At 39.6% G+C, this 72,089-nt stretch overlaps 1 protein-coding gene across 1 annotated transcript; it reads left to right on the plus strand.

Annotated features, from left to right (window-relative positions):
* The first annotated feature begins 8,235 nt into the window (after positions 1-8,235).
* On the plus strand, positions 8,236-41,884 carry LOC137282662 (methionine--tRNA ligase, mitochondrial-like). The gene is made up of 12 exons (XM_067814450.1): positions 8,236-8,612; positions 10,415-10,530; positions 17,184-17,255; positions 23,469-23,555; positions 29,201-29,329; positions 30,411-30,516; positions 31,651-31,778; positions 33,108-33,217; positions 33,330-33,429; positions 39,310-39,421; positions 40,538-40,729; positions 41,361-41,884. Exons 1-12 carry the CDS (start codon positions 8,459-8,461, stop codon positions 41,711-41,713), a joined length of 1,659 nt encoding a protein of 552 aa, XP_067670551.1. The 5' UTR covers positions 8,236-8,458; the 3' UTR covers positions 41,714-41,884.
* Positions 41,885-72,089: the final 30,205 nt, after the last annotated feature.

Below are 72,089 nucleotides of genomic sequence, written 5' to 3' on the forward strand. Positions count from 1 at the left end.
GAGGGGAGTGTGGACACAGTTTAAATTGGGTGATTTCTTTCTGGCCAACTCTGTGATCTCCTCTATTGTTCGGGCCCCATGATATCATATCAGTCACTGACCACTGCAAAGTAGTATCATGTCTGTCTGAAGCTGGACATTTACACCACAGACAACTGTGTTTACACGAACAGGAACCAATTCCAGATATCATATTAAGAAATTTCAAATCCCCTCCCAGATAAAACCTGACTTGAAAACATACACCATCAAGATAAATATATTTTAAGTTCCTAGCTTCTTTGAGAAAGAGCAGCTGAAACACAATCATAAGTTTCCTTTGCAGAAAATACTGCTAACAGATGGTTCCCCCTTACTGAAGTACAGAGCATATCATCCAGTATCGTGAACCCAAAATTGATAAGAGTTCTCCTTCTCCCAAACTGTGTTCCATCACCTGTAAGTTTCACATGAATACGTTTTGTTTGCAAAATGTTGATAGTGGTGTCATGCTTCATTTCTAGAAAGTGTGAAACACAGTTAATGAGTCTTTCTTTCAAAGACTGCTGAACCCCAAAGCTTGGATATGGTGTGTCATGAATTAAAACATTTTCGTTGCATTCCTTTATTTTTTTAAGAACCTTGTGCGATCTGGGAAGGGAAGGTACTATCATAGATAGTTCATGGTATGCCTTGTTTGAAATACCTTCTGAATCTTTCACATAAACAACTTTATTCAATTCCACATCAGGAGTAAATGTTTCCTTGACCATGTTCTCCTTCATAGATATCTGGATTTGCCTTCCTTCACTGTCTATAGCTTGAACTGATGTAGGTTCTAGGTTATATCTGTCCAAAAATGCTATAGACTGTTTACAGTCTCTTACAATCATGTGCTTCCTTTTATACTTTTGGGACCTGGACACATGCCCACTTGGAAAATGTAATTTTAATGAGCGTCTATTGGACATATTTGAAGGCAAGTTTCCTCTTTGCACATTTAACAATTTTGTAGATAGGAACTGAACCTTTTTCCTGAGATTGATATTTTGCAAAAGTAAGGATTTGGCTTTCCTTATAGATGATTTGTACTTCTGCAAATACAATACTGCAGTCAATCTGATTTTCTTTACACAGAACGTTTATTATTTTGTTGCATATATCTGTGGAAAATGTGTTTTTCTTGGGTCTTAATCTCTTATATTCCTGAAAAAGTGAGAGTTTTGATACCCTTATGTCAACTGCTTTTGATGGCAAAGTCATTCCTCATCTCCTAGTCATATTTCTACGTGGCACAATTGTGCAGTATCCAATACAGCAGCACAAAAACAAAATCCTTGGCCAACTCATATCTAAGCTAGCTAATACATATACATCCCCAGAGTATTTGAAACGACTGTGAACTGAAACAATTATCTTTCGATGGCAACATGAGCAAACAACAGAAATACAAGAATTACAACCTATTTTACCAACTTGTAGAATTTTGGTCTCCAAGTCTGTCTCCTTGACAGCTGAAACATATATTTTGTTACATTACACATGGGCAATTGCAAGTTTCAAGCAGCCTCTGTGAAATGGTGAGTGAAGAGCAAGGAAACTGACATAAAAATGTTCAATCAGTTGTGAAGTTGTTCAATCAGTTGTCTTAAGAGACACAGCTCATTTCTGTTTCCCTTTTCCTTCATAAATCTCAGGAAAAACATGAAACCTCTATGAACCAGCTTCAGGTCATTGTTAAAGGTGTACTCCTCACGCATCTTTCTCTCCTAGTAACCGAACAAAACAGTTTCCCTATTGACATAAGCAAAACCATTTGCTTTGTTCACAATTCTATACCACCAATCGTTTCCAAACAAAATGTCTGGGCCATGGACATCATTGAACCTGAACTCATGTCTTACATAACTGGAAACTGATGGCACTTCTTGAGCAATATCAGTAAGTGAGGTGGTAACATCTGGTGATGCAGTTGGTATCCGAATTACAACCCGAGAATCTAACCCTCTGGAAACAGTGAGATTGTCCCTCACTGAGGACAAGACATTGAACAGAAAAACATCCTTGGGGTCATTGCTTGTAAGAGATGACCTAGTTACAGTGGCAGATGCCTTCACCAACTGGTCAGACCTACTGGAAAACCCTACATAGCGAACTTTGACCAGATCAGTTCCATCTGCATCTGTTTTAGACTCAATAATCCTGACATCAAAAAGCTGTGAACTTCTCCAGCCTTTCTCCTCTCATGTTCTCCTGGGGTTTGGCAGCCTAAACGATGGTCCAGTGTTCAGTCTAGAGTAATCTAGAGCTTCCTTCAGCCTCAGCGTTGGTGGCATTCTGGCTGACAAAGGGAAATCAGCATATAAATGATTTGAAAACCATTTGAATTTCATAAATGTGGGGATTAACTCAAAGTTTACTTTTCTTATTTTCATATTGAGTGGTTTGTCTCTTCTATTTTCTGAGAATACTGTAAAATATTTTTTTAAAAACTATGGTTTAACAAATAGGTAGGTATAAAACATTTGTCTTTACAGTTCTTTGGAAGAAATGTTTTCTACAATTTTGAGATAAGAGCTATTTGAAGACTATAGTAATATAATTTTGATAATATGCTCTCCATTTGGGAAGTTTTCAGCAATTGTTGTAGATATGACACAGATCTACCAAATGCTACTTGACTACAAATGTGTAACACTTCTTGCAGCATGATACATGATACAAGAAAAGATCATAAACTTACATGTTAACAACACTGGTAATCCTTTGTTAACATAACAAATATAACAAATTGCAAATATCTGTCAAACTTTATTTTGAGAGTTATAAACCATAAAGTTCAAAAGGTATGTGCAAATGTCCACTCTTGGGTTTGGTAAGCAATGTTGTGATTCGTCAATCTGAAAAGTTACCTAATGTGACCTCTTACTATGCTTTGTTAGACTCAATAGAGGAGTGTAACAAATAATATTAAGACTAAGTTTACTTAGTCTGATGTGGCTTCTGTACATTTCAGATTATGTTGACCACAAAACAGAATTTCACAGAAGATTATTTGACTTTTCTAACCCATTTATTAGTAGTACCTTGTGTTCTCTTTGGAAATATACATAAAACGGTAAATCTGTGCCTCAATATGAAAATTGTAAAATTATTCAATGAAAATGTACATTTTCCCACTTTTTCCTTAAAAATTGGACTTAGCTTCGTTTTTCATGGCAGGACGTTTTAGTACTCATTACTTAAACTTAAACGTGTTGAAAACGCTCAAATCATATTTGGAAGTTTTGTCATTTTTGAATGGACGGATATGCCAACTCATCACTCTGATTTCTACAAAATGTAAACACATAAGAGTTATCGTCCCTGTCTAAACCTTCGTCACCTATGGCATTGTCACAGTGGAATAACCCAAGTTCGACTCAATATTTACACTTGTCATATTTCTTCTCACACCTCAGTAAATAACGTTTTGCACATATGTAGTTGTACCTTGATATGTTATGTGCAAGTCTACAGCGAAATGCAATCACAATCAACTCACCAAACATTGTGAAGGCAGATAATGTAGCTCTCTCGTTCTCCGCCCCACCTTGCCTCGGTTGCTGTATCCCAAAACGAGGCTCGTTCCAATGGATGTTAACTGAATGTGGGCTGGGTTGTAGTATTCAAAATTGAAAGACGGCGGGCATTTTACACCAATCGCTGTGATTTTTTCAAAGAGCTCTCAGTGTCAAAAGGAAAAGATAACTACTGTTTAACCAGCTGTCTGGCCGATAAAGAAACCCATTTTACGAGTGCTTCTTGAAACCCCTCCTTATAAAGTACATGCAGAAACATACCTTTGATGTTTATCAAATGACGGTGAAAATACAGTTTTGATTTAACAAATGCCAAAAGATATCATTTTAAGCAGACCTGTTTAATATCATTCAGTTTTAACCACGTCAACAAAATCAGTATAGGGCTGCGTTTGGTCGAGAGAAATAGTGGTCCCAAAGAAAGTAGGTCAACGCATTACACATAGTACTGCGCTTAAAGAGACTTGTGTTTTGGTATGTGCGTTTCGCCAGTGACGTCAGCCATATGTTTGTTCCTAAATATATGGCACACCGCTGTACGGTTGGGTTCATACTTTGGTGTGCAACAATGTGTATATTTCTAATGCTGACATCTGATGTAATGAAGCTTTTGAATGGTAGTCTAAAAGATGAGTCTTTAGTCACCGGTTCGATTCCGGTCAAAGGCAAAAACATCAGGATTCCTTACTGCATGGATGTTTATTTAGTGAGTTCATATTCTTATTAATATAAATGTTGTCTATTCTCTAACAATACAATATAAGTAATAAATATATTATCATGAAATGCTGTGTCAGTATGCCAAGAGTTAGGAAGGTCAGTGATCTGAACGCGTGATGGTAAAAATAAGTAATTCATTTTCACAATTGCTGTAAATGACCCTAGATGTTTTGTGTATTTTTATAAAAATGTTCATAAAATTACTAGAATTTCATGCAGTTGAAAATGGTGAAGATGGGAAAATGTAAGAAAAAAGCGACAATGAGTACTGAGCATTCAGTGCACGCGTCAAAGAATATTTTTTTCATGAACTAGATGCTGAATAACACCTAATTCCCAGATGTTAGTGTTAATTGAATGTTACAGTAATAGTGATAATGAATAACTGTGTGCTTATTTCAGACAAAATAGTGGGTTTTTTTTATAAAACTCACCTCTTCACCTACCACAACTGTCTCCATAAACTGTGAAGAAAAGGGATGGTGGGATAGCCTTGTGGTTCATATGTTTGCTCCTTAGGCTGAAGACATTGGTTCGATTGCCTTCATGGTTACAGTGTGTGAAGTTCACTTATGGTGTTCCGTAATATTGCCGGAGTAATACGAAAGGTGTCCAAAAAATGAACAAATTCGATCTGAAGAAGATCATGTTCCTATTTTGCAAAGTAAAAATCTGAAACCTGAATTTGATATGTTTGTTTTTCACTTTTGCAATGCTGAAGGAAGACATGTTATGGTCAAGCAAAATTGTTTGACAGTTGATACAAATTATACCTACATTACATCTGCCATATTTAGTTGTTTTATATGGAAAACATCTATCTTTTCGATATACATACATTGATCAAAAATGGTAATGTATTGATAGGACTGCAGCAACATGTTATAACAACTGATCTTCAGTTCAAGATCGGAGCTTTATGAATAGTGGTTAACACATAGATATGAATTCTCTTGCAAGGAAAGCTTGCTCACAATATTGTCCATTAAAGCCTCCAACTGTATTAAAAAACAATGCACACAATTATGCATCGAGAACAGTCTTTTGCACATTCCATCCAACTATTAAGAAAGAAACTGTTTCTTTGAAATTGACAACTGAAAGCAAAAGTCTGCAGTAAAATATCATACCTATAAACAACACCCATCCTTTAGCCTTGAGCCGTTGAACACTTTTTGTTCTAATCACAGCTTCGTGTAGGGCTCCAGATAAATATACATAAATATTTATATATACAGTGTTGAATGGAATTTAATGGAATATCTATGCATCTGTAATATTGTCTTGTGTATGTGCTACGTTTTCTAAATGACTTCCTACATAGCATATACTTTGTCTGTACATATGCCAGTATGTTTTATCTTGAGCCCGGTTTCAGTGATGAACAGGCTGAATACAACTTTGGAGTTTCATTTCAATATGCTAAATAATAGTATATATTCATTTTCATCATCACTGTGAAACGTCTTTATTAGACGTTTTCAGTGGACAATGAACATGTCATTTGTGATACGTTTTGAGTGAGAGTTACGAATATGTACATACATTTTGGGAGTTTATGAAACCATGATCTATGTTCACTGAAATCAAAATCTGTTTCCTGGAATTCTAACACAGTGTTAACACAATTGGTCCTTTGTGTTTTAACCATAACACTAATGCCAGCGACACCTAACATGATACATTATAATGTAAAGTTGTAGCTGGCAACCTTAAGAAGAGGTAAAATTAGCATGAATATACAACAGGGTAACCTGTGACAATTTTATGTACCTGTAATGTAGTTTTTAACATTTATTCTTGTCATCCACCCGTGCCATGACTGCCTCATTCAGAGCTGGAGGAAATCATTGAATACCGGCCACTGGTAAAGTGGTGCCTGCAGACATCAAGACCACTTTTAAGTGGTTCACCACCATGAAGAAGTGCAGTGAGTAAAAATATAATTAATACAGTAGGTATGGGTTGAGGAAAAGAATGCCGATGTTGAGCCGATGTAGGGCCGATAAAGAATGCCGACGTTGGGCCGATGCAGGGCCGATGTTGGGCCAATGAAGTATGACGACGTTGGACCAACGTCGATCCGATGAGCAAAACTTCATCGGCCCGTCTCAATACCGTCCTTCTCGAAACGTGATCTTGTAAACACTATCCAATATGGCGGAAAGCGCACTTCAGCGTTCGTGTAAGTGTATTCTCGAAAAACATTCCAAGCGATTCTGGGTTCATCGGCGACGTTTCAGAATTATCATTACTGGTTACATGAAAACTTGATATCAGTGATCATTAATATGCTATTTTTGAAATTCATTACTCCCAGTAATTATCCGATTTTCCCATTTCAAAACATACTGCAAATAACGCTGTGAATCTCGACTTTGTACAGTTTGAAAAATGACTACATTTACGATGAAGCCTATTTTGAAAGGCAATTTTAAACACTTCAGCTTGGTCTGAGATAATAGTGGATGGCATCAAGAAACATGGAATTTTCAGCAGAATTAAAAACTTTGAAGTATATATATGTGTGTGGTATATTTAGAATTTTATTGGGCTTCAAAGTGAGGGGTGAAGAAGAGGGACATATATGTCCCTGTGGCATCCAGAGCGTTAAGAAAAATCGTATTCCACGGGACCGAGTTTACTATTCTATTTATTACTCGCCAGCATAAACTGACAGAAACTTCGGCGAAATTGCCTACAGTGTGAGGACTCTCAACTTTCCACGAGTCAAACAAGGTCTAGGAAATATGCGACAGCTGTTTGACAGCATTGTGACGTCACAGCTTTGAACCATTTTGACGTCACACGTCAAGCGGTATTACACTTGTGTAATATTGCCGTAAATATATTACACTGCAATATCTTCAACGGGCGAGTAATAGAAACCAGAAAAACATAACGTCACAAAAATAGAAATATACAGATTGTTTTTCAATAATTATTTTCATTACGTAATCTGTTAATGATTGTGAGAAATTAGTCGGAATACATCTACTCAAACAGGAAAATATAGGAATCTAAGAACTATTTTACAATAGGGTCACCCAAGTCGCTAATTACGTGCAGTCTCATGTAATACGCTGTCATCATTTCTTATACATGGTGTTGCTAACAAAGCGTTACAGTATAGATTTCTGTATTAGAATATTGTGGTTCACCGTTAAGAACGTCACGACATTATCACGGTAGTATTCTATCCAAGTGACATTAGTTACAAGGACCCAATGTTAACTTTATAATGTTACTTGGATAGAACACTGTTGTGATGATGTCATGAGGTATATACATACGAAAATCCAATTTCGTCATTTTTTGCAAGGCATTTTATATATTGAGCGTTTAATGTAAGACATGCGTGCTCAAAGCAATTTCATATACACATATGTCGTGATAGTAGTATTTTGTTCACTCGTAAAATTGCCAACAATGTAAAAGTCGTCGCACAATGTTTTATTTCCGTGAACAATAAAAAAATTGGGGAAATGTACTGTTTTTCCATACCAGCATGACGGACAACATACAGCAGTGTTTATATTTTATACCGCTTTAGCATATGCACCTGAGTTTGCACCATCGGATAGGAAATTTGATAGTCTATATTTCAGCAAACCACTTGGCATCCAAGGGGGTGAAGGGACATTACACATCAAACGAGAAAATCGATCACTTTCCTTTAAATCGATCACTTCCCTTTACTGTGATTTCGAAAAGGCTCTTCGTGTCTGGTTTTTGCGTTTATAAATGTGTTGATTTTTTGTTTTAATAGAGACATTTGATCTCCACGACATATTATCTAAAAAGGCACATAGTTGTTATTTTTGTTAAATTCACAACGTGTTTCGTACTTATCTATGATAGGGACATTGCATTGCATTGTTGCTATTTGTGACCTCCCACTGTGCCCTTCTAACAAGCGGATATCGCAGACCTCCCTCTGCTCTTCTAACAAGCGGATATCGCAGACCGCGTCTTTGAAGAGTTATCTTCCCAAAATGGCCGCGCCCATGGGAGAACATGACTATTTTTGAAATTGTGTATGCGGTTTATTCGTAGAGAATTGAGTTCGTTTCACTGAATATGTTGTACGATATTAATATTATCGACGATGTGTACATGTTGTCGAATTGATTATTTAGACTGTCAAAGCTGATTTCGTTCAGTTTCGGGGTCTGACCATGACCGCGAGTTTGGTAAACCTACTGCCGCGACGTGTGCTTCCAGCAGGGAAGTCACTGACAAGGTTGTGTTTGCCGTGCTTCCGGAGGTTCATCAGTTATAAGCATGCAACACCCTGCTTTGTGACGACACCTATCTTTTATGTAAATGCAGGTACATTAACCTGAATGTTATCTTGCTACAAATCATTAACACGGTGACTGCGATCTCACAGTCACCTGTTGAAAGATATTTGAAGGCAACGCAGGCACAAATAAAATTACACTAAATATTTTGTTTTCTAAAGCCTGAGTATATTACTATTTCTTGTCATGTGATATATATCCAGCTTGCAAGCTGTAAATGGAAGATTTGCTTGTTAACCCAAAGAAACCTTTAAAAGTACGAATTACCCCCGATCCGGCCCCGAGAAGTAAACATTTCTACACTGAGATATAAATGAAAGTTTCTTTAATAAGATAAATGTTAGAATATATATTATTCATATATTTTTGCATGTAATATCAGCCTTTGAAAATATATTTGTGGATATAAGTGCCGATGAGAGGCAAGTGAAGATGCAAGTGCCTCTGATCATGGAGATGCCATAGTAGAGGACATTTATGTAATCTGCTTAAGAATCTATTTACGGTTGATTGCAAAACGATAATATGTGAAACTCTAATAACATGTGTACTTACATTTAGTTGTATCATATCCACAGAATTAACATATTAATCCAATGAAAGAATAGCACATAAATCCCACATCATGAATTCACGCTTCACCTTTGTTCTGCCGGAGTTTCCAGGAACGAATTCACCGATAATGTTGTCTTTCATATTTTCTCACGTTTCCATTTGTGGAACATCTGTCAATATTTTCAACACACCCTATCATTCTTCAGCTCAAAATTAAACTGTTATTGTACCATGTCTCGCTGACCAATTAAAGTGGATGTGTTGTTTTTATATTTCTTTGAATGGATTATCATGAGCAAATTAATGTACATGTTGTTTTAAACACATGCTCTTACTTGACACTGATTGTGTTGTATGTTCGGATTATCGTGTGCAAATTATTTTACATGTTTTCTTAAGCGTAACCTTTTACTAGACACTGTTTGCCAATCCTCCAAAGTGTCTGTGTTTTATATATGACAAATGAATTGAAATCTTTATATGTCGGTGTCGTCAGTTGAGTCTTTTTTATACAAAAAGAAATAAATTGTAATCTTTATCCTTCAAAGATAATAACCATAACCATCGTTACCGTTACCAAGGGGCCGCTTCGGGTGCAGAGGCCGGTTAGGGTTAAATATCAAGGGGCCGGTTCGGTTTGGGGCCGGTTTGGGTGTATTCGAAAAGTACAGCTTAAACAAAATGGTTCAAGCAGGTATGAGTTTCACTGCAAGGGTCTAAGCACAAAATGAAATGATCCTTTCGTAAGTTCATATGAATATGAGACGCTTTGTTGGTATTTGATGTTTAATCGCCACAATATTCCACTTGTAGTGACAACGTTCTGTATATAATCAAGTCTGAACCATGTGATCCAGTGATCAACAGAATGAGCATCAATTTACACAATAAGGATACAATGACGTGTCTACCATGTCAGCGAGTCTTGATACCAGATGCCATTAATAACCTCTTATGGCAAGCATGGGCTGCTGAAGACCAGTTGTCTTTATCAGTACATTTCCCAATTGTTTTCTTATGAAATAAATTTTCTTCTAGCACACCACAAATATCATGCAGATGTACTAACAGCGAGATAGACAGAGACACAGACACACACACACACACATATGTACACGCATACATACAAAGCTTTAGTAAATTTGGATATAAGCATTTTTCAAACAACAGATAGACAGACACACACATGTGCACACTTACGTTCAAACAAAGAGTAAATTGGTATGTAAGTATTTTCAGTCAGTATTTTCAGTGTGATGTTGGTATGTGTTTCAGGTCCTCACATCGGCCATCTGTACACCGTTCTTCTGGCAGATGCCCATGGTAGATGGAACCGGCTGACAGGCCGAACAGTCATCTTCTCTACAGGCACCGATGAACATGGCCTCAAGGTAATCCAAAACGTTTTGACTCACCTTCACATTCCAGAATCCACATTTCTGCAGTATTCTTTTAATATGATGTACAGCATGGCACAACACCCCAAACTATTTAAACTGTCATCCAGAAATTGATGCAAACATGTAATTGATGTGATTATCAGTTGCTCTGCATATCTTAACCTGAATATTGCATGAAGCATTAAAATGTTAGCCTACAAAACTAGCTCCGGAGCATTCTTTTCTTGGTGGTGTGTAAGGATTTATTTATCTCCTAGATGGGATATATAAGTTGTAAGCTTTGCTCTGTTAATATAGTCAGGTGTACGCCTCTTTGTAGCAGTGTCATGCAAGCTTCTTTGCAAGGATTGACACTGCTGCTACAAAAACATACATCAAACTGTATTCCCTGACAGAAAAGCATACAACATATTTACTATACCGCCATGTTAAATGTACAAAATATCATTTAATTTTATGCTAGAGATCACTATCGACTATGTGACATGTAAACCAAATGGCATCTGTATCTCGACTGAATTTTTTAAATCAGTGGAAGCATGTTATGACAAGCTTAAAACTGCTATAAAATTAAAAATGGTTAATTATGTTTGAGTGGAGAGTGTAAATGACTCAATGTACAAAATAGTGTAAATAAAACAGTGAAAGTTGGTTAAAAAAAATCTGTAAAAGGTGAACTAAAATAACAATTGATCAAACATTTTTTTAACTCGTTGCACTGCATGTGTCATGCAGTTGTTAGCGATACAGCTTCTCAACAGAGTTCGGCAGCTACCGTGGCAGCGGGTAATATTTTTTTCAGTTGTCACCCTCCTGGGATAGGTGACAAGAAAACTTTTTAAAGTGTCATTGACTAATGAGACTAAAATGTTTCACATGAAGGTCAGATGGAAGATTTAGTAAACTTCATTCTGTTATCATGTTCAGCACTCAGACTGTCAGCAGTCACAAACTTCTAACATGGCTGTAAAGTAACTGTATCTTATTATGGTGTGATATGACGTTCACTGCCACATAAGAAGTATATTTGATTGGATGATAGTATTCATGAATGATTCCAAATTGACAGAACAATTGTTTTCAAATATATTCGAAAAGATAAGGTAGCATTTCTTTTCTACTGCCAGTATACATGTTCTCTATGAAAACATTTTGATTTGTCTGACAAGGGACTGTTTTCAGGGGAATGTTTTATTTTTTCAGCTACTTATTTCTCAAAAGAAGATAAACACATGTAGAGTTTATTGACTTAATGAGGCCCAGAGTATTGCAAAGGACATTTTGAAAAACTTGTTCAAATGGATGAAATGAAAAATTAAAGGAAGACAAAAATGTCTTTGAAATACAAGTGGACAGTAATTACCTTCTGACAATCTGGGCTGCTTCTTGGTATCTATTATATTAACAATTACTCTTGTCATTTTAACAAAAAGGACCACTTCAGTGGACAGTTGGACTGAGCATCTGCCTGGAGAGTGGAGGGTCAGAGGTTCAATCCAGGGCTGTCCTACCTAAACATGATGGGTAAATCAGGGTTCCCCTTGATGCGGAAAACCTGCATATATGACACAGTGCAAAGTGAAAATATGCATAAAAAACAAACACAGCATTGCTTCTGATGAAGTAAAGTCAAATAATCAAAACCAAACAATCCAGTGCTATATTAGGTAATAAATGTAACTAAATTGATTTCTGATTTCAAACTGGTTCAAACTGATTGCAAACATGAAGCTGACATCCATTTCTAAGAATACATCACTTTTGTGGGTCATTAATTAGGAGATAAACATCATGTGTTGGCCATTTTCCGGGTGTTATTGAGTATTTGAAGCACGGGAATGCATTTGGAACCGACGGCGTCAGCTGGAGGTTTCAAATGAAATATTCCAACCAGGCAGATTCACCCACTTTTGTCCAGGTGCTGATTACCATTCTGGAAAATAATGGCATCACAGAGTGGGACTTTGCAGCATCACTTTAAAGATCAGGGATCACAATCCACAAAGCATTTGTAGCACTATGGTATGTCATAATTCTATAGTTTACCATAGTGTTATAAATGGCGTAGTTCATCGAATGCTTTGTGGATCGAGACCCTGGGTTACAATTGAGCCCCAGAGATGCATATGTGCATCAAATTAATTAGCTTCTCACAGTGAGAGCCGCGTATGGGCAGTAATCAGAAGAAGTATTAAAGTGTTTTGGTAACAACTGCTAGCAGTCTACCCGTGAAGGTCCCGGGGTAGAATAGGCCTTCAGCAACCCATGCTTGCCATAAAAGGTGACTATGCTTGTCGTAAGAGGCGACTAACGGGATCGGGTGGTCAGACTAGCTGACTTGGTTGACACATGTCATCGGTTCCCCATTGCGCAGATCGATGCTCATTTTGTTGATCACTGGATTGTCTGGTCCAGACTCTATTATTTACAGACCGTCGCCATATAGCTGGAATATTGCTAAGTGCGACGTAAAACTAAACTCACTCACTCACTCACTGCTAGCAGTCATGGGCTTATACAGGTAAATGAACACATGTCTGCGAGAAAGGGGATTATGAGATGTTACAGGAGGTAAGTGTTTGTTGCACGTCACTGGGAGTGAATACTAAAATACTATTTTTGCACAGTGATTGAATTAAGAGTGATTCTTCTAAATTAAGTCATTAATTCATTCATTCGTCGTAATAGTTTATATTATGAATCCTGGAGATAAATAGCAATACTGCATTACAACCATGTACGTATATATTTGAAATAAATCAAGTTACTAATTTAGACATAACTCAAATGCGACTATTGATTTTACACATATATATTACACATACACTATACAAAGGTAACTGGAGCGTTTTGTTCAAGCTGTTGGAATTTTCATGTTGATTTGAAATGTGATTTTTTAATGCAATTTACATAAGCATTGTGTAAGAAATAGAGGATACTAAACGACTTTCTGTGTATCACCATTGTTATTAAACGAGTTAATGTTTTGGTATCAGACGAGCGAAAGCGAGTTTGATACTAAATCTGTAACGAGTTTAATGAAAATGGCATTTCACGGAAGCGAGTTTAGTATTCTGTTTATTAGTTGCCGACATAAATTGACAGAAACTGCCGCGAAATTCCCTACAGTGTGATCACTCTCAGCTTTCCGTGAGTCAAGCAAGGTCTGGTAAAATTGCGACATCAACATTAGCATTGTGACGTCACAACTTTGAACCATTTTGACGTCATACGTCAAGAGGTATTACACTAGTATAATACTGAAGAGAAAATATTACACTGCAGTATCTTCAACGGGCGATTAATAAATGTTTATATTTGATCTCTTATCCAGTGTAATGATCAAAGGAGGATAGTATATTAGTTACGGAATTGATGCGTATGAGACAACACTAATGAGATATTTGTACACCTCTTTCAACCTTGAAATAACAGCCTTTGGCAGAATGCATGTCGAGGTAAAGTTTTGTCCCATGGCAAGTGTAAAACAAACTATTGCACTGTTATATATCATTGGACAACCTGTTTTATGGAAACACACCCATTATCAATCTTCTGAACCTCGTTTGCATTCAAAACAAATATAGACATAAATCTTCATAAATGTTTGGGGGGATTCAACTGCAAGTGTATATAATAAATCAGTATCGTGTCACTTTTTGAATTCTATGAAACATGTACTTGAATTATGGTATTAATTCGTAACAATGTGCAAATTATATTGAAATGTTCAGCAAGCCACTATGTTTGATGCACAAGTAGTGTGCGCAAAATGTGTATGAAAATAAATACTATCTCTTCTCAATGGTTGGATTGGGTTATCTGCGGTAAAAATAATTGGATTGTAGCACTTTGAGCGCTTTAAGGAAAAATAAACTTGCCAAAGTTAGTTGTTAGTCCTGTGTGTACATTTCAGGCATCCTTACGATTATGTATGTTCACGATACACAAACTTTTTCATGATAGCTAGAGTTGATAAAGCCGAAATCCAGCTTTTCAATTGGTCAGTGATCTAGCCAATAATCAATCTGTATCCAAGCTGTCTAGTGACCAAACATGCTCTTCAGAAATTTAGTCCATGCCCCATTACCTGTCATTTCCTCTGTGACAGGTATCTCATGATATGATTGGTCATAGATAACAAATCAGCCACTATATTGAACAGGTGAGATACAAAACGTTCTATTTAGAAACTTTGATGACACTCCATCCCAAGACCCTTTGTCTGATATATATGCAAGGAATAGTATTATACAATATGTATACATGTATGTTCATATGATAACGTATATTTTCTGCGTTAAATCTAGATGAACCAAAGTGACAAACTGTGAATCTGCTCCATAAGTCACAGACTAGCTTATTAGTAATTTCCTTAAAATATTCAGTATACACTTGCAATGTATCCGCGAAAACGCTTCTTTCATAGAAGATTATTAAGCATGTGCGTAAGTTCTTCTTTACTGCCACTGACATAGATGTTTTGGACAATTTAACCTCACATAATGATATGAGATGGACAATTTGTCTAAGTATGTCTTACATACAAAGAATACAAACATGTGTTAAGAAAATACACATGTACACGCCACCAAAAGTCTACAAGAGACTACAATAAAATTACGTAAAACATTACATATATGACATGTATTAACTCCTGCTTTCTTTCAAAATATACCTTTACAACGCAATTAAACAATTAAACAATCAGGACTTGCTCGTATGGCGAGACAGTTTCCTGTAATCTCCGAAACCTGCCAGGGATATCAGGCGTGAATAGCCCTAATTAGTCTCGCAACAGCCAGCCAGGCACTCAGAACGGGGTTCCAGGTGTTCAGCAGTGAAGTGGCCCTCGGGCTTAATGAGTTAAGCAATCGATGCTTGTCGCCACTGTATTGATCAGCCCCATTCCATGAATTGATGCTCATGATATCAGTCACTGTATTGTCTGGTCCAGGCTCAGTTATTTACTAACTTATTAACTAGCTGCTGCAATAATTGCTAAATGGGTGTTTAATGACACCATGTAGCACATCTGACTAAAGTCATAAGGCTGAGAAGCCTTTGATCTGTTGTGATTATTGATGGGATTTCAGTTTTGGACTCCTATCCGTGTGTCACCCTGAACTTTGAACCAGAGACTAGAAATGTGATTCATGACAGATAGTCTTCAGTTTGGATTTCTGTGTTTGATTAACACAGCCAAATCTTCTGTGGTCACTCAAGACAAAATGTGTGCTGGGGTAGCCTCATAGTTAAGGTGATTAAAGAGTCTGCTTGCCAAACCGAGGACCCATGTTAGATTCCCCACATAGTTACAATGCATTAGGCCCATTTCTGGTGTCCCCTGCAGTGACATTGCTGGAATATTGCTAAAAGCAGCATCAAACAGAATGCTATAACTGGAAGTGTGTTCCTCTGTTTGTACTGTGTGCACCTGAATATAAATAATGCAGTAATGCAGCTGAGTCATAATGCGCCATTGTTCATCCGAGCCTGTCCTCAGGGCTGTCGGGTAGTCTAGTGGTTGAATTGCCGCTTATCACACCGAAGACCCAGATTCGATTCCCTACATGAGTTCAGTGTGTAAAGCCCATTTCTACTGTCCCTGCCAGATATTGCTGGAGTATTGCTAAATGTTGCGTAAAACAATACTCACTCAAACTCACTCACCAGTCACGTGAGCCATTGAGAAAACATCGGAAATGAAACTTACGTCTTTTAACAAGACCTTCAATACAAATAAGCTGAACAACCCGAACTGGAGAAAAATCAATTCAAAATGACTTTATTGAAATTATTAATGAATAGCTAATAACCCTTATCAATACATTAATTACATTTCTGACAAAGGCTTGATTTCATAAATCTGCCAACAACACAAAGTGGTTTTAGACATAGAGCAGGAGCATGGCTAAGAACAGACAGCTGGACACACAGCTCAATATGAATAGTGTCCTTATCAACATCATGATATCAACACCATGATCCTCCTCACCCTCCTCACCCTCCTCTCCTCCTCCCCCTCCTCCCCCCTCCCCCTCCTCATCCCCCCTCCTCCTCCTCCACCACCTCCTCCTCGTCTCCTCCTCCCCCTCCTCCTCCTCATCCCCTCCTCATCCCCTTCTCCTCATCCCCTCCTCATCTCCTCCTCCTCCCCTCCTCCTCCTCCCCCTCCTCATCCCCCTTCTCCTCATCCCCTCCTCATCTCCTCCTCCTCCCCCTCCTCATCCCCCCTTCTCCTCATCCCCTCCTCATCTCCTCCTCCTCCCCTCTTCCTCCTCCCCCTCCTCATCCCCCCTTCTCCTCACCCTCATCCTCCTCCACCTCCTCCTCCTCATCTCCTCCTCCCCCTCCTCATCCCCTTCTCCTCACCCTCCTCCTCATCTCCTCCTCCCCTCCTCCTCCCCCCCCTCCTCCTCCTCCTCCTCCTCCTCCTCCACCACCTCCTCCTAATCATCTGTCAACTCCAATGATGATGATGAGCACACTGTGTACTCTCCCCATGATTTTTATCATCCCAAGCTGAGTTCCACAGGAGATATCGCTTGTGTGAGATAATATTTTGACAGTAGATTCTGTACAGTATCCTGACAATGCTATGACATCATGAACTTGGTGATCATCATCTGTTATGTTTTCAGATTCAGCAGGCAGCTGCCAGAAGTCAGAGATCACTGCCAGACTACTGTGATGACGTGTCCCAGCAGTTTAAGGTGGAGTTGATTCTTATGGTTTATGGGTGTTCATTTGGTAACAATTGCCTGGGTGCCGTTGTTCAAGGCAATCTTAAGACTGAGGTTACCGTAACTCCCATACATTAACATAGACTTGATGAGGTTGTATGCCCAGTATCAAAACACCAACTTTGGTTTCATTTTGTAGAAAGATATCTCCCAAATCTAATTATGTAATAAAAATGGCCAATCACCTCAGCATTTGTTTGACAAGTGGCACCCTCTTGTGGCACCGTCTGTATAAAGTAATATGTCAATATAACTTTTCTTAAAATGAAATTGTTTACTTTTATTATTCAGTATGTGTTTTTTCATATAGATTTTTCAGTATTGATATGAAGTAAATCAGGAAAATTAATTTTCAGGGCAGTCTGTAGCATTTGACGTTAACTTCGTAAAAAAACAGGAATTTAAAATAAATATTCATCAGTGGAAAAGAGATGTTTATAATAACAAGATTTTTTCTATAAAATGAATTTTTATATCGCAAATTCCCACAAGATGAATATTTAAAAATAAAAAAAAATGTAACCAGAGGGTATCAACATTATCTCCAATTAAAACAGCATACCCAAATTAAATTTGATAAGGGGAGACAGCACTTACCAAGATTTACCTCAAGATAAATGGTTGTGTGGCCAAAATATCATGACGTAGGATTAGAAGCAAGATAAAGGGAAATACTTTTGTAACATCAATGCATGCTTCTACTTTCTCATCCTGTCACATACGGTGTACACACAAACCACAGTATCCCACCTCTTATAGGTAGTCTTATCGCTAAAGTTGCTTTGTACAAGAGCACCGAGGCCCTGATTACTTTCAATAGATTCCCAGCATCTTATGCTTACTCTATGAACCGTTCTCATTACCTTTGTGCTCATACTGACCCAAATTGAACCAAGATACCGCTGCCCTGCTCGTTCACCTCCACAACCCAGATATAGCTCCTGCAATCACTCCAGAATAAAGCTGCCCATCTTGTTACCCAGCTCTAAGTCCTCCTGTAACATACATTTCATTCTGGGTTCCTTGCACTGGTTCGTGCTTGTGTCCCCAGATCTAGTAAACAACACTATTCGACCTCAAGACATCTTGTTGAAGCAACACCTGTGGATGCTCCACCATTCAACCTCAAGACATGTGGTTGAAACAACACCTGTGGATTCTCCAGCATTCAGCTTCAAGACATTTGGTTGAAACAACACCTGTGGATCATCCACCATTCAACCTCAAGACATTATGTTGAAGCAAGTCCTGTGGATCCTCCACCATTCAACCTCTTGACATTTGGTGCCTGGTCTTTTGCTTCAGATGAATCTGCACTGTGTTTAAACTACGTACAGCTCCACCTCTTCAAGTCTTCAAGCGTAACCTCAAAACACACTTTTTCAGCCGATACAAACAGTAACTATCTCCAGGCTTATATTTACAACTATCATCTACCTTACTCATTCCTGTGAGTTTTGATGTGTTTGTATTTTAAATGTATGTGTGCGCTTTGAGCATGCTCCTTTGTGGTATGGTGTTTGTGCAGTATAATTATCATATTTTTAAACTTATCCAAGTTGAATCAAATCTTCTTGGCCTCTGACCACCCGATGTCTGCCCCTGCAATAGATGCCTGTCAATCATCCTGCACGTGCAGCTGATCACGTGACATCCTCTACTTGTCATTCTCCACATGTGCTTACTTCAGCGGTGAGGGTGCCTTTAGTTACCTGTTTGACGGGGTATTCAGGTGTTACGGGAGGAACGTTTGGTGTACTGCATTTGACTGCTGTGCCTAGCTTACCAGTTTCATTCATTTCGGGATCGGAAGCAGTTACATCACAGTCCATGGACTTTGATGATTTTGTATTGCAAATGGCTGCCGCGACAGGATCTGGTGACTCCCATCTCTTTGCCTGTAACCATGTCACAGACAACAGTATCTCACGAGTTGGCTAGACTTTGGCGATCGGCTACACCGTCTGTCATTTTGGTTCGATTACGTTCCCTCCTAGGCCATGTATTTCTCTGTTGGTTACTTTGTTGGATGCAGCATTCACCAATTTGCGGAAGATTACGGATGCTTTTACCATGCCTTGTTTAAACTTGTCTGCGGCGCATGTCCATGGGTTCTCGTCACTGATCACATGCCCGCCAGTTGATGATAATATTTCACTTCGGGGTTGGAAGCAGAGGTCCTATCCTCCCTTTATGGTAGAAGACCGAGAGCTGTGTCACTTGGAAGGGACTATTTGGAAGATTTTGGCACCCTTGAACATGGTACTCACGGCTTCAGAAGGGGTAGCCATGGCACTGCAACATGCTTCTACGTACCAACAAGCTTATATCAGGGCAGCGATGGGTTTGATACAGGAACAATTCAGCTGCATTTATAGTTGATTGCACATTTCCTTGCACACTGGACAGCCATGCGCAGGAGGGGTCCATTGCAGTTGTCATCGTAGGAGGACAGATTTCATACGGACCTATTCCATCTACCATGGTCAGGCAGGATGCTCTTCAACGGCGCTATTAGGGAAGTGGCTAGCAAGGTGAGCCAAGATGCACACCTGCAGGTGTCTGTGGAGCTTTGAAGCACCAGAGATCGCAGATGGAGGAGTCTGCAAAACAGCGTCGACCCGCCCGTTATGAGTCCTCCAACCCGGATTTGCGTGCAAGTGTCAATTCATTCTTTTAAGGCAGAGGTTACAGGGGTCGTACAAATCGACAGAGACGATCAGTTGATGCACCTAGACCCAATGTGGGATCTGGCCAGGTTGACCCCAGGAAGACTGCCAAGCAGTGACTCAAGGACATCAGAGCCAGATTGGGTTCTGCCGGCTCCAGTTGTACCCATCCAGCCCTCTCCCATGGGAGGAAGATTGGGGTTTTATGTGGCGAATTGGATGTTTTTACAAGATCCATTTGTGATGTCTATTCTGTCAAATGGGTATCAGTTGCCGATTGTGGGGAAGCCTCCCTTGACCAGGTCACCGGTGCAAAGGCCTTAGCCGTCTCAACAGTTACAAGTGTTGTGATTCACCATAGACACCTTATTGGAGAAGCAGGCGATAGAGTCTTAAGGGGCAATGCTGGTGGATCCAGGGTTTTATCCCCCTATTTTTCTGGTTCTGAAGAAAGACTCAGACAAGCTGAGTCTAATGTTTAACATGAAGGTGTTCAACAAGAAGTACCTACAGACCCCTCCTCACTTTTGAATGGTGTCTGTAGTGTTGCTCAAGACTACTATCAAACCGGGAGATTTTATGGTCAGTCTGGATTCGCAGGACGCTTTCTTGCACATTCCGATTTGCCTGACACATCAGAAGTTTCTGCGATTCATGTTCCAGGGCATTCACTACCAATGGCTTGCGTTTGGAATTTCTTCGACCCCGTGGCTATTCACACGGGTCACCAGGCTGATCACCAAATTTCTGCATCGCAGGGGATTGTATTCGAGGCTTACGTAGCATCCAGGCTCGGAACGACGCTGGCATTCTGCTGCTTCACATGGAGTTTGCGATGTGGCTTCTCCAATTAGGCTGGTTGGTGAAAGAAGCCGGAACTGATCCCTACACTGCGTCTGCAGTTCATCGGGGCGGTATTTCGACACTCAGGCTTTGCATCTGTCATTATTGGCCAAGGGTTATTCTAAACATGTCGCTACTGCCATCACTACAACACATCGTACATCCACGAAGTCGCTTTATGATGACAAGTGGAAGAATTTTATATTGCAGAGGGAAGGGCATTATGTCTCCCACGACAGCATCGCCTCAGATGTTCGCAGAGTATCTTCAACACCTACAGTCTACTAGGAGGTTGATGGGCGCTACATTATGTACCTACTTACCCGCACTTAACACAGTTATTTCAGCAGCGTCGGGAATAAAGTTATCTACCATCCCTGAGCTCCAGTCTCTGTTGAGATCGTATAAATTGGCAGATCAATCACGGATGTCCGTGGGATTTGTCCGTTGTCTTGGCTCATCTTACATTGAATGAATATGAACCACTGGCTGGGAAAGATTTTGAGCATGTCACTTTCAAGGCCTTCTTCCTTCTGGCCTTGGCTATAGCTGCGCGTATATCTGAGTTACATGCATTGGATATTTCTCGGGTATGCTTTGAAAGGTCTCGACATGCTAGAGTGTTCCTTTGCTTAAGGTGAGATTTCCTTGCCAGGAACCAGTTACCTTCAGTATATCTCTCTGCTGTCATCTATCCTAGGTCCAGAAGACACTGAAGATTTATCTTTGTGCCCAGTTCGGGCATTGAGGATATACTTAGCCACCTCTAAGGACCGCCGCAGACTACGCAAGAGGCTCTTCATCTTGCTTTTGATGGCTTCCAAAGCAGAAGTATCGCGTACAACCTTGGCTTTCTGTGAGCGTACACCTTTGCGAAGGTGCCACCACCTTCATCCGCAAAGTCTCATGAGACACGTGCACTCGCTTCCACTTTGACACTCCATAGGAACTTTTCACTGCAAGCCATTATGGAAGGTTGCTTTTGGAAGTCAGAAACAGTGTTTGCCGCTCATTACCCACGGATGTCGAAAACCTTCATCAATTCGGTCCATTGGTCCTGGTGCAGCAGGTGTTGTCGACCCGTCCATGCAGATAAGCATGTCCGTGTTCTCATTCTTGCTATGTACATAATAAACATATCGATGTTATCCATATCTTATGTACTTTGATTCAAATGGACTAGATCATTCTCACCTAGGGAACTAGGGCATGGTGTACTGTCATACCCATGGCTGGATAGACTGCGGGCAGTCTTGTGCACGTGAAGAGATGATATCAACACTCCACTTACTGACCTCTACTCTCTGAGCAATCACATCAGTGAAGCGTTGAAATCTGATTACCTAACGGTTTTCAAAGCATTCGCTTCTATGTCCTTTATCACCTTGATAAGTAGGGAGATTGGTACTGAATGTTAAACTAGTTGAGAATCTGGGCTACTCCTCCTTTCACCGCTGTCCAGCGTTTGTCTGTGGGGGGTAGTTTTGAAGCAGGTACGTGCCAGATCACTGTGGTCTCCTGATAAATCGTGGGGCGGCGGCATTAATTCCTTGCCAAACTGCATCCTTTTGCTTAGCAAAAGTTGCGGCGGAAAACCACATTCTTGGGAGCGCCCACTCCCTAGAGTCTTTGTGCCGTATAAGCCAAGGGGTTTCCGAAGCAACCCATCACAAGCACAGAGCAGCCCTTCGGGAGTCAGTGCCACTCTTGGCCTCCCTGTGGAATGCATCCTCGCCCGTGCATTGTTTCAGAGGGTAATCTGCGTCCCTCCAGCCAACTTTGGGACAATGCATAACGGGAGATAGGATAAGTTTAAAAATTTGGAAATTTTAGCTATAAATTGTATATTTATATACTTATCCTATCTTATGCGATGGATGTCCACCCTGTCTTCCCCACATCACAGATTACTTTGAGCTTCAAGAAGAGGATGACAAGTAGAGGATGTTACACGACTGGCTGCTTGTGCAGGATGATTGACAGGTCTCTATTGTAGGGGCAGAGGTCAGGTAGTCAGAGGCCAAGAAGATTTGATCCAACCTAGCTAACACGTTGGCCATTAACACGTTTCCACACATGGTCGAAGAGAGGAAGAGAGATGCATGATGTGAGATAGGATAAGTATATAAATGTACAATTTATAGTTAAAATTTCCAAATTATTATCATTATTATACACTGTAGCCAAGTGTCAGACTCATAGTACTTGGTGGCATTGATAGGTGGTCATAATGTCAGTCACAGGTTTTTCTGTTCCATTTAAGTCAATTGCAGGTAAAGATTATATATGACTGGAGTATTGCTGGGTGTTGTAAAAAAGAATCATCAAAAGTCACTGACCATGTGTGTGGTCAGTGGAATGTTGACAAGTGGATCAATATACCAGTCCTACCAACAGATAGTACTTTTTCTTAGTTTTTGCCTGGATACCATTGCTTTCTTGGGCCAGTTTGCCAATATGTGCAACTTGTTTTGAAATACCCCGGCCCACGATTGACACTATGAGTATACTCAGGGCAGTCAACGTGTTAGTTTATCCAAAAATATTTATTATTTTGTTACAATGATGTTCTCTGTCCAGACAGAGTGACATATCCTGTCTTGTGAGATAGGGTTTGGGTTTGACCACTGGGTTATATACTGGCATGTGACAGCTCATCTGGACTTTGCAGGTGCTATTTGAATCAGCCAACATTCAGTATGACGACTTCATCAGAACCACTGAGGACAGACATAAGAGGGCAGTGCAGAGATTCTGGGTAAGATTGATATTAATGATGAAATTTTTGTTTTATTTTGAACCCAATTATTTCAGTTCATGTTCAAATCTGCAGAAATCCTAAATTTTGTAAATATTTATTGATTTAATATCAGCCACAGCAAATCAAATGCTGCTCTCTTATTGGTTGATATAGCAGATTTGATGTCAGAAATCTTTTGTATGGAAATGCTTTTCTTGATGATTTTCCTTTTTGCTCAATCAAAAATATTTAAAAACTTGTGTCATTTGGTTTGGCAAAGCATATATACCACTATTGTGATGTTGGTTTGACCTCTCTGGCTAATGCCAGAAATTCTGGACATTGAACACTCCATAATAATGACAAATCATGTACCACTGTTTATGTGTACAAGTGCCCTATGTACATGGAAAACTTTGCTTATCGGTATTACAAATCCTGTGTAAAATTCTATCAATAACTGCTACACGACAATGATTTACACCTTTACATAGCTGTTTTTTATGAAACAAGAAATTATCGATTTAAAAAATTTCAGTATTTCTGTTCTCAGGAAAAAGTCTCTGATAAAATTTGTTGGGGACCGGTAAATTGAAAGTTAGCCGGACACTGTGTCCCGTGAATAGTTATGTATTAAAATTTAAAAAATCATGGGTAAGAGAAATGACAGTCTTGTTATGTTTCGGAAATACCCAGGCTATTAATATCTTTTCAGTGGCACCTTGTGATTGGTGAACACAATCAGTCATTTTGAATTTTCACTTCAGTTACTGTTACCTCAAATAATAGCCTAGTACACAGTGAACCAGAGAAAGCTGAGGTTTTTCTGATTGTCTAACCACTGAATTTCCTTTGAAGGTATTCAAACTCTCCCAAATAGAAGTATTAGGCCTTTATTCTACTTTCGTTGTTTAACTGGACATTATAATGTAAACAAAATGAAAATATGAATTGTTTCATTCACCCCCAAGTTTTGTTATTTGGACTGTTTAACTGAGTGGTGAAAGATATTACCACAATTGTATGTAAGGAAGGGTTCGCAATATGTATAATCATACATCTTACTGAAAATAAAAACACAACTGTAGTCAATAATCTGTCAGTATCTTGCTATCTTTAATCTTTCTTTAATGAAGACACATTTGAAACTGAAGATTGTTGTTTTTGACTGCCAACATTGAATATTATGTTAAAGAATTAACCAAAATATAAATGTTAAAAAGGACTTAGGCGGCATAAAAATAATTAAATGTTTCTCAGGCACATCTTTTTCAAAAGTGACAAGGGCGGTAGGACGTTTTTTTTCTCTCAGAAATACAGCCTGGGAAGTTTAGGACATGTTAATGAGTTGCAGATTCAGTATCACTCGTTCTTACAGATACTCATTGTTATAGTGGACAAATGCAGGATAATCAAAACTATTTTTTTAAAATGGCAACAAAAAATTGTTACGCACCCATATATAAGTGACGTGCCAATGTCCGAGAAACATTTCACTTTTATAATTTAGTCTTACCTATGTGTAAAATTTAGTCATTGCTTCCTATTGAGAACAGAGCCCTGGTTACAGGAAATACAGCAATGTTTGTCTGTAAGTGGTTGCTTCCAAATATGAAGGACAAATGTGGAATTATTTATTTGGACTCTAGGTTTCATTTACTGACAGAACATGGCAGCTCAGTCTGTCAAGTTTCCTGCGGCCATTTACAGTAATACACATACTAGAATAGTTTTCCATAAATAAACTGCTTCTTTATATTCTCACAATCCGATTTGCTATACTCTCTGTTTTTGAGTGTAAACTGACTATATTTACCATATAGGACACTACAGTAGTGCTCAGTGTGCTTTGTGTAATATAATGTAAAGTAATGAGATTTCATTGTAAAAATTTGTGCTCAGTAATGTACAATGATCACCAGAAGCTTCAAATAGGACTATACAATGTTAATCAATACTGACAGTTTACAAAAAATGTTTTCTGACAGTCTGAGTATGTTTACTCCCCTTTTGAAATCCTGACATGAAAATGTCCAGACAATCGTCATGTTTGAACAACCTTATTGCCACTAATTAAGATAGATATTCAACATCCCACTGCTTCATGTGACTCCTGATAATGACGTGCAGTAGTTTCAGAGCATGTTGTTTAATGTGCGGTGTCCCAGGAGGAAGGATTCGGCAAATAATGTTTGAATAAACACTGATGTCAGCTGACCTGATGTTTGCCAGATTGACTGCGGTCACTGTAGATGTTAAATAAATTCTGTTTACATAAGGCGCCGTGAGTTGAGGTGGTATGACAAGTTGGGGGATCTTCAGAGGTGGTTCCATTTAATGAGTTGTAGGTTATGGGACTGGGGCTCCTTTCACAAAGCGACCTTTACTAAGGTTAACTTAACTTCCACTCCATAACATTGCGCTAAGGTAACCTTAGACTTAGACTCCCATTCTTTAACACTGCACTAAGGCCACCTTAGACTTACACTCCCATTCTTTAACACTGCACTAAGGCCACCCTAGACTTAGACTCCCATTCTTTAACACTGCACTAAGGCCACCTTAGACTTAGACTCCCATTCTTTAACACTGCACTAAGGCCACCTTAGACTTAGACTCCCATTTGTTAACACTGCACTAAGGCCACCTTAGACTTAGACTCCCATTCTTTAACACTGCACTAAGGCCACCTTAGACTTAGACTCCCATTCGTTAACACTGCACTAAGGCCACCCTAGACTTAGACTCCCATTCGTTAACACTGCACTAAGGCCACCTTAGACTTAGACTCCCATTCTTTAACACTGCACTAAGGCCACCTTAGACTTAGACTCCCATTCTTTAACACTGCACTAAGGCCACCTTAGACTTAGACTCCCATTCTTTAACACTGCACTAAGGCCACCTTAGACTTAGACTCCCATTCGTTAACACTGCACTAAGGCCACCCTAGACTTAGACTCCCATTCGTTAACACTGCATTAAGGCCACCTTAGACTTAGACTCCCATTCGTTAACACTGCACTAAGGCCACCTTAGACTTAGACTCCCATTCTTTAACACTGCACTAAGGCCACCCTAGACTTAGACTCCCATTCGTTAACACTGCGCTAAGGTTACTTAAGACCTAGGTAACCTTAGTGCAAGGTTATGGAATGGGAGCTAAGGTTAACCATAGTAAAGGTTGCTTTGTGAAAGGAGGCAGTGGTCAATTATCAATGGAGGATGGGGGCTGGCTCTATGGGTGATAGAAGCTGTAGGGTATACGGGTGGGGAATGGAAGGATAGGGTAGGGTCTATGTGTGATGGAGGCTGTGGGGGTAGGGAATGGAAGGATAAGGTAGGGTCTGTGTGTGATGGAGGCTGTGGGGGTGGGGAATGAAAGGATGGGGTAGCATCTGTGTGTGATGGGGAGTGTTGGCACAGGGATTGAAGGGATGGGGTAAGATCTGTGTGTGATGGAGTGGGGAGGGGCGGGTAAGGAGTGAAAGGATGGGGTAAGATCTGTATGTGATTAGAGAGGTGGGTGCAGAGAATTAAAAGGAGGCACACATAAAATCCCTTATTGTTACATTAGAGAGGTGGGTGCAGAGAATTAAAAGGAAGCACACATAAAATCCCTTATTGTTACAACAGACCTGAAACTAGTGTCTGCCACACACAAACATTGCCAATCATCAACCATGCACAGTACTTAGGGAGAGGAACTGAACTGTACAATCCCTGATATCTGAGCAGTCCTAATATTACTACATATTGATTCATGGCCTTACTTTTATTACATGGCTATGTTCATCTGAGTCATATTAACGAATGTTTTATAAATTCTAGTTTCTCCCATAAAAGGCGACTATGCTTTTTAAGAGAGGTGACTTAATAACGGGCTCGGGTGGTCAGACTCGCTTACTCGGTTGACACATGTGATTGGTTCCTAAATCACACCAGTCAGTGTTCATGTTGTTGATCACTTGATTGTCTGGTCCAGACTCGATTATTTACAGACTGCCACCATATAGCTGGAATATTGCTGAATGTGGCGTTAAAACTAAAGTCACTCACTCACTCTAGTGTCTCTTTTTTAGTACTATATTGATCAAAATTATAGTTAACATTGAAAGTTTGTTTGGTCATTGTTTGGTTGTTTTGGGGGAATGTTTTGCTGACTTTTTGACAATATACAAAATTAATTTTGAAAAGTGGCCTGTTTTACGGATTGACTTTCAAAAAAAGTGATCTGTCCTGAACAATAGGGGTGGATATTGATGGGGAAACAATTGTTGGGAAAGATATGACTGTGATATTCAATAGTCCAACTATTTATTGCAATACTGTATCAATGGTTATTTTTATTTTTGAAGTGTCTCATTTGAAGTAATTTCATAAGTTAATATATAGTTTATATGAAATTAGAACAAGTTGAAGTAGTTTAAATCCCTCTTAATATCTGACAAAAAACTTGAAACACAGATCAAGTAAACAGTTCAAACATAAGGGGAATGGATGACTCTAAACCAAAATAAACTAATCTTGTACTTCTCTTTATTTTGTGCTGCACATTTATCAACAGAAGTCAATTACTAAACTATAGATGGTCACACATACTATTGATGTATCAATCGTTATAAGCTCCTACCACTGAGTAATTTATGTCAGAGACTCAACCATTGCAACTCATCAATAGCTCAATGCATCTTGACAGCCCTACTGAACAAACACAGCCAGTGACCAAAACTAAAAGTAAAACAATAAAAAATCAACAAATGTCATTTTGATCACAATATTTACTAGCCTCTGCAAATTTCCAATTTCATATATGTAAGTTAGTACAGAGGTAGCTTGAAAAGACTTAGTTTAATTTGATGGATATGTGTCACGTAATGTGATCTGACAAGTATTTCAACGTTTACTTTATATTACTCACAACTTGATAACAACAACAAATCATTTATCAGACCAAATATGTCTCCCGACCTAAGGATGGCCATACTTAGTTAATAAACCATTCTCCACAAAAATATACCATCAAACTGGTGGGATGGACTATGTTTTATACTGTGCTTTTTATTGGTTTCCATGTTTTACACATTTTTAATCGGTTTTGCTAAGTCTTGTTTCACTTTGCAACTTTTAGACACATGGATAGCTGACATGTTATGAAAATGGACTTTAAACCACATTTCTACATTCTTTGAGTTTTATTGAGGTCAGGCGATGGTGGGGTTGCCAAATGGTGAAAGGGTTTGCTCATCACGATGAAGAAATGGGTTTAATTCCCGATATGGGTACAATGTGTGGAGCCCATTTCTGGTGTCCTCCATGATATTGCACATTGCTAAAGCACCATAAAGCTAAACTCACTCACTAGTGTGGTCAGTGTACTTGAGAACCCAAAGAGTAGAAGGTATCAAGTTGTGATACACCACTTGGAAATTGTAAAGTAAGCTACTTGTACCACAGTGATCTATGTATACTTATGTCTCGGGAACATTTTGGTGGTGTCAAAGTTTTGAGAACATAAATCTGAGTCTGCCAGTGTATGGCATTGCACTGGATTTCCAAGAATGTTACAAATATGACATCATAGTTGAATATTCTAAAATATGACATCATTCAGAGGAGGTTCTTCTAGTCCTATGGTGCTATCTGTTTCATGTTGTTCCCAGGAGTGCCTTGAATCAAACGGCCATATCTACCGCGGGAGTTACGAGGGCTGGTACTCTGTGTCTGATGAGGCGTTCCTCACATCAGAGGAAGTGAAGGATGTAACAACACAAGATGGAAGCAATGCCAAGGTAGATAACTCTTTCAGGGCTGGTAGTATCTGTTCAGCTATGGCATTTCAACCAGTGAGCATGAATTTCTGGTTTTCATAGTCTGCCCTATGCTCATTACATGCTAGAAATATAAAGTAAGTGACCCCCACTGTGGATCTCTCTCTCTCTCTCTCTCTCACTCACTCACTCACTCACTCACTCACTCACTCACTCACTCACTCACTGGAGCGTGTTAAAATTTAAAGTCACATTGGCACTGTTTCAGCGATATTGTGACAATGACAAGCAATAAGTTGATAGCAAAGCAACGAGAGGATCACAGATATTGGTACAAAACAGGAATTTAATTCACCCATGAAGGTCTGGTCTTCAATAATCCATTTCTGACATAAGAGGTGACAAACAGGTGGTCAGACACACTGATTTACAGACTGCTGCCTTCTAACTGGAATACTTTTGATTGCGACATTCGACCACATACAACTCAACACTAAGATAATACCTGCTCAGGGTCTCCATTGACAAAGTGCTTTTGTGATCATAAGTCACTGAGATAACCTTAGTGCAATTTTATAGAATTAGGAGATAAACATACTGTGTTGGGAAATCAGCGGTATATAACGAAATTATAATAGCTCTAAATTTGATTTAAAACCGAACGCGTAGCTCAGGGTCTCCATTGATAAAGTGCTTATGTGATCATAAGTCACTGAGGTAACCTTAGTGCAATTTTAAAGAATTAGGAGATAAACATACTGTGTTGGGAAATCAGCGGTATATAACGAAATTATAATAGCTCTAAATTTGATTTAAAACCGAACGCGTAGCGTGAGGTTTCAAATACAAAATTTAGAGCTATTATAATTTTGTTTTTTAATGGAAGGAGCCCCAGAACAGTACATTCTAAAACTGGGCCTCCTTTCACAAAGCCCTAAGGTGATCCTAAGTCACTAAGGTAAACTTAGTTAACCTTTATTCTGTGTTAAAGAAGGGGAGTTAAAGTTACACTCAGTAGAGGTTGCTTCGTGAAAGGATCCCCAAGGCTATGGGGACTTATCAGCCAAAGTTGACATCTCTGACACTGCTGTTGATGCTGCAGGTGAGTGTGGAGAGTGAGCAGCCTGTGACCTGGCTGAAGGAGGACAACTACATGTTCCGCCTGTCGGCTTTCACCCACAGACTGCAGCAGTGGCTTGATACTGGAGGTAACGTGGGGCACTAAGAAATACTTTTTCCATAGAAATACAGTTTTACACCTCTTTTAGCAATATTTCTGCAATATCATGGTTGAGGACATCTGAACTGGCTGCATTTCATGTGCCCATGTGGGATTTCAAAACCTTCAGGATGGGGAAGTCGCAATAACGCAGCCTAGTTGCGGCGACAGTTTTATGGTCCACAGAGAGTAGAGATTGATAATACGATGTTGCCTTTGAGATTGATATCCATTGATAAGTGCCTTGAACATGTACTAGTTGAGAGGATATGTGTGCTATAGAAATATCCAGTAATAACCCAGGTTTTTGGTGTGACAAGCAACTGGTATTACAGCTAGAGTGACCCACTACTCTGCAAAGGTAATGGGGGCATTACTGGGGTAATACAGTGTATGAAACTCCTTCAAACAGACCACAGGATGCCTACAGAGCTGATAACTGAACAATGTTGCTGGTCCTATTAACATGATACCAGCCCTGTATTAGATATAGGAAATTGAGACATGGTGTTGAAAGAAAGTACTTCATGAATTACTTTTATTGAAGTAAGCTTAAACATGTGCAAAAGCAAATTTAGTAAAATCGTAACTTGTGGTCACTGTTAAGTCATTTAGTTTCACTGCCATCAGAAATGTATGACATTATTCATTGGCTGAAAGCATTCTCTAGACCAGTCACATTTAGTGTTACATAAATGGGTAGGTTGATCTGTGGAAGTTACAGTTTCATTGATCATGAACTATACAGACATCATCTAGTTCCCACAATTGTAAATTATTTTTGAAAAAATTCCCGTAGTCAATGATATACCCTTGGAAAATGTATTGGCGCACAAGGCTGGCTATAAAAGCCCACCATGTAACTAGCAAGCAGTGGGCTGCAGGGCAGACGCTATTTCATACACTGGGTAATGTTGGGATAGTGAAGGTACTAGAAGCAATTGCAGTTTATTACAGGTGAGATGGAGGTATTTAGGTGATGTGAGGGTACTAGAGTTCATGTATTTGTTTGTTTCACAACACTCTTTCATTTCCAGCTATTTGACAGCAGTCCTGAACTAACTTAGTCTGTACCACCCAGTCTAGTGATTGTCACTACGACCGTTAACCTGTATGATTCCAGCTGTGAAGCCATCAAAGTTTGATTCAGTGATCAGACAGTATCTGCAGGACCTACCTGACCTGTCTGTATCCAGGCAACGGGAGAGGCTGCCGTGGGGGGTGCCAGTTCCTGGGGATGAGTCGCAGACAGTAAGCTTGAACTTTCATTTATTACACAACACATAGTAGGATGGAACTTTGTCCATTCCACCTCACTTTATCATACTGTGTCTGTTTCCCCAGAGTTGTGATAGACTACTTTTACCTTCAATTTCTTGCTGACTTTGCCTAGACCATCCTTGATATCTAGCAAAGGGAGGTGATAAAATCATCTGGCCGAGCCATAGATGCATGAAGGTTTGATGGAGATTAATTTGAACGTATACCTTCCGTTGAGGCTGTAGTTCAAGTTTATTTACTGTAGCTGACTTAATACAAATCTGAAACAATGTATATGAATTTATAAATCTCCATCAAAGTACCTTTTTATCACATTCATATCATTGCACATTGTTCAGATAACAATTGCTGTACTATCACTGATCATATAAAAATAACTCAAAATAAATGGACATCACAAAATTAATGGTTCATTTACATATTGAGATTCTTAGAAATGCAATTATGGAACGCTTTTGGCATCTTCCAAACACAGTGAAATATCAGCTTGTCTTACCATCTATGGGACAACTTGCATCAAACTGTCCACATGTTGTGAGGCACCAAAATCATACACCTGATCCAAGGATGTAAAATATGTGTGCCTTAATTAGCATGCAAATGCTAATTCTCACCAATAAAGTAAACATACAGTCTGTTTGGACATTAATCTGAATCAGTTGTAAGTGAAATTATTGACAACAACTTCCAACCCTCAGTCAATACATACCTCCACCAAATACATAAATTCAACTACAATATATACTGAATGAACCTTTCAACAATTGAACATATTTTGTAGTTTATTCCCTTTATATAAAATCAAATATAACTAACCTGAAATCCACCAGTCAAAATCCTCATCCCATGACTTTCAAACCACCTTGCCCAGTTGGGAGAAAGACAGCAAGTGAACAAACTTTATGCTTTCCAAATGCAACTAAATTCAACATCCAATCAAGATGCTGCACATCTTCAGCCAATAGAAACCAGGGACAAGACAGCAGGCCTGACCTCATGAAAACGTGGCTAATTTGCATAGGAACTACTTTCAATCCATGACCCAGTAGTGACTTTGAATACATCATGGACCTGTGAAATGTAAACCTTTTCAGTGACAATTTTATTATTGTTTAAGATGTTATAAATTGATCCCAAACACGATAAATAAGACAAGACATGTTAAGATAGTTTATTTTTCCAGAACACTTTACAAATTGTTTATTTCGTACTTATTACCTGATATGCCAAGAATATCTGGCATACTGCAAATAAAATGAAAACAAAAACAATGCATATGTCATCTCTGTCTACCTGTAGATCTATGTCTGGCTGGACGCTCTGATCAACTATCTAACAGTAGCTGGTTACCCTGACAACCTTACAACATGGCCGCCTACATCACAGATCATTGGCAAAGATATTTTGAAGTAAGTGATGCTTACATCTTTGTCGTAACAATTGGCAAGCGAGATTACTCATTCTTAGAAATTTTGTGGATCCCTGATCTTGTCATTTGTGTTGCGCCATTTTCTCTTGTAGGTTTCATGCAGTTTACTGGCCTGCGTTCCTGATGGCTGCAGATCTGCCACCTCCACCACGTCTGCTGTGCCACTCTCACTGGCTTGTAGATGGGAGAAAGGTAAGTACTTGGATAGCCACAGGTGTTCTTTAGTAGCGATTAATTGATGTAATAAATGAAAAACTATTGATGCATGGATAGTATGTGTGACTGGATAGTTTAGTAATTAACTTCCATTAGTAAATATGCAGTGCAAGATACAGGAAGTACCTGATTCGTTCACATTGATTTAGAGTTATCTGCCCTGTTACCCCTTAAACAAACGACTGTTTACTTTGTCTTGGTTTCAAGTTTCTTGCCAGTTATCGAAAGAGACTGAAACTTCTTCAACTTGTTTTTGTTTTCATATAAACTATACATTCATTTTGGACATGACTTCAAATGAGACAAACCAAGGAGAAAAATGCTACTGCAATAGCATTCCAATAGTTGGTTGTCAACCCAACTTTTGGACACCACTTTTGTCAAATATGTTTCAAAATAACACACACTGACTACATGTGTGTTTTTATCCCCTGGGCATATAATGCAGGGGGATATAGTAGTCACCTAGTCTGTCTGCCCATCTGTCCACCCGTAATCATTTTGTTTCCGGAGCATAACTCAAAAACTATTCAGTATTTTAACATTAAAATTGGTGATATAATAAACTGAACCTGTGATTGTGCCTTTTGCTATTTACTGATTTTTGGCATTTTTATTTTTTCGATGGAACGTTTTAGTCTTAGTCCAGTGGGAGGGGTGGGCTTTGTTTCTGAAGCATACCCAACTCAAAAACCATTCAATATTTTTCTGCAAAACTTGGTATATATATTAGTCAAAACCTAAAGTCTTGCCTTTTGCTATTTGCAGATTTTTGTGATTTACTTATTTCTCAGTTTCCATCTAAACATTTCAGACTTAGTCACAAAAGTGAGAGGTGTATTTAGTTTCCAGAGCACAACTAGAAAACTTCTTAGTATCTGTCAGCAAAACTTGTTAGATATCTGTTGCAGAACTCAAAGTGGTGCCTTTTGCTTTTTACAGGATTTTGTGATTTATCATTTTCTGGGTTTCCATAGAAATGATTCTGACTGTCTCAGAATGGAGGGATGAGCTTCATTTCTTGAGCACAACTTGAAAACTTCTTAATATCTTTCCTGCAAAACTTTGCAGATATTTGAGGCAGACCCCAAGGTGGTGCCTTTCGCTATTTGCAGATTTTTGTCTTTTTGAAATTTTCTGGGTTTCCATGGAAACGGTTCTGACTTAGTCACAAAAGGGAGGGATGAGCTGTGTTTTCGGAGCAGAACTCAAAAACTTCTTAATATCTATCAGCAAAACTTGACAGATATGTTAGGCAGCCCCCAAAGTGCTACCTTTTGCTATTTACAGATTTGGGTAATATATCATTTCCAGTTTTCCACTGAGACAATTCTGACTTAGCCTCAAAGTGGAGGGATGGGCTTCGTTCCTGCAGCACTACTCAAAACCTTCTTAATACCTTTCAGCATAACTTGACAGATATGTAAGGCAGTGCCTTTTGTTATTTACAGATTTTTGTGATTTATCATTTTCTGGGTTTCCATTGAAATGATTTGAACATAAGTCTAAAAGGTGGGCTTCTTTTCCGGAGGATATCTCAAAACCCATTCAATATTTTTCTGTAAAATTTGGTAGATATAACATTCAGAGCCTAAAGTGGTGCATTTTCCTATTTACAGATTTTTGTGACTTATTTTCGTGGTTTCCATGGAAACATTTTGGACTTGGTATCGAAAGAGAGGGATGGGCTTTGTTTCAGGAGCAGAAACTCAAAAACTTCAAAATATCTTTCAGTAGATCTCTTCAGATATATGAAACAGATCTTGAAGTGGTGCTTGAAGTTGATGCCTCGTCTGTCCATCTATCCGTCCGACCCTCCGTCCGTAATCATTTTGTTTCCGGAGCATAACTCAGAAACTGTTCAATATTTTAGACCAAATTTGATAGATATAGTAATCGCAGCCTATGGTTGTGCCGTTTGCTATTTACAGATTTTTGGCATCTATATTATTTTTGTTTTTCCATGGAACATTTTGGTGTTAGTCTAATGGTGGGGTGGGCTTCGTTTCCAGAGCAGAACTCAAAAACCTGAAGTCAGAACCTGAAGTGGTGCCTTTTGCTGTTTACAGGTTTTTGTGATTTCAAATGTTCTCGGTTTTCATGGAAACGTTTCGGACTTAGTCTCAAAATGGAGGGATGGGCTTCGCTTCCAGAGCACAACTCAAAAACCATTCAATATTTTTCTGTAAAACTTGGTAATTATATCAGTCAGGACCTGAAGTGGTGCCTTTTGCTATTTACAGGTTTTTGTGGTTTCAAATTTTTTTGGTTTCCATGGAAACCTTTCGGACTTAGTCTCAAAGGTCAGAGGTGTGTTTTGCTTCTGGAGCAGAACTCAAAAACTTCTCAATATTTGTCAGTAAAACCAGGTAGATATGTGTGGCAGACCCCAGAGTGGTGCCTTTTTCTATGTACAGGTTTTTGTGATTTATCATTTTCTTGGTTTCCATGGAAATGATTCTGACTCAGTCTCAGAATGGAGGGATGAGCTTCATTTCTTGAGCACAACTTGAAAACTTCTTAATATACTACCGACAGAAAATAAGGGAACCAAGAAATTGAACGTAGATGACTTTGACTGTGACAGGGTCCGTTATTGTGGCGTATCTCCCAAACACAACATCTAATGACAATGGAATTTCGCATAATGCATGCCCAACACGTGCATACAAAAGTTAACTCCTGTAAATGTACTGGAGAAGTCGCAATCACTAATGCAATAGAGATTGACACTTACTGACAGAAATGCCTCCGAGGCAGTATCTCGGTGAAGCAACAAAATGGAGAATTATGGGGATGATAGAGGGGGGGACATCATTGTGTGAAGTTGCCCGGCAGATGGGTAAATCAAAAAGTGTAATTTCACGCCTGGGATAAGTACCGTCAAACGGGTGGGGTTGCAACGAGACCTGGGCGTGGTAGACCAAAATCAACGACACCACGACAGGATCGTCTCATTACGTTAATTGCTCTACGCGATAGGTGTAAAGTGGCCCCTGCCATCAATAGAGAATTCCGCACACTCACTGGAAGACGCAATTCAACCTCAAACGTTAAAAACCGACTTTATCAAGCTCGTCTGAAAGCAAGACGGCCTTTTAAGGGTGTCACCCTTTCAGCTCACCATAAGCGCCAAAGATTGGCATGGGCTAGGCAGCATCAGGGACGGGCTATGCGCCATTGGCGTTACACCATGTTCTCTTGTGAGTCAAGGTTTTGCCTACGATTCACAGATGGCAGAAAACGTTGTTGGCGTCGGAGCGGGGAGCGATATGCCAGAGCAGCAATTCTTGACCATGATCGATATGGAGGTGTTAGTGTCATGGTTTGGGGTGGGATTACACATGACAGACGATCAGATTTGGTCATCATTAACGGAGCCTGACTGGTCAGCGATACGTTCACCAAATATTGCGTCCTGTTGTGGCTCCATTGGCTAGAGTTATCGGCCAAAATTTTGTATTCCAAGATGATAATGCCAGACCACATCGGACCCGAATTGTCTCCGCTTATCTCCGACAAGTAGGTATCCAGACATTGGACTGGCCCTCTAAGTCCCCAGACCTGTCCCCAATTGAACATCTCTGGGACGTTCTTGGTCGAAGGGTGTACGCCAGGGACCCAGGACCCGCCACCCTGGCCTAGCTTGGTGCAGCTCTCCAAGAGGAATGGCGGGCAATACCACGGCCAACCATCCGGAAATTGATTAACAGCATGCCATCAAGGTGCCATGAATGTGTTGCCCAACATGGTGGACACACCAGATATTGAACTTGACTCCTAAAATTGATTTAGTGGATATTTAAAGCAGTTTCAAATTCGCTATTATTTCATTAGTTCCCTTATTTCTTGTCGGTAGTATATCTTTCCTGCAAAACTTTGCAGATATTTGAGGCAGACCCCAAGGTGGTGCCTTTTGCTATTTACAGGTTTTTGTGATTTCAATTTTTTTAGGTGTCCATGGAAACGTTTCGGACTTAGTCTCAAAATGGAGGGATGGGCTTCGTTTGTGGAGCAACTAAAAAACCATTCAATATTTTTCTGCAATACTTGGTAGATATACGAGTCTGAACCTATAGTGGTGCCTTTTGCTATTTACAGGTTTTTATGATTTACTATTTTCTTGGTCTCCATGGAAACAATTAGTCTCAAAAGTGACTTAGTCTCAAAAGTGAGAGGTGTGTTTCGTTTCCGGAGCAGAACTCAAAAACTTCTTAATATCTTTCAGTGTTACAGGGTAGATATGTGTGGCAGACCCCAGAGTGGTGCCTTTTGCTATGTACAGGATCTTGTGATTTATTATTTTCTCGGTTTCCATGGAAACATTTCAGACTTAGTCTGAAAAGTGAGAGGTGTGTTTCATTTCCAGAGCAGAACTGAAAAACTTCTTAATATCTGTTAGTAAAACTTTCTAGATATGTGTGGCAGACCGCAAAGTGGTGCCTTTTGGTTTTTAAAGGTTTTCGTGATGTATTATTTTCTTGATTTCCATAGAAATGTTTCGGACTTAGTCTCAAAATGGAGGGGTGGGCTTCGTTCCCAGAGCACAACTCGAAAACCATTTCATATCTTTCAACAGATCTTGGCAGATATATGAGACAGATCTTGATATTGTGACTTTGCTGGTTACAGATATATGGCATATATAATTTTCATGAATTCCTTGGAAACAATTCAAACTTAGTCTGAAAAAACAATGAGTAACTCTCAGATTATCTCACATTTTGCAACATGTGGGGGCCGGGGGGATATGTCATCTTCTGATGGTTCTTGTTGCTTTTGCTGTTTACAGGTATATGACATTTATGTTTTTTCATGATTTCCATGGAAACGATTTGGACTGTCAGATGATTTGTCCTTTCATATATGATGGGGCCAGGGGGATATGTCGTCTTCTGATGACTCTTGTTGGTCACTTGGGTAAAAAGTTACATAAGTAACTTTTATTGAAATTACTGTTTGATTTGGTGTTAAGAAATGAGCTGTAGTCCCAGTAAATGTGAAGGCATATTTACTGAACGATTAAGGTGTTGATCCATGGGCCACAGATACAGTAAATTGATACAAAGTTTTGCTTTGTTGTATATCCCAATACAGTACTTCAGATGAGCCACGATAAATCGATGCTTAACTTTGAATATTTCCAATATCTGTCAAGATAAAAGATAGCTCTTATTTCAGGATTAGAATATATGCTTACATATTTTTTCCCATCATAATTAAATGTTTCCTATGAAATTTTTGTGTCCAGAAATGCATCAGACATAACGCTGGCATGTTATCAGAATATATCCATGTGTAAACTTAATTATCTCGTTTCTGAATGAACATTGAACAGTGCTGGTGGAGACTGATGAAATACTTTAAACATGAAATACATGGTTTTGTTTTAATCTCAACTTGTTTCATAGTTAGAGTTACAACTAAAGATGTCAGCATCGTGATACATGTCATATTGCCACCCTTATAGGAATTTGTATCGTATCACAGCTTAAGTGCACAATACTTTGGCAATATATCATCTTGATTAATCTTCTAGTTGCTTGATGTATGTTTCAGTATATACTTGTGACCATAAACGAATTAAATGGATATACGAAGGGACTTAAACCTTGTTGTGCTGCACAGTATTGCACAGTGCTGATCAGTACTGGTTAGTGTTGGTCAGTACTGGTCAGTGTTGGTCAGTACTGGTCAGCACTTTTTAGTATTGGTCAGTACTGGCCAGTGTTGGTCAGTGTTGGTTAATGTTGGTCAGTACTGCTCAGTGTAGATCAGTGTTTCTCAGTGCTCGTCAGTGTTTGTGGCTGCTGGACAGTTGAGTGTTGACCATGTGTGTTTGTGTCCGTCCCACAGATGTCAAAGAGCCTGGGGAATGTGGTGGACCCCACTGACTGCATGGACCGATATACCATGGATGGACTGAGATACTTCCTGTTGAAAGAAGGGACCCCACACTCTGATGGAAGTATGTCCTAATGTGTACACAGATACACCATCCTAATGTGTACACAGATACACCATGCATACTCAGGTTATAGAATGTTTCCAAAATGTGGTTGAAGAGTTCCACTGATCATTAATCAATGTGTTAAGGTATGCAAGTCACGATCACCATAATGTAAAGATCTCTTGATCGTAAGAGGCATTTAACAGGATCACGGGGTCAGACTCGCTAATTTGGTTGACACATTTATTTGTATCCCAATAGCAGAGATCAGTGTTTGTGATGTAGATCACTGTATTGTCTGGTCCAGACTTGAACATCTACAGATACAGACCAGTGGCATATAGCCAGGGATGAGAATTTTGTAAGGTTCCAAGGAATTCCACAGATTTGGTCATGCTGGGTTCATTGTTGTGAATTGTTTAAACATCTTCACACCTGAGAACTCCAGCTCATCTTTTCTTTTTTTCACTTCTACCCCATCCTCGATATCTGCAGGATATACGTTCCGATAAATCTCCACCTTACCCTGGATGCATCTACTGGTCGGCTCTATAATTTTATTACCTCTCCTTCCTGGCACTGCATTCTCACAAAAGCCAATCAGCTAGGCTCCATTTATGACCGAGCTTGTCAGTGTCAACAAAGGTAGCGGTCGCAAATGCGAAGGTTTGCTTGCAGTGCAACTCATACAGGCATCCAGGCAAATGTATAGGCCCGAAACTTTAAAATAATATGTGCAAGAACTCCCTTTACCTCTTTGAGAGAACCCCTGCATGGTTCGTGTTGCCAAGTTTAATCGGTTAGATGATTTGAAAAGCGAAAATGACTTGTGATCAACTTGTGATGGTTTGATCAACTTCCCAGCGTATACAATTGATTGGATAAAAAGCCAGCACCAAGGGAGGTAATAAATGTATTGGCCTGAGACGTAGATGCGTCCATGGTATAGTGGAGACTTATGGGAACGTATACACTGGAGATATCAAGTATGCTTCTACCCTTTATCATCCCAATATACCTAGAATATTATGAAAGTTAGAGGTTTGTGGAGCAGGCCATGTGTGATAAATCTGAATTCTTGCTGACTGTGGCATAAGGATTTGTGTTAAAATGCCTTCATAAATTCCTCCCCAGATTACACTGACCGGAAAGTGATGGAGACAATCAACAGCGGCCTTGTCAACACCATTGGCAACCTACTCCATCGGTGCACGTCGTCCAGCATCAACCGTGCCCAGGTCTTCCCTCCTCTGAATTCCCATGCTTTAGATACCCACTTCTGTGCCGAGGAAATCCATATGTACAACACATTGAAGACACTGCCAGGTATTATAGCCATGTCTAGATTTCACTGGATTGTCTGGTCCAGACTCGATTATTTACAGACCCCACTATATAGCTGGAATATTGCTGAGTGCGACATAAAACTAAACTCACTCAACTCACTCACTCACCTCATCAAGTGAATATTGTTGCAATTCGTGTCGCAACTGCGTGGGAGTTATTGTGAAAGGGTGCACCTTTGTCAGTTGATTGTCATCATGCCTGAGCAACCAAGTTGAACATTCTCTGCTCCCCTATTTAATGAAGTTAACTCGACCTTCATTTGTGCCAATTGTCCCACCGGGTCATGCATATGAAGAGTCATGCTGAACAAGCTGTGGTACCGTCACCAACACTGAGATTTGCCCTTTTGTGCGTGCGTGCGTGCGTGCGTGCGTGCGTGCGTGCGTGCGTGCGTGCGTGCGTGCGTGCGTGCGTGCGTGCGTGTTATTTCTTCAAATTCTTTTTTTTTTTTGAAATTTAAGGATTTTTCAGTGATTCGATTTTTTTACTTGCTGATCAAATGAGGTGTTCAGTTTTCAACAAACTTCAGAAAGTGAAGTTTTCAAAGTGTTTATTTCACCTATTGACATCAGTTTTCATGATAATAAATATTTTTCCTTCATGTTTTCAGACTCTGTGGATGAACATTACCAGAATCTGACAATATACAAAGCTCTTGATGAGCTGATGTCTGTTCTCCATCAGACAAATGCAATGTTCGACCACCACAAGCCATGGCAACTGACCAAACAGATGGACCAATCAGAACATCTCAACACCGTTTTACATGTTGCTATGGAAACACTGAGGACTTGTGGGATACTTATGCAACCTGTGATACCAAATATGGCCCACAGACTTTTGACTAAACTTGGTATTGGTGCAGACAGTAGGACAGTTAATAGTATTTATGAGGACTTTGTCAAAGATGAACCAGTGAGTCTTGGAACAGATACATCTGTGTTGCTGAAAAGAGTAAAGTGATGCAAGAATTAGTAGTTTGTGTAGGAATCCCACTTTCACCAAAAATTCTTGATTATCCTTCGTCCTTGTTTGCGTGTCATTGTCATCAAAATGCTAATACTGCTTTGTGCACCAGTGACATATTTTATACAGTCCTTGAAGTGTGATTTGAATTAAATGTATGTATCCATACTAAATCTGCTGTCTTTGCAATCCCGATATTTCTTGGTCTTGGTGTGAGAGAGAACAGCTATGCAAAATGTCAACACAGCGATCAGTGCGACAGCAGATAATGTAGGTCAGGCGTTGACGGGATTTCAAGCGTGGCAGTGATGTGAATGAGTGGGAGTGGGACAATGAGACTTTTGTAGAGTTTGCTGGATAAAAGGAAACATTGTTTGATAGGTGGTGTGGGTCTAAGGAGGTCACAGATTTTGATGATTTGAGACAGTTAGTGTTGATGGAAGATTTCAAGCAGAGTGTTCATGCTGACCTTAAGACTTATTTCGAAGAACAAAAGGTTGATGACTTACATAAGGCAGCAATGTTGGCAGATGATTATTGTTTGACTCACAAGAGTTCTTTTAAGTCTCCAGGTAAAACAAAGTTTTCTGGCCAAAAGGGCTTTTCCTCGGTTAAGACCTCAGGACATGCAAGTTACAGTGGTGTTAGAACAGGTTCAAATTCTAGTGGCAAGCAGTCAGATACTTTTCAGTCAATGCCTAAGACTACCAGTGGTTCTGATCCAGTTTGTGCGTATTGGAAGAAGCCAGGTCATTTAGTGTCTTCATGTTACAAACTCCAGTTTAAAAATCAGGCTACAGGTTCCCCAAATGCTTTTGTGTCCATCGCATCTAAGCCTTTCTTTCCAGGCGGTTCTGAGGAGAGTTTTGTCTGTGAGAGTAAGTCTCCAGATTCTGTAGTTCGGAAGGACTTTTTGCCCTCTGTGTATAAGGGTTCTGTGTCACTTATGGGAGATAATTCTACCCCATGGCCCGTTATTATCTTGAGTGATCCTGGAGCTCTTCAGTCTCTGAGTTTGAAGGATATTTTGCCTTTTTCTGATGAGTCTTTAGCTAACTCAGATGTTTTGCTGGTTCACAAGGGGATTTCTTACATTGTTGTCACGGTAAATTTTTAACCGTAACAGTTGTGCATTATACCAGCTTGACAATACAAAACAAAATCACATATGGACCACAGAGATAGCGTAATCAATAATGTGTCAACCCAGTCAGGCAACCTGACCACCTGATCCCGTTAGTCGCCTCTTATGACAAGCATAGTTGCCTTTTTTGGCAAGCATTGGTTGTTGAAGGCCTATTCAACCCCGGGGCCTTCACGGGTGATATAGTGCTGAGACCCTGTTAGGATACAACACTGAAGGAACCGAGGTTATGGTAAACAGGACCCAAGACTGGAGGGCAGGGAGAAGTAAGTCTTGCTCACCCTTTTGTTTAGTGCTTACCTTCCCAACCATAACCGAGGAGCAGTGCTTTATTTTACATATAAACCATCAATGATGGATAATGAGATGATCGTGTAATGAAGCTACATAACAGGAACTGAAGCGCCAGTAAAATCAAAGTAATGACAGTAGGTCTAACTATAAACAGACAATTTAACCCTGGCGTCTTTGTCGGCCTGGTGGCCCTGAGGTAGAGCGTCAGCATAGTAATTTAACAAATGTGGATTCATTCCTAGTATGGAAAATATTAGGGCAAAAAAGTTGATCTTTGACGATATATACTGGGTAACATATAAACTGAAGTGTTCATGTAAATATTGAGTTAAGAAATAGTACATCCTGGGAAGAAGTCTTACTGTGAGACGATTTTAAGAATAGTGCTGACCTGTCATTCGAACCTGTGAATCTGAATAGCGGTGCAGTCCATTTTATATATGTCCTAGCCTAATTTGTGTGAAGGTGTGTGAATATGTTATGGATAATATGATTGTGCTGTCCTCAGGGGGATGAAATAGCACATGTATGTAAATTTGAAACAGGGTCCTTATAAATAAAATAAAGAAGACGTAGCAATTTGATTGACCCGTGAAGGTCAGTAGAATAGGCCTTCAGGAACCCATCCTTACATTACTTGTCGAGTAACGGGATCGGGTGGTCAGAGTCGGTTGTCACATGTCTCGGTTCCCAATTGCACAGATCGATGTTCATGCTGCTGATCACTGGATATTCTGGTCCAGACTTGATTATTTACAGAGCGCAACCATACAGCTGGAATATTGCCAGGTGCGATGTAAAACTAAACTCACTTACTCACTAGTATTTTGATTGCTCAGTGGTAGTTTATCTGCTATTTGCTATATGTAAGTCTCTTGAATCTGCTGCTCATAGTCAAATCACTGATATCACTATCATCAATAGCGAAGCTAAGTTCGATAACAATTTTTTCGATTTCATCCTCTCGGTTAATTTCTCGATGCCAGTAACGATCCACAATGTCCATCACATGTCTGCAAGAGTCTGACCATTTCTCTTGGCCAATAGATGACAATTGTTCTTCGCAAACACTCTGTACAGAAGCTACTTTTTAATCTAAGTTGTGGGACCCAATCCAATTTTTCAAATTCGCCCAAATTTATTCTATGGCATTGAAATTGGTGTGATAGGGTGGTAATCCGAGAACAGTATGACCATGGGTTTTCAGAATTTCATCGACATTACATGTGTGGCCGCGCGAACGTAGGCAATTCAGCCTTCAACTTTGATTGTGTGAAAGGTATGTTATGTTCTTGTAGCCACGATTTGATCTCATCATTCATCACCATTGTTTGTTGTTGGATCTTACGAGGTACCTCTACACAACTGGGTGTACTGGGACACATAGTCACTTTGTTGAAGTTTACTGCACATTTCAGTACCAGCCACGTATTCATGTCGCCACCATCTGGTCATCTACCAACATTTTCGTGGATTCTTTGAAGTGCACAGAGTTGTGTACTGCACAGTTGGTATTGTGACAACACTGAAAGAATCTGTACACAAAGTTGATTCCAAGCCTTTTACACCTACACCAAGGCTGTGTAGTCTACACTAGGGATTGTAACAACACTGAAGGAATCTGCACACAAAGTTGATTCCACGCCTTTTACACCCGCACCAAGGTTGTGTAGTCTACACTAGGGGTTGTAACAACACTGAAGGAATCTGCACACAAAGTTGATTCCAAGCCTTTTACACCTGCACCAAGGTTATGTAGTCTACACTAGGGTTTGTGACAGCACTGCAAAATCTGCACACAAAGTTGATTCCAAGGATTCTTACACCTGGTCACAGGTAGGGTCTAACCCGGCACTTCCAAACTTGCTGGATTACTAGCCTGGCGCTCGACCACCTGCGAGTGATCATGACAAAGTTCTGAAGAGTTAGTGTCCTTCCTGTTTACTTTGATGTTGGTGTCAGTCATTTTCGATTATTTACTTCTACAGCATGTAGTTTGATGAATGTATATTTAGGGTGAGGCGTGCATGTCAGTTTTTAATTTGGGTTTTTCACAGGGTAGAGAGCTGCGGGCAGAATGTTTGCTCAAGAGGGTATCATTTAAGGACCCAAGTCAAAAAAAAAAAAAAAAAAAAAAGCGGTGCTATCCGCTATCGACGGTTTGTACATTTATCATCAGTTCTACAATCCGGCATCCGGCGTATTTCTTCAGTCCCAGTGAGTGCCGGTTTGGACAGCTTCCACTGTATATATGACATTCAGTTGTACTCACTTTGTAGACTTTGCTTGACAAGATAATGTTAAGGTTTAATGCAAAAATAAGAGATTAGGATAAACTTACTCAGGTCACTTCACCTGATTAAAGACGCTGCTCATCAATAAGGTTTGTCCTTATCTGATTCACCAACTTCTAAACATGCCTCCCAAAGTAGCAAAAACAACCCATTTCAATCTCTGAGGCTGTTGTGTTAAGACAACAAGACTTCGTGTCAAGTCTCTGAAGAGTCTTTGATTCTTAGTGTGTACAAGACCACTGGCCAGGTTAAGCTAGCGCATTGTCGTGTCAATTTCAACCATGTGAATTTCGTGTAGCACGTGCACTACAGTCACTCCGACTCTCTGTGGACTAACAGCCTATGGTGAAGAGGCGGTAACTAGGTTATAAACCTTGTACAGACTGTAGACAAAGCAGGTGTTCGTGTATGGATATGTTACGGATGTGAACTGGGAATTTTGACAAGAAATACGCCTTAAAGGGCCACTGATGCGAAGCGAATAATGTTTCTCACCAACAGTCTAATTACGAAACTAAGCAGCAAATTGGTCAGCACCCGATCCCTCGACCGTGACGGACAAAGGGACTGGGCTCCTGTCCACATTAGCAGAATTTCTTCACCCTAAAAGGTGAGGAGGCCGGATGCCCATCACATGCCGTTATTTAAAAATATGCATGGTATTCCTTATCTGATTGTAACAAAATATCCCAGCTGTGTATTTTTTCTGATGCCTGGATGGTATAGTGACTGATCCAATTTGATTCTATTTACGTCGATATTTAATCATGTCATGTGAAAATATGATGTTTACATACACGTAGCATAAGTCCGAAAGATTGCAAAACTTTATATTTAGATAGTTTTGAAGGTTGGCCCAGCTGTCACAGCAAACATCGTACGTAAATTTTGGTAGCTACGGCCCTGGTTTATTGTCTATGATAATAAAAAACATAAGTTGATTTATCTGAATTCGTAAACTAAAAACGACTTTGCCATTTGAAGAGAAATTTGAAAATCTTCTTACGTCAAAAAGCTGATTATACCCGTTTACCCAAGTACACAGCAAATACCTATGTGCATTTCTTATGTAACAACGAAGTTCCGTTGGTATCCTCAAAACAGTTTCGGCCCATAAGTGTTTTCAGGCTGCATTCGACAAAGAGATTACATCTTCCTTGCTCCAACTCGCGTTTGATGGTATAAACCTACATGTGTTATATGTCATCATTCACTTCATTCACATAACGGGTATAAATAGTGGTAACACCACTAAAATTACTCGACATAGGATCCCATTTGGCATTTCCCCTGTCAGGAGTAAATATTTAACAGTATAAATTAAGGTCTGTAGTGGCAAATGTATTGCATGTTATGTAATATGTGCATGTAAGTGATGCAAGAGGGTTTATCAGCTGAGTTACAAAAACAAACATCGATCAAAGGATTAAGCGATTACACACTGATTAATTACTTCCACAGTAGATTTGTCAAAAAGGCATTGTTTGTGAGTGTAGATTTACGTAATCTATACAGAACACACGCTGTCGTAAAGTACGGGTGTAAAAACAACATCCTTTCTACAAAGAATCAACCGCCACTGCCATGATTGATTGATTGTTGCTCATTATTGGCTAACTAATGGCGGACATCATACAATTAGTTGACAGGTGTGCTGTCCTGGGTGACCAGTGAGAATATGTATACACACCAGTGTGAAAATGTTTCAAACGATGTGTCCTTTTTTTCGCATATTAGGCTGTTGAAAGACACAAGACATAGAGCAGGATTATTTAGCAGCTGCAGATGAATGGAATATCGTTCTTTTATGTGGATATTGATATATACATCCCTGAACGAGGTAATAGCCTGACATTGTTGCTATAACTTTCGTCTGTCTCAAATTTAATATTTGCATTTTGTTTTAATTTATTTCTTGTAGCATTCAGCAGAATCTGTATTACAGAAAACATGCACTAGGTCGCGAATAGGGTGTGTGTGAAATATGATTCACGTTGGCTATCTATGCAATGTTTAGATATGAAAATCATGTTAGGAATTCACTGTAAGTATAAGCAGACCGTGTGGGGTTATTTTTTGTATTAACTTTCTAAATGCATACAAATGTGAAAAGGAATTAATTAGGTTTATAAGGCAAAATATAAAGTCGTACACTCACTTCGTTACTTTTCAGTCCTAACGTTTATTCATACCACTGGCAGATGAGGAAATTTCAAGGTGTTTGATTTGTTTGGATAATAACGAAGTAAAAGACTTCATCTTTGTTGATCAGTCTACAAATAAACTATCAATTTCGCATATGGGAGGCGCAGCAGAGATCACGAACCAGTCACGAATTCTGGGACATCATCCGTGTACTAACGGGAGAAAAGCAATAACAAAAGAAAGCACCAGTCCACGGAAATTGCTCCGCATCAGTGCCCCTTTAAGGCCAATGTCCCCCTCTTTAACAGACAGATAGGTGAGACGCTTCGTGGGACTGTTTAGATAATAGAAGGGCGTCATCCTGAATTACTGGACGAAAGCTTAAAAAGTTTAAAGGGTCAGATACCAGCGAACCTTTTGTATGGTATGCCAATGTCAATGTCATGTACTGGCTAGCGACCAGTTATCGCCCACTCTCCTACCCAGAGTTCCATGCGGCGAGCCAGCATATTATCTCTGCCACTGGCCAGAAAGATGTGACGATTCGTCACAATTCAGTCTATATAATGTACAAATTTCACAACTGTTTTATTTTTGATGAGTCTACACATCTAATTAAACATCTTTGTTAAAATGTTTCAGTTTCACTGAGAAATTATCCTAAACCGTGTAACACTATTTCGATTTGCGAAGCGTTCCTTTGTTTACATGGATGGTACGGCTCCACGTGCTGTCATCGAAGCCTAATGGATAGCGATACATGCAGCCGGTTTGAAATGTAAATATTATTGTCAAACCTTACTGACGCAGTAGTAGAAAACTATTTACGTATCAGTGTAAAACATTATGAAAACCTTGTTGAATCGCTTGCCTATTGCCAATCTCAGCATATCAATGAATGTGCGCATTAGTTTACAAACAAGAGAAAAGTCCGGTCACGTGATATGCAAATTAGCCTGTGGCAGTGATGTTATGTCATCGCTTCGCTGGAGTGTGGTTATCGCCAACACCTGGCTGTAGCGCTTGCGCAGACAGCTTTACTTGTACTTCGGTAGTATTTCACACATTGACACATCCAAAGACGATTGGTTACAAGAGCTAAAATTATTGTGAGTATTTTACGTTGTACACGTTACAAATATAGATCCCCTTGAAGACGAGACCCAAACATGTCGGGGGTATGTCACGCAACCATTAATGTGTTGACTTGAAATTTCATGAACGATGAAAATTGAATGAAACTCATCCAGGCTGTGTTGTGAATCTATGACTTTTCAACTCCATAAAAAGTGCCGATTTTAATTTGTCTGAACATACCCATAATGCCAACATTCGATCACTTAACTTTGAACTGAACAGCATCCGTCAACAATCACAGTCAGAGCGAGTTTGTTCCTTTAAATTTCTTCTTCTGTAAAACAAATTCCAATTATGAAATTTCTTCAATATGTCAAGGTTTGAAGCACAATAGATTCATTACCAAGTTTATGTCAAATTAGGTGAATGACATAAAAACAGTCAGAAAGGACAACTTGTTAGTTGTTGGGAAAGCACAATATACACTACCGAGCTCTCTGTTGACCGCTTTGTTTCAGAGACTACGATCGACAACTGTAAACAAGCAGAAAACATCGGTGAATAGCCGATCTATCATCAAGATAATTTTATTTCATTCTGATAAGACATAACGGAGCAAATCGTTGAAAACCGCTTAAAATGGCGATAACTGGTCGCTAGCCAGCATATGTCTTTGTCTATGGGTATGTGAGTGAAATGGCTGTTAAAAGATAATGCAGTATTGAGAAAAGTGCTAACTCTTATCTATACTACAAATATAAAGCATGGGAACATTCTAAGATTTGATAGTCATACACGAATTTAAACGTGGTGAGGTCATTTATACTGTGCGGTAAATGGAACTTTTTGCGTGCTGAATGGGCACTTTTGAAGGCACGTTTGAACATGCAGTGAAGCAACGGATTTAATATTTGGCAATTTTGAATGCAATGAAACATCGTCAAAAACATCGAAAAACAAAGGTGCTGAAACACACCAGCACCATGCTCATTGAAACGCGCTAACTCAACAGTCGAGTGCATGTGACAGACACCATGATTTTGTATGACTTTCTAATTTGAAATTTTAGGGTAAACACCCATGCGTTTTTTTTGTAGTATAATAAAAAGAAAGAATATATGATATTGAGATTCTGACTGACAATAATAGCTGAAATACAAGAATGAGTGAGTGAGTTAGTATGTAGCGTTACTTCGGCAATATTTCAGTCACAGGTCGACGAGAACAATCTAGTTTATATCAGTTTGAAAAACCTGTCATCAAAGGACAGTAAAAATAATAGGTTATCACAGCTGTAGAATTTTATATCTAGTAGGCCACCATAAAAGGAAATCACTATAGACAATTCAAAACAAAAGCGGGCTATAAATCACCGACAACTGAAGGTAGATCACCATACTAAGGGCCATGGGGACCTACAGTATCTTTGCTACCTACATGGACCCTAGCTGGATTGAAGTGCAAGACAGTAGACAGCAAACATCAGGAGACCAATTACAGCCCTGTTCCATCATTTTCCATCATTCATGTATGGCTTCTTATATCCCTCGGAACAGTGGTAGACGAGCTTTTGGCACTGATTTCGGATCGCCACTTGTATCATAAATACAAAGAAAAGACTGAAATAAAAGGGAAAATTAACTGAAAGGATCACTGAAAATCAGTAATATCAGTGGTTGCTTGCCTACTGGTTGCTCCACCCATTCACAGTAAAATACAACCAGCGACAGAACATTGGCAAGTGTACTCAACAATGAAACCACAAAACTGACAGGTCACTTCACGTCTTTACAGGAAATGCGCTTAGGAGATAGACATCACGCGTTGGTCAATTTCCGGGTGATATTTAGTGTTTGGAGTGTTTCAATCAGAAAAATTATGAGATATTTCTGTGCTGGACCTCAAGTCTAAATGTGCTTTTGGGATAGCATAGTTTAATGCATGAAATGTGAATGAGGTCCAAACGTACTAGAGATGTGAAGTTCCGCATATGTCCAAGCTGAAAACATTTCGATTTCAGTAATTCATTCATGCATGAATCTTCTTTCTCACTGAAAATATCGGGACCACATTAGCTTTCCTTTCAATAGGGTATTTTTCAATTATTTTCATAAACTAAGGTCTCGCAGCCATGGAACATACGTCAGTATAAAGTAGTTAATCTTCAGAAATATACCAGATATAGGCGAATATCAGATATTCACGCTGATATCAACTTTGGAAGTCGTGATTTTGAAAGTTTAATACCACAGTGTAGATAAGATACTATCAGAGCCATATTGTGTTTGCGTTGCTCTAAAATATTTATGAAGATTCTCGAAAACTGTCACATAGATCTATGAGAATTCCCTTATGATAACCTATCAACACATTATCTTCTGCAACTTGCATATTTATAAACACCAGTAAGTTTAATTTTATTTATGAAAAGCGATTTCAAGTAGACAAACACACAGTGAAAGAAGTGTTGTTAACAGACGTTTTACTCATTTATATCAATATGTTGAAACAACATTCGAGCTTGCCTTATTTTTAATCCTTGAACAAATATGAGGTCATCCTCAGGAAAAACGCACAGATATAAAACTTCAGCACCTTCAATCAGGAAGAGTCATGGAGAGATGTTAACGTGGATTACAGTGGAAGCTGTCAAAACCGACATCTGTCCAATCCGGCAAGATGTCATCACCGACATAAACATTCAGTCCCTCCCGTGGCTTATCATCAGCCCCACAATCCAGCCTATTGTCTAAAGCGGATTATTTCTTAAGTCCCAATGAGTGCCGGTTTAGACAGCATCCACTGTATATTGAAGCAGCTCCAACAGCTACTGTCAACATTTCACTTTCAAGGTCTTTTTCCGGATTAGCAGTCACTGGTGGTTGTCAGAGGAATGCAGTGCCTTGGTAATGTGATTTCATGATTGCAAAGCAAAGATATCATTCTTCTGATTCTTCATTCTCCGTGAAGGTCTACCCGGGGTAGAATAGGCTTTCAGCAACCCCTGCTTGCCATAGAAGGCGGACCCGTGAAGGTCTACCCGGGGTAGAATAGGCTTTCAGCAACCCCTGCTTGCCATAGAAGGCGGACCCGTGAAGGACCCGGGGTAGAATAGGATTTCAGCAACCCCTGCTTGCCATAGAAGGCGGACCCGTGAAGGACCCGGGGTAGAATAGGCTTTCAGCAACCCATGCTTGCCATAGAAGGCGGACCCGTGAAGGACCCGGGGTAGAATAGGCTTTCAGCAACCCCTGCTTGCCATAGAAGGCGGACCCGTGAAGGACCCGGGGTAGAATAGGCTTTCAGCAACCCCTGCTTGCCATAGAAGGCGGACCCGTGAAGGGCCCGGGGTAGAATAGGCTTTCAGCAACCCCTGCTTGCCATAGAAGGCGGACCCGTGAAGGTCTACCCGGGGTAGAATAGGATTTCAGCAACCCATGCTTGCCATAGAAGGCGGACCCGTGAAGGACCCGGGGTAGAATAGGCTTTCAGCAACCCCTGCTTGCCATAGAAGGCGGACCCGTGAAGGGCCCGGGGTAGAATAGGCTTTCAGCAACCCATGCTTGCCATAGAAGGCGGACCCGTGAAGGGCCCGGGGTAGAATAGGCTTTCAGCAACCCATGCTTGCCATAGAAGGCGGACCCGTGAAGGGCCCGGGGTAGAATAGGATTTCAGCAACCCATGCTTGCCATAGAAGGCGGACCCGTGAAGGACCCGGGGTAGAATAGGATTTCAGCAACCCATGCTTGCCATAGAAGGCGGACCCGTGAAGGACCCGGGGTAGAATAGGCTTTCAGCAACCCCTGCTTGCCATAGAAGGCGGACCCGTGAAGGGCCCGGGGTAGAATAGGATTTCAGCAACCCATGCTTGCCATAGAAGGCGGACCCGTGAAGGGCCCGGGGTAGAATAGGCTTTCAGCAACCCATGCTTGCCATAGAAGGCGGACCCGTGAAGGGCCCGGGGTAGAATAGGCTTTCAGCAACCCATGCTTGCCATAGAAGGCGGACCCGTGAAGGGCCCGGGGTAGAATAGGCTTTCAGCAACCCGTGCTTGCCATAGAAGGCGGACCCGTGAAGGACCCGGGGTAGAACAGGATTTCAGCAACCCCTGCTTGCCATAAAAGGAGACTATGCTTGTCGTAAGAGGCGACTAACGGAATCGGGTGGTCAGACTCATTGATTTGGTTGACACGTCATCAGTTCCCAATTGCGCAGATCGATGCTCATGTTGTTGATCACTGGATTGTCTGGTCTAGACGCGATTATTTACAGACCACCGCCATATAGCTGAAATATTGCTGAGTGTGGCGTAAAACTAAACTCACTCACTTCTGATGACTACTCTCCCATTTACTGCTGGTTTTAAATACTTTTATTCAACATGTGCGAGTTGCCACTAGGACTACACATTCAGCTTGACTTCATTTTGAGTTCAATGAATTGATTCAGCTCCCATAATTACGGTCCTTTTGAGTCAGGAACGGACCGACGAATTGCAAATTCTATCATTGCACAAAACTGTCACACAAATATGAATAACACACATGTTTATCATTTACTTTTACCCAACAGCTACCTAATATTTGAACATTTTCCGGACTCCACCAGAAAAGTTGTTGAAGAAACATCATTGAAAACGCAAATGTTGTTATCTGTCGCTGCGGGGTGAAACTGCAGAAACGGAACATCCAGTCATGGCAGGGGACATCTCCAAATCTATGCTGGGAGACCTGTCGGTTCTTCGTCTGTTGTAGTCACATAGTCACGACTTAAATGGACGACAAGTGGTGCCTGTTTTAAGCCAAACCGAGACCTGTAACGTTGTTCAGCGACGTTAGGTATCTTGTTGACACAGTTTTGCCAAGTTTCACTCGTGATTTTGTTAACGGCTTCCTTAACCAAAACCTCTGCGTCACATAATCTAAAAGTTGTCTTTGATCTGGCAATGCCATTTCAATGGGGTTAAGGTCATAGTGATATGGTGGAAGTCACAGAATATCGTGACCCCTACTTTTTATGAACTATCAACTTTGTAGAAAGCTTCACCTTTGTGGGTTTTACGATCTGATGTAGCTGAGGCTTTGTTGCTTTTGAAGGCTGTGCGATCTGAAATTTGTGGATCCATGATATCATATCACTTTTGCATTTTCAGTGATGATAGTTTCTTAAACAACCTTTTTGGTGGAGTCCAGAAAATGTTAAAATATTACATAGCTTTAGGGTATTAGTAAATGATAAACATGTGTACTGTTTATATTAATGTGACGATTTTGTACAATGATAAAATGTGCAATTCATGGGTCCGTTTCTGACTCAAATGAGCTGTAGCTATCAGAGCAATATGCACTGTGGTCGTGTAATACTACGCACCAAGGTGATACATGGGACACCCTGTATCAAGATTTAATAGAACTTGATGAAACATGTCAGAAAGATAGATCAAGAAACTATGATAACAATGTTTTCCCAGTGCTTTCAACTTTAAAACAATTTCAAATGGTGAGGGAAGAAATATCCTGTTCTCTATTATCTTTAACTGGTATTTATATACTCATTATGTGAGCAGAACTGAGTGAACCCTTGCAACTATTTATTGTATTACTGGAATTCTTTTATCTGACTTGAGGCACCCGTGGCGAGCCACCTCCTCGTGGTGGGTGCTGGGTAACGCCAAGAGCTCGCCGACACCGTCGTTGTAGACCCGGGGGGATACTTGGTCCACCAACCTGTTTGCCGTGGGTTGCGGCCCTGTGTCGGTGGAGGACGGGAGGCTAGGGGTTTGAGGGCACTGGGGGCATGTGACCGCGTTCCCTTTGCTCAACACACCCCTTCGACCCTTACTTCACCTAGACGGGAGGTTGAATGGGCCCTGTTCAACCAATCGGCTGGTCATGCTAAGCCCTGTACATGTAAAGTTTGCTGCATAAATTTTTAGAAACCATTTTGTCTTTTGTCAGCTGTCATGGCTTCGTGATGATATATCTATTTTGCGATTGAATAACTCAAATTTCGTATCTTGCCTATATCCAGAAGGCAGTGGCTCATGGGCCAATCTGGTGCAATAATTACTTGTTGATTATTCTGTCCGGGCATCCTTGGTGCTGCAGGCTGGAAACCCGCCTGCTCTTAGCATTGTCCTTGTGATACTCCGTGGGGGGGTGGGGAGCTCGGTTGATGAATTCATACTAACTTACCATGGAATACCACCCCCCCAAAAAAAAAACAAACAAAAACAAAACAAAACAAAACAAAAAAAAACAAAAAAAACCCCCCAAAACAAACGAAACGCCAGCTCGATAATAATGACGATGAACAGCGACCCTCCAAATCTGTTGATTACTGGCCTCGTTTTCAGATGCTTGAGACTCTTGATAATACTCCTTTAAAGCTGAGTCCATTTGCGACATCTATGGATATCCGTGGAATAGCAGGAGATATTAAAGATGTGAAACGCTTGCGTTCAGGATGTTTATTACTTGAATGTAATAGAAAAAGCAAGCAATTAACCTGTTGTCCATTGAAACGTTTGTTGGAGTTCTGGTTAAGGTCTCTGCATATAGAACTCTAAACACCAGTGAAGGTATTGTACGAGACCGAGATCGTCTATTTGCAGATATGACCGAGATTGACATTGCATCGGAAATGAAGGATCAATGTGTGATGTATGTCAAAAGATTTTCCACTCGAAAACACAATGAAAGTGTTCCAACTAACACATACCTGTTTTCGTTTTCTGCGCCAAATCCACCCAAATCAATCAGGGCAGGTTACTACAGCGCTAATGTTGATGTATACATCCCCAATCCTCTGAGATGTTTCAAATTCCAGAAGTTTGGACATGGAGTGAACACTTGCACATTGTCTGTTACATGTGCTCACTGTGCTGAGAATACTCATGTAACAGAAGATAGTGAAAGTAGCTCCACAAAATGTGCCAACTGCAATGGAAATCATTCTAAGCATTTGCTAAGGATTGCCCCACTTGGAAAAAGCAGATGGAGATCAACAGGATTAAATACACTAATAATATAAGTTTTGCTGAAGCCAAAAAGTTGATACAGTCAAGCGATACTAGTGAAACTTATACCTCCATCGCCAGAAAACCATTAGAAATGACCAACAAAGAAACTACTTCTCAAGTCATTACCTTGTCACATGCCTGTCAAACAGACTTGAAGTGAATAAACACAAACATTCCTAAAACCCTTTCTCCTGAGCAATCAACGCAGACAGCAGAATCACTTTCTGAACAGCAGAACTTTTCTCAGCAACAATTTCCCGTTTGTCAACTTCGATCACAACCAGGGAAAAATGAGAAACAGACAGGTAAAACGAAGATCAAATCAAGATCAGACACTTCAAGACCAAATCGAGCTCCTAAAGGGTCAGATAAGATCAAATTATTTAATACGTTTGGGTCACTAGAAGATATGGATGTGTCTGATGACATCCATCCTCGGGCACATAGCTTGTCGCCCTCTAAAAAGATGCGGGGTAGATCCGCAATCAACCCCCCATATTTTCTTCCAAAAATATAATACAGTGGAATTGTAGAGGATTAAGGACTAATTTTGATGACCTACACCTATTAGTCCAAGACTGTGCACCATCAGCTTTCTGTTTACAGGAAACGTACCTGAAACCGACAGATACTTTTAATTTACGTCAGTTTGATGCATACAATTATTTTTCCCCTCCTGGGTGACAGGGCCACTGGAAGATCTTCAATCCTCGTTAAACAAGATGGTATCCATAGTTCTGTAGCTCTTAAAACTAACCTCCAAGCCGTTGCACTGAGACTTACCCTTCACGTCACTTTTACACTATGATCTTTGTATATACCGCCTTCCTCAGCACTCCAACAGTCAGATCTGCAAGGTCTCTATGATCAACTCCCTAAGCCGTGTATCATGGGGTGGTACAAACACTAACTCAAAAGATCAAGTATTGGAAGATTTTATTTCCAATAATGGCTTATGTTTATACAATGATGATTCAAGCATTTATCTGCACCCTGCAACCGGCACCTACTCTTCTCTGGATCTGTCTCTTGCAGACTCTTCTCTACTTAATGAGTTTGATTGGCCAGTCCACAATGATCTCTCCATACTGAAATCTATATCTTAGTCTGATGTGCCTCCATCATCAAGGCGGAATTTTAAAAAGGCTAAATGGGCTTTATATGAAACACTGTGTGCGAAGAAACTTAAGCCCGAACGTTTTATTGACGTTCCTGATGCTATGAAATGTTTTTCTGATGAACTGAATTCCATAGCTGATGAGTGTATACCAAAGACCTCTGCAGTTCCTCATTTTCGAAAACCATGGTTCAACGATGAATGCAAACAAGCTAGGAAGGCAAGGAAAAAAGCAGAACATTATTTCCGTCGCCATCCTATGGTGCATAATTTAAATAAAATTAAAATTTAAGTCCTAAAGCGCGGCGTACTTTTTAAACAGAATAAACGCCAATCTTGGCAAAATTATGTATCCAAAATAAATTCTTCGACACCCCTGTCCAAGGTATGGAACATGGTCCAGAAAATTAGAGGTAAAGGTACTAAATCTACAGTCTATCATCTTAAACATGGAGATCAATAACTTACTGATAAATCAGATACTGCGAATAAACTGGGCGAAACCCTTTGCTAAACATTCTTCCTGTTCTAATTATATACCTACAATTCAGCAACATCATAAACAACAATAAAAGAAAACTATTCTTGTTAATTCTGATAATGGGGAAGATTCATGAACTACATACTGCTCTTGATCACGCTCATGATACTGCCACAGGAACTGATAACATACATCAACTCCTGAAGCACTTACCAGAATCCTGGTTAGAGACGCACAAAAATTTACAAAATGTAAATGTCATATTTACAAACATTTACAACGATTGTAAAGGTGATGTTTACAATGCTTGTAAAGGTTTGAAATTTTAGGAAGGAATTTACCACTACTTTTTTTCAATTTTGGCCATTTCTCAAGAATCCCCATGACTTTGTAAACTTACTATTTTATTATTTCTTTTGTTCTGTTAGAGTTCTTACTGTTGATATGCATAATGGATCTTGCATGTGACATATTTATTCATGAAAACTGAAGGAATAAGCCATATTTTGTATATAGTCCATTTGTGCTTTATATCAATGCAAATGCGTCTGGGTGAGTGAGTGAGTTAATATTTAACGTCACATCGGCAATATTTCAGCCATATCGTGACGAGAACATGTAACACTGAAATGGATGATATATAATTCTTAAATAAACCTATCAGCAAAGGACAGTAAAACAACCAGAATATCACAGTTACGATTTAAAACTAGTCTTGAAAGTTAAAACTAAGATCACTATTAGGACAACACAATATAAAACACGGGCTATATATCACAAACGACAGAAGGTAGATCACCATGCTAGGGACCATGGGGACTTACAGTACATTTGCTTCCTGCATAGAACCTAGCTGGATTTACATCATCCCTTCAGCCGTTAGCAATTCAGAAAATCTAGCCATAAATTAAAAGGACACGTATTCTACGATTAGAAACAGTGGAATATTTTGATGTACTTTAAATGTTTTTGGACTTACGTACCCTCTCAGGAGGACAATAATTTTACAGTGCTTTAACCCCCCTCGAGGATACAGCCACTAACACTTTAAGTTACTAATTCAAACTTCCAAGAATAAAATATTTATCTATTTACAATTCATTTAGCAAATCTAAGTCTTTTAAAAATGCAAGAATTAAATGGGAGCTAACATTATTAAAAAGATCCTTCAAAGTTTGTGAATTAAAATATTTATCCCTTGTGATGCAATATTCAACACAGTCAAGCAGGACATGCTTGACTGTGATTCTTTCATCACAAGGGATACAAAACGGAGGATCTTCACCTTTTAATAGATAACCGTGAGTATACCTCGTATGGCCAATGCGACATCGTCGCATAATGACCTCCTCAAATCTTGACTGACAACCCAAGTAAGTATAACCGATATAAGGTTTTATTTCATGTAATTTATTTATACCTACTTGAGTGTCCCACTTCTTCTGCATCAGATCACGGATATAAGATCTTATTGTAGCTTTATAATCTGAGTATGGAATAAGAAGTGGTGTCACAGATTTGTTGAGTGCTGCCTTGGCAGCAAGATCGGCCATTGTGTTACCAGAAATGCCAACGTGACTAGGCAACCAACAAAAGACGATGTCGCACTGGCCAGTAGCAAGATTATTGTACAGTTCAATAATTTCTATTAAAAGTGGATGTTTACAAGAAATATTTTTAATAGCCTGAAGGCAAGAAAGAGAGTCGGAATAGATTATATACTGTTTATGTTTAGGGTGTCTTTGTATGTATTTGAGAGCCGTTAGTATGGCGTAAGCTTCTGCTGTAAAAATAGAGCTATTATTTGGTAATCTAAAAGATATTGTTCTGGATCCAATGACAGTGGCGCGGGCCACTGCTCCACCATCCTTGGACCCATCTGTAAATATGGGTTTATAATTGCTATATTTATGTTTCAATTGATTATATTCTTGTTTATACTGTAATTCATTAGTTTCTGGTTTTTAAAATGTAGTTAATGTTAGGTCAACTTGTGGCCTAACCATCTGCCAAGGAGGAGAAGAAAGAAGACGGGAGGGAGCTATATTTTCCAGCTCAATGCCGGCTGAAGAAAGAAAGGGTTTAATTCTGAGCCCAAGAGGTGGAGCAAGAGAAGACTTCTTGTCGTACAAATCCTCATACAGTGGATTGAACACACAGTTATATGCAGGGTTAGATTCATTAGAGTGTAATTTAGTAATGTATTGTAAGGACAATTTAATACGGCGTTGTGTAAGAGAAAGTTCATCAGCCTCAACGTAGAGACTGTCAACAGGAGAGGTTCTGAAGGACCCAAGACAAAGTCTTCGACCTTGGTGGTGGATAGAATCAAGAAGTTTCAGGTTGCTTTTACAGGCTCCACCATATACGATGGAGCCATAATCAAGTTTAGACCGTACTAATGATCTGTATAAGTGGAGGAGGGTAGCTTGATCCCCTCCCCACTTTGAATTTGAAACAACTTTTAACAAATCTAGTGCCTTCAGGCATTTAGCTTTAAGAGATTTAATATGCGGTAAGAATGTTAAATGAGAGTCGAAAATTAAACCCAGGAACTTGGCCTCCTTTACAACTTTGATAGGGGTGCCATTTAAAGATAATTCTGGGTCCTTATGCGGCTTATATTTTCTACAAAAATGTATACAATTAGTTTTTGATTTAGAAAATTTAAAGCCGTTTTCAAGACACCATTTATTTATTTTATTTAAACACAACTGTAGTTGCCGTTCAATAGTATGCATATTTTTACCACGACAAGAAATATTAAAATCATCCACAAAAAGTGATCCGTCAATCGAATCGTTTAAAACCTTGGATAAACTGTTGATCTTAATACTAAATAAAGTGACAGACAAAATACTGCCTTGTGGAACACCCTGATCCTGATTATAATGGTCAGACAGGGTAGAACCCACTCGGACTTGAAATTGTCTGTCTTTTAAAAAACTGTGATAAAAAAAGAGGCAAACGGCCTGTCAACCCAAAGTCATGTAAATCCTTCAAAATACCATGCTTCCATGTCGTGTCATAAGCTTTCTCGAGATCAAAGAAAATCGACACAGCATGTTGTTTATTGACTATAGCATTTTTAACGAAGGATTCTAAACGTACCAGATGATCAATAGTACTTCTATTCTTCCGAAAACCACATTGAATATTTGTAATGAGGTTATTGGTTTCCAGATACCAAATTAATCTGTTATTTACCATTCGCTCCATGGCTTTACAGACACAGCTGGTTAAAGATATCGGTCTGTAATTGGAAGGATCAGTAGGATCCTTACCAGGTTTGGGTATTGGGACCACAATGGCATTACGCCATGAAGGAGGAAAGTTTCCAGATGTCCATATTTTGTCAAATATATCCAAAAGTGTAACCAGACATGGTTCAGGTAAGTGTTTCAGCAGCTGATAATGAATATTGTCATCACCCGCTGCTGTGTCATGAGCTTGCTCAAGAGCAGTATATAGCTCATGTAATGAAAACACTTCATCATAGTCTTCACCGTTATCTGATTCAAATTTAAGTTTTATCTTCTCCTGTTGTTTCTGGTATCTCTGAAACTCAGGGACGTAATTTTCTGATGAAGAATTTTTGGCAAGAGTTTCGCCAATTTTATTTGCAATTTGACATTTGTCAGTAATTAGATTATCACCATCTTTGAGATGGTGAACGGCAGATTTTGAACCTTTGCCTTTAATTCTTTGAACCATGTTCCATACTTTGGACATTGGCGTGCGCGAATTAATTTTGGAGATATAGTTCCTCCAAGATTGTCGCTTACTTTGTTTAAAGGTACGACGCGCCTTTGCATTCAGTATTTTAAATCTGTTTAAATTATGGACAGTTGGGTGATGGCGGAAATATTTCTCTGCCTTTTCCCTTGCTTTTCTAGCACTTTTACAGTCTGTCGTAAACCATGGCTTTCGTACATGTGGAGTTGTAGAGGATCTTGGTATGCACTCATCAGCAATTACGTTTAAAACGTCAGAAAATACCTGAATAGGATCAGCAATATCACTGAAACAGTCAGGTCTTAGTTGAGATGTGCATTGAGTTTGAAATAAGGACCAATCCGCTTTGGAAAAATTCCATCTTGTATAAGATGGAGAGTCAGTCGGAGAAGATGCAGATAATATCGTTGGAAAATGATCACTTCCACAGAGATCGTTGTGAACGGACCAATCAAATTCATTAAGTAGATTAGAGTCTGCTAGAGACAAATCTAGGGAAGAGTAGGTGCCTGTTGCAGGATGTAGATAAGTGCTTGAATCATCATTAAAAATGCACAGGTCATTATTTGAGATGAAATCTTCCAGTATTTTACCTTTAGTGTTAGTATTTGTACCACCCCAGAGTGGATTGTGACCATTAAGATCACCCATTATAATGCAAGGTTTCGGAAGTTGATCATAGAGAGCTTGCAGATCAGTCAGGTGAAGTGTTGAAGAAGGCGGAATATAGAGTGAGCATAATGTAAGGACAACATGAAGTGTGAGTCTCACTGCAACTGCTTGGAGATTAGTTGTAAGTGGTATATGGCTGTGGATAACATTCTGCTTAACAAGGATTGAGGACCCACCAGTGGCCCTTTCACCCGAAGGTGAGAAATAATGATAGGCATCGTACTGACGTAAATGGAAAGTATCTGTCTGTTTCAGATGAGTTTCCTGCAGACAGAACGATGATGGTGCCAGATCTTGGACTAATAGATGTAACTCATTATAATTAGTCTTCAGTCCTCTACAGTTCCATTGTACTATATGTTTGGAAGACATTATCTTTTGGGTGGATTGATTGGGGATCTACCCCTCACTTTCTTGGAGGGCGACAAGCTCTGTGCCCTGTGGTGGATGTTTTCTGACACATCCATGTCCTCGAGTGAACCATATTTATTGAATAATTTTATGCGATTATCTGAACCCTTGGGTGGTCTACCAGTCTTTTTCCCATTATCTGTTCTCGGTTTGACAGTACTTTTAGACTTTGAATTTGTTTCAGAAGGAGTCTGTTCTGTAGATTGTGACAATCGTTGTTCTTCAGACTGAACTGTAGAAAGCACACGGGCGTTCACATTTGTTTCTGAAGTCTGAGTAGATTGTTCAGGCGTGGAAAGTTTCGGGTAATCGGGTCAGGTCTGTTTGACACACAATCGATGAAGTTGAAACTTTAGGCATGGTTTCAGAAGGTACTCTGACCACTGATGCATAAGTTGCATTAGGTATGGTTGATTCCACAATCTTTTTAGTATCAGCAAAGCTAACGTTTTGAGTGAATTTTACTTTGTTTATTTCCATTTGCTTTTGCCATATTTTACATTCTTTGGAAAACGATGAATGATTGCCTGAACAATTCGTGCATTTTTTGAAAGTGCTAGTGCAGTCTTCCGTTACATGAGATGTCTCGCTACAATTAGCGCATGTCACTGGCTGTGTACAGGTGTTAACTCCATGACCATATTTTTGGCATCGAAAACACCTCAACGGATTTGGGATATAGACTGCAACTGCAATATTACAGTATCCCACTTTAACAGACTTGGGGAGAGTTGGAGATGAGAATGAGAAGAGGTAAGTGTTTGTGTTCATCAATTCGTTGTTTTTCCGGGTAGTAAATCGTCGGACATATGTCACACCTTGATCTTTCATTTCAGACGCAATGTCCAGCTTCGACATGTCAGCTAACAAATGGCCTCTGTCTCTTATGATGCCTTTAGAAGTGTTCAAGGTTCTATGGGCAGTGACTGAAACAGGAATGCTAGCCAAAGTTTGCAGTGTCAATAGGTTGGAGGCCTGCTGTTTTCGATGACATTCAATCAGTAGGGAGCCTGAACGCGAGCGTTTGATGTTCTTAACGTCACCCGCAACGCCATATATCCCCTTAGAAATAATGAAAGGATTCAACTTGAGTGGAGTCTTGTCAACAGTGTCAAGAACAAGGAAACGTGGCCAATTGTCTGGTACAGTGGATTCATTCTCTTCATTGTCGTTGTCAAGTTGTCGCTTGGTCTTTTTGGAGGGAGTTTGGTAAGCCATAGTGAGCTTATAATTGTTTCATCATCCGAGCTCCCCACCCACCACGGAGTATCACAAGGACAATGCTAAAAACAAACGGATCTCCAGTTTGCAGCACCAAGGATACCCGGATGATATAAACCAGCAGAAAAATTAAAAGTGTAATCATTCCACCAGATTAGCCCATGAGCCACCGCCTTCTGGGCATACGACTCTAGGCAAAAACATGAAAGTGTATAGTTGAAATGCAGAAGGTCCAAAAATTCGCCAAGACTTAAAAAGATACAATTTCCAATTTTTTAACATTACATAATGTAATGCTCAGGGCTTGGCGTGACCAGCCGATTGGTTGAACCGGGCCCATTCAACCACCCGTCTAGGTGAAGTCAGGGCCGAAGTGGTGTATTAGGCAATAGGAACACGGTTGCAGGCCCCTATTGCCCTCAACCACCAGGATCCCCTCCTCCACCGACACAGGGCCGCAACCCACGGCAAACGGGTTGGTGGACCAAATATCCCCCCGGGTCCACAACGGGGGTGTCGGCGAGCTCTTAGCGTTACCCAGCACCCACCACGAGGAGGTGGCTCGCCACGGGTGCCGCAAATGCGTCTGGTGCGTGGAAACATGAAAGTTGATGTGCACTGTCAGCATTGATCTATATACCAAATACTTGTGTCTGTTAAAACAGATGTCTTGCCTTTGTTCCAGATCATCATCCCAAGCTCATTCCGGTGATTTTACCACTCTATATGTGAACTATATGCATTCTCTAAATAACACCTGTCACTAGACCTTTTATGTTGGTGCTCATTAACGGTGTTATGCAATTGGCGTATTCACGAAATCTCATAAACATGTCAGTAGATGATTGGTTGTGTTATCAGTACGTGTGGATTGGAGCAAATAGTCAAATGAATTAATAGATCATTGTGTAACAAGATTTATATAATCATTTACAACAAGTATGTTACAGAATATTTTTAATGGTGCGTGCCGGTCTATCATGAGTTTGTTTATGTTCGGCGTACATAATTTTTTACTTTATCATTCATACATAAAACATAACTTACATAACTGTACACTCTGCTTTGCATTTGGTAACTTTCGTAAATATAAGAAACTCTTAAAGTGCTACACAATCATACATCATCAGTGTCAACAGTGGTAGTTCACTTTATACAGAACTGACTCAACAAGATGGGAAAAAACTTTTCCATACTCTGCCATGGTCTTCCTTTCTGCTTGAAGATATTTTTTATCTTAAGTCTATGGTTACTTCGGTGAACATCCACAATTTTACCATCAAGACACCAACAATAATTATCTTACCAATAACATTCTCATAAATGCTCTCTGTTGATGGATTTAGTTTGTATGTGTGGAATCTTTAGAAGGGGGAAGGGAGGGGGGGATGACATACATACATACATACATACATACATACATACATACATACATACAGACAGACAGACACACAGACAGACAGGCACACACACACACAAACACACACACACACATACATACATACATACATACATACATACATACATACATGGTTAAAACATATTCAAGTGAGTGAGTGAGTTAAAATTTAACGTCACATCGGCAATTTTTCAGCCATATCGTGACGGGAACATAACATTCAAATGGAATATATCAGTATTATAAAAACCCGTTGACGAAGGACGGTAAAACATCTAGAACATCACAGAAAAGAATGCAAAACCAGTAGGTATGCCTAAAACAATTGGCACCCGTGGCGAGCCACCTCCTCGTGGTGGGTGCTGGGTAATGCCAAGAGCTCGCCGACACCCTCGTTGTGGACCCGGGGGGAAATTTGGTCCACCAACCCGTTTGCCGTGGGTTGCGGCCCTGTGTCGGTGGAGGACGGGAGTCTGGGGGTTGAGAACACTGGGGGCCTGTGACCGCATTCCCTTTGCTCAACACACCCCTTCGACCCTTACTTCACCTAGACGGGAGGTTGAATGGGGCCGGTTCAACCAATCGGCTGGTCATGCCAGGCCCTGTGTATGGACTGTTTACATATCACTGCACAAATCGTATTTGGAATTGTTTGATTTCGGACTTGGACTTATTATTACAGTGCAATGATTTGGAATTGGAAAAATGTTAATATGTATTTACACTTTGCCTAGAGTCTTATGCCAGAAGGCGGTGGCTCATGGGCCAATCTGGTGGATTAGTTATTTATAATTCTTCCGCTAGAGTATATCATCTGAGTATCCTTGGTGCTGCAAGTCGGAGGCCCACATGTTTTTAGCATTGTCCTTGTGATGCTCCGTGGTGGGTGGGGAGTTCAGATGATGAACCATACTAAATTACCCATGGCTTACACAACCCCCCTAAAAAGAAACAAACGTCACCTTGACTATGATGATGATGATGATGATGATGAACCTCGACCGTCCAGCTCAATCGAATATTGGCCACGATTTCTCGTTATGGAAACTCTTGACAATCACCTATTAAATTAAATCCTTTTGCAGTATCAAAAGGTATACATGGTATTGCGGGTGAGGTCAGAAATGTCAGGCGATTACGTTCAGACTCTCTCCTTATAGAGTGTAATCGGAAACAACAATCCACCAACCTGATGTCTACCGAGTTGTTCGTTGGAGTTCCGGTCTCAATTTCCCCTCACAGGACGCTGAATACGAGCAAAGGGATTGTCAGAGACAGAGATGGACTGTTTTCTGATATGTCAGAACTTGATATAGCGGCAGAAATGAAAGAGCAAGGAGTGATTTTTGTCAAAAGATTTACAACACGAATAAACTGTGAAACAAAACCTACTAATACTTATCTTTTCCATTTTTCTTCACCAACCATTCCAAAATCAGTTAGAGAAGGATATTGCAATCTCAGTGTTGATACCTATATTCCCAATCCACTGTGATGTTTCAAATGTCAAAAGTATGGACACGGTGTCACTACATGTACTAACTCGGTAACATGCGCTCATTGCAGTGAGAAAACTCATGTTACTGAGGATTGCAATAACAACATTAAAAAATGTGCAAACTGCTCTGGGACACATTCATCTTTCTCGAAACAATGTCCCATCTGGATTCAACAAATGGAAATAAACAAAATTAAGTTCACGCAAAATGTTTTGCTGATGCCAAGAAACTTGTTCTTTCCCCAACAGACCAGACCACTTCTTATGCCTCAGTTACGAGAATACCCTCTGCCGCCAGTCACAAAGCAACTGTATCCACTTCGTCAGTGGAGTGCAAAACTGATTTGACATGGGTGGATACAGAGAAACCTGAAATATACACACCCAACCAGTCGACCCAGACCGCTAAATCACTTCCAAAAACACTTGCTCCATTTCAATCACGGTCATCTTCTCAAGAACAATTGTCCTCATCATCACAGCCTATGCCTAAGCCTCAATCACAAAATAATGGGAAAGATATTACCAAAAATAAAATCAAAACCAAAAATGACATACAGAAATGTCAAAGTAGCAGAACCTCCAAAGGTTCAAATGACACCATCAAACTTTTTAATAAGTTTGGATCCTTAGAAGACATGGCTGTGTCCGAAAACATCCAAAGTAGGGCACATATCTTGTCACCCTCTAGGAAATCAAGGGGTAGATCCCCAATAAATCCCCCAAAGAAATAGTTTCTTCATATATTATTCAGTGGAATTGCAGGGGCCTAACGACTAATCTTAATGAGCTTCAAATATTAGTCCAAGACTTTACACCATCAGCATTCTGCTTGCAAGAAACGTATCTAAAGCAGACAAATACTTTTAACTTACGTCAATATAATGCATATCATCACTTTTCCCCACCTGGTGATAGAGCCGCCGGAGGATCTTCAATCCTTGTAAGACATGGTGTTATTCACAGTCCTATAAAACTCGAAACTAATCTTCAAGCCGTTGCAGTGCGAATGACTTTGAACATTACGCTTACTTTATGTTCATTGTACATTCCGCCTTCATCACCTCTTATGCAGGCTGATCTACAAACTCTCTACGATCAATTACCCAAACCATGTATACTCATTGGTGATTTAAATGGGCACAACCCACTTTGGGGTGGTGTAATCACGAACACTAAAGGTCAGCTTCTGGAGGATTTCATTTCAAATAATAATTTATATATATATAATGATGGTACCAATACATATTTACATCCTGGCACAGGAACATATACAGCTCTTGATTTGTCATTAACTGACTCCAACTTACTAAATGAATTCGAATGGTCAGTCCACAATGACCTCTGTGGAAGTGATCATTTTCCTACTATACTGAAATCTGTAACACCATCTGATGTTCCTCCATCATCTAGATGGAATTTTAAAAAGGCTGACTGGCCTTTATATGAAACGTTGTGTGCTGCCAGGCTTCAACCTGAATATTTTATTGATGTTCCTGACGCTATCAAAAGGTTTTCTGATGAACTAAAATCTATAGCTGATAAATGTATAGCAATGTCCTCTGCAGTTCCACACATAAGAAAACCATGGTTCAACGATGAGTGCAAACAAGCTAGGAAGGCAAGGAAAAAAGCAGGATATTATTTCCGTCGCCATCCCATGGTGCATAATTTAAATAAATTTAAAATTTTAAATGCTAAAGCGCGGCGTACTTTTAAACAGAACAAACGCCAATCTTGGCAAAATTATGTATCCAAAATAAATTCTCGGACACCCATGTCCAAGGTATGGAACATGATCCAGAAAATCAAAGGTAAAGGTACTAAATCTACTGTCCATCATCTTAAACATGGAGATCAACTGCTTACTGATAAATTAGATATTGCTAATAAACTAAGTGAAACCCTTTCTAAACATTCTTCCTCTTCAAATTATGTACCAAAATTCCAGCAATATCAAAAACAACAAGAAAAGAAAAGTATTAATTTCAATTCTGATAATGGAGAAGATTATAATGAAACGTTTTCTATTCATGAACTTCATACTGCTCTTGATGAAGCTCATGACACTGCTACAGGAGCTGATAACATACATTATCAAATCCTGAAGCACTTACCAGAATCCTGCCTAGAAACTCTCCTAAATATTTTTGATGATATTTGGACATCGGGTAACTTTCCTCCATCATGGTGTGATGCCATAGTAGTACCCATACCTAAACCTGGACGTGATCATACCGATCCATCCAATTATCGGCCGATTTCGTTAACTAGCTGTGTTTGCAAGACCATGGAACGCATGATAAATAATCGACTTGTTTGGTACTTAGAAACAAATAACCTTATAACTGAGATACAGTGTGGTTTCCGTAAAAACAGAAGTACTGTCGATCACTTAGTGCGTTTAGAATCATTTGTTAAAAATGCACTAATTAATAAACAACATGCTGTGTCTATCTTTTTTGATCTCGAAAAAGCATATGACACAACTTGGAAATATGGTATTTTGAGAGACTTACATGACTTCGGCTTGCGAGGTCGTTTACCTCAATTTATAGCCAACTTTTTAAATGAGACAGTTTCAAGTTCGAGTGGGTTGTACCCTGTCTGATCATTACAATCAGGATCAGGGTGTTCCACAAGGCAGTATTGTGTCTGTCACACTTTTTAGTATCAAGATAAATAGTTTATCAAAAGTTTTAAACGATTCAATTGATGGATCGTTATTTGTGGATGATTTTAATATTTCTTGTCGTGGTAAAAATATGCATACTATTGAACGTCAACTGCAGTTGTGTTTAAACAAAATAAATAAATGGTGTCTTGAAAACGGCTTTAAATTTTCTAAATCCAAAACTAATTGTATACATTTTTGCAGAAAATATAAACCGCATAAGGACCCTGAACTATCTCTAGATGGCACTCCCATCAAAGTTGTAAAGGAGACCAAGTTCTTGGGCCTAATCTTTGACTCCCATCTAACATTTCTGCCTCATATCAAGTCCCTTAAAACTAAATGCTTGAAGGCGCTTGACTTGTTGAAAATTGTTTCCAACTCCAAGTGGGGAGGAGATCAAGCAACCCTCTTGCACCTATATCGATCACTCGTACGTTGGAAACTCGATTATGGCTCCATCGTATATTGTGGGGCCTGCAAAAGCAACCTTAAACTTCTTGATTCTGTCCACCATGAAGGCTTAAGACTTTGTCTTGGGTCTTTCAAAACTTCACCTATTGATAGTCTCTACGTTGAGGCCGATGAACCATCTCTTACTCAACGTCGTATAAAATTGTCTTTACAATACATTACTAAATTATATTCTAATGAATCTAACCCTGCCTATAACTGTGTGTTCAATCCCCTTTATGAGGATTTGTATAACAAACAATCTTCTCTTGTTCCACCTCTTGGGCACAGAATTAAACCATTGATTTCTTCTGCCGGTATTGAGCTGGAAGGTATATCACCTTCCCGTCTTCTTTCTTCTCCCCCTTGGCAGTTGGTTATTCCACAGGTCGACCTAACATTAACTACATTTAAAAAATCAGAAACGAATGAATTACAGTATAAACAAGAATATAATCAATTGAAACATGAATATAACAATTACAAATCCTTATTTACAGATGGGTCCAAGGACGGTGGTGCCGTGGCTTGTGCCACTGTCATTGGATCCAGAACAATATCTTCTAGATTGCCACATAATAGTTCTATTTTTACAACAGAAGCTAACGCCATATTAACAGCTCTTAAATATATTCAAAGACACCCTAAACGTAAACAATATATAATCTATTCCGATTCTCTTTCTTGCCTTCAGGCTATTAAAAATATTTCTTGTAAACATCCACTTTTAATTGAAATTATTGAACTGTATAATACTCTTGCTACTGGCCAATACGACATCGTCTTTTGTTGGTTACCCAGTCACGTAGGTATTTCTGGGAATGTGATGGCCGATCTTGCTGCCAAGGCAGCACTGAACAAATCTGTGACACCATTTCGTCTTCCATATTCAGATTACAAAGCTTGCATTAGAACTTATACCCGTGATCTGATGCAGAAGAAGTGGGACACTCAAGTAGGTATCAATACATTACAAGAAATAAAACCGTATATTGGTTACACCTACTTGGGTTGTCAGTCCAGATTTGAGGAGGTCATCATGCGACGATGTAGCAAAGGTACTGTAAGTCCCCATGGTCCCTAGTATGGTGATCTACTTTCAGTTGTTAGCAATCTAAAGCCCATTTTTATCTTGTATTGTCCTCTATAGATACATTGTTTTAGGTATAGTTACTAGTTTTATATTCCCATCTGTGATATTCTAGTTGTTTTACTGTCCTTCGTTGACAGGTTTTATAATAGATATATGTATATTTCATTTCAGTATTAAATGTTCTCGTCACGAGATATGGCTGAGATATTGCCGATGTGACGTTAAATATTAACGCACTCACTCACTCACCTAAAACAATTTATCCATAGAGGACAATACAATATAAAACTGGGCTATAGATTGCGTACAGTACCTTTGCTACCTGCATGGACCCTAGCTGGATTTACATCATTCCCTCAGCCGTTAGCAATTTCGGAAGTCTAGCCATACAATACAAAAACACTTATACTACGATTAAAAACCTGGAACTTTAGAATTTACTTTGAATGTTTGTGGACTTATGCACCCTCTCAGGATGACAATAATTTTACAATACTTCAACCCCGTTTGAGGGTACAGCCACCAACAATTCAATTTACTAATTCAAACTACCAATCATTAAAATACACCTATTTACACCACACACTGTTCAAAATTCAACCAAAAATCAATTTCTTTTAAAAAACCTATAATTAAATGAGAATTAACGCTGGTAAAAAGATCCTTCATTGATATAACTGTAAAATACTTATCCATTGTGATGGAGAATTCAACACAGCCAAGCAGAATATGCTTGACCGTGACTTTCTCATCACAAGGGATACAAAACGGAGGATTCTCAACTTTCAACACGTATGCATGAGTATATCTAGTGTGGCCAATACGACATCGTCTTAAAATAACCTCTTCAAATCTGGACTGACAACCCAAGTGGGTATAACCAATGTAACGTTTTATCTCATGTAATTTATTGATACCCACTTGGGTGTCCCACTTCTTTTGCATCAGATCACGGATATAAGATCTTATGGTGGCTTTGTAATCACTGTAAGGAATAAGAAGTGGTATCACAGATTTGTTGCGTGCTGCCTTAGCAGCAAGATCGGCCATTATGTTACCGGACAAGCCTACGTGGTTTGGTAACTAACAGAAGACGATGTCGTATTGGCCAGTAGCAAGATTATTATACAATTCAATAATATCAGTTAAAAGTGGATGTTTACATGATAAGTTTTTAATCGCCTGAACACAAGAAAGAGAATCTTAATAGATTATATATTGTTTACGTTTAGGGTAAGCAAGCAACTGCGCCTCCGTCCTTGGACCTATCTGTAAATAAGGATTTGTAATTGTTATATTTATGTTTCAATTGATTATATTCTTGTTTATAGTGTAATTCATTCGTTTCCAATTGTTTAAATGTTGTTAATGTTAGGTCAACTTGTGGCCTAACCAACTGCCAAGGAGGAGAGGAAAGGAGACGGGGAGGAGATATATTTTCAAGCTCAATCCTAGAAGCAGCAAGAAATGACTTAATTCTGAGTCCAAGAGGCGGAAAAAGGGAAGACCTTTTGTTATACAAATCCTCCTAAAGAGGATTAAAGACACAATTAAATGCAGGATTTGACTCATTAGAAGCTAATTTTGTGATGTATTGTAAAGATAGTTTTATACGGCGTTGGTTGAAAGAAGGCTCATCAGCTT

Source organism: Haliotis asinina, chromosome 4 (assembly GCF_037392515.1).
Source record: "Haliotis asinina isolate JCU_RB_2024 chromosome 4, JCU_Hal_asi_v2, whole genome shotgun sequence".
Taxonomy (NCBI): Eukaryota; Metazoa; Mollusca; class Gastropoda; order Lepetellida; family Haliotidae; genus Haliotis; species Haliotis asinina.

What these genes read in the sequence shown, in the direction of transcription:
- LOC137282662 (XM_067814450.1), top strand. Translation starts at nt 8,459, where the DNA reads ATGACCGCGAGTTTGGTAAACCTACTGCCGCGACGTGTGCTTCCAGCA. An exon ending in GCAGTGGCTTGATACTGGAG is followed by an intron (nt 30,517 to 31,650) that starts GTAACGTGGGGC and finishes GTATGATTCCAG; the next exon opens with CTGTGAAGCCATCAAAGTTT. An exon ending in CACATTGAAGACACTGCCAG is followed by an intron (nt 40,730 to 41,360) that starts GTATTATAGCCA and finishes TCATGTTTTCAG; the next exon opens with ACTCTGTGGATGAACATTAC.